This window comes from Oncorhynchus masou, chromosome 24 (genome assembly GCF_036934945.1).
Source record: "Oncorhynchus masou masou isolate Uvic2021 chromosome 24, UVic_Omas_1.1, whole genome shotgun sequence".
In the NCBI taxonomy this organism is placed as follows: domain Eukaryota; kingdom Metazoa; phylum Chordata; class Actinopteri; order Salmoniformes; family Salmonidae; genus Oncorhynchus; species Oncorhynchus masou.
In genome coordinates this window covers 108,492,257-108,564,345 of record NC_088235.1, presented here as the reverse complement: position 1 = coordinate 108,564,345, position 72,089 = coordinate 108,492,257, and the positions used below count along the sequence as shown (strand labels likewise).

General features: G+C 43.6%; 3 protein-coding genes across 6 annotated transcripts in view; 2 read left to right on the top strand and 1 right to left on the bottom strand.

Moving 5' to 3' along the window:
* Positions 1-9,796, top strand: part of babam1 (BRISC and BRCA1 A complex member 1) — a 12,329-nt gene extending 2,533 nt beyond the window's left edge. Inside the window, exons 6-9 of the mRNA XM_064936059.1 lie at positions 26-50; positions 529-658; positions 4,956-5,042; positions 8,897-9,796. Coding sequence (XP_064792131.1) covers positions 26-50; positions 529-658; positions 4,956-5,042; positions 8,897-9,097 — 443 coding nt within the window. The 3' untranslated portion in view covers positions 9,098-9,796. The remainder of the gene's footprint in view (positions 1-25; positions 51-528; positions 659-4,955; positions 5,043-8,896) is intronic.
* A 6,562-nt stretch (positions 9,797-16,358) lies between these two features.
* On the top strand, positions 16,359-20,857 carry plvapb (plasmalemma vesicle associated protein b). 2 transcript variants are annotated; one of them, XM_064936050.1, is made up of 6 exons: positions 16,361-16,975; positions 17,378-17,471; positions 17,627-18,048; positions 18,421-18,717; positions 19,254-19,340; positions 19,550-20,857. In XM_064936050.1, the coding sequence occupies exons 1-6, from the start codon at positions 16,586-16,588 to the stop codon at positions 19,556-19,558; spliced, it is 1,299 nt and encodes a 432-aa protein (XP_064792122.1). In that variant the 5' UTR covers positions 16,361-16,585; the 3' UTR covers positions 19,559-20,857. The 2 variants fall into 2 exon arrangements, with proteins under 2 accessions (XP_064792123.1, XP_064792122.1); XM_064936051.1 differs by lacking the exon at positions 19,254-19,340 and having other exon boundaries at positions 16,359-16,975.
* Positions 20,858-29,145: 8,288 nt separating this feature from the next.
* gtpbp3 (GTP binding protein 3, mitochondrial) lies at positions 29,146-68,557 on the bottom strand. 3 transcript variants are annotated; one of them, XM_064936047.1, is made up of 9 exons: positions 68,171-68,557; positions 58,410-58,672; positions 58,224-58,310; positions 49,389-49,591; positions 48,056-48,128; positions 38,689-38,832; positions 35,013-35,178; positions 30,980-31,294; positions 29,146-30,513 (listed from the first exon to the last, which is right to left on the bottom strand). In XM_064936047.1, the coding sequence occupies exons 1-9, from the start codon at positions 68,227-68,229 to the stop codon at positions 30,282-30,284; spliced, it is 1,542 nt and encodes a 513-aa protein (XP_064792119.1). In that variant the 5' UTR covers positions 68,230-68,557; the 3' UTR covers positions 29,146-30,281. The 3 variants fall into 3 exon arrangements, with proteins under 3 accessions (XP_064792119.1, XP_064792120.1, XP_064792121.1); XM_064936048.1 differs by having other exon boundaries at positions 58,410-58,669; XM_064936049.1 differs by having other exon boundaries at positions 58,410-58,669; positions 68,496-68,557.
* Positions 68,558-72,089: the final 3,532 nt, after the last annotated feature.

The window sequence follows — 72,089 nt, the reverse complement described above, 5'->3', positions numbered from 1 at the left end:
TTGTCTCCTTAATATCCTTCACCAGATCTAGAGGATCTTCTTAGTGTTATGTAAGTTACATCACTTCCTCCTTTAATCACTTCTCTACTTTTCCCTTCTGCTGGGGTTCTAACGGTTGTCCTGTATCGTCTGCTGTGGTTCTAACGGTTGTCCTGTACCCTCTGCTGTGGTTGTAACTGCTGTCCTGTACCCTCTGCTGTGGTTGTAACTGCTGTCCTGTACCCTCTGCTGTGGTCGTAACTGTTGTCCTGTACCCTCTGCTGTGGTCGTAACTGCTGTCCTGTACCCTCTGCTGTGGTCGTAACTGCTGTCCTCTATCCTCTGCTGTGGTTGTAACTGCTGTCCTGTACCCTCTGCTGTGGTTGTAACTGCTGTCCTGTACCCTCTGCTGTGGTTGTAACTGCTGTCCTGTACCCTCTGCTGTGGTCGTAACTGTTGTCCTGTACCCTCTGCTGTGGCTGTAACTGCTGTCCTGTATCCTCTGCTGTGGTCGTAACTGCTGTCCTGTATCCTCTGCTGTCCTTGTAGCCGTCAGAAGATAGATCTTCCTCTCATGGACAACATCCAGACCATCCCCCCTCCGTTTGTAGTCAGGACTCTCCTCATCTACAGTAGACACGCTGGACAGCTGCAGTTCAGCCCCTCAGACGCTGTCAATGTAAGGGACAATACTGGACCACCACTGTAACAACCTACTACTGTCTACTGTTAACTCTACGACTATACCACCACTATCAACCTACTACTGTTAACTCTACTCCTATACCACCACTATCAACCTACTACTGTTAACTCTACTCCTATACCACCACTATCAACCTACTACTGTTAACTCTACTACTATACCACCACTATCAACCTACTACTGTTAACTCTACTACTATACCACCACTATCAACCTACTACTGTCTACTGTTAACTCTACTACTATACCACCACTATCAACCTACTACTGTTAACTCTACTACTATACCACCACTATCAACCTACTACTGTTAACTCTACTACTATACCACCACTGTCAACCTACTACTGTTAACTCTACTACTATACCACCACTATCAACCTACTACTGTCTACTGTTAACTCTACTACTATACCACCACTATCAACCTACTACTGTTAACTCTACTACTATACCACCACTATCAACCTACTACTGTTAACTCTACTACTATACCACCACTATCAACCTACTACTGTCTACTGTTAACTCTACTACTATACCACCACTATCAACCTACTACTGTTAACTCTACTACTATACCACCACTATCAACCTACTACTGTTAACTCTACTACTATACCACCACTATCAACCTACTACTGTTAACTCTACTACTATACCACCACTATCAACCTACTACTGTTAACTCTACTACTATACCACCACTATCAACCTACTACTGTTAACTCTACTACTATACCACCACTATCAACCTGCTACTGTTAACTCTACTACTATACCACCACTATCAACCTACTACTGTTAACTCTACTACTATACCACCACTATCAACCTACTACTGTTAACTCTACTACTATACCACCACTATCAACCTACTACTGTTAACTCTACTACTATACCACCACTATCAACCTACTACTGTTAACTCTACTACTATACCACCACTATCAACCTACTACTGTTAACTCTACTCCTATACCACCACTATCAACCTACTACTGTTAACTCTACTACTGTCTACTGTTAACTCTACTACTATACCACCACTATCAACCTACTACTGTTAACTCTACTACTATACCACCACTATCAACCTGCTACTGTTAACTCTACTACTATACCACCACTATCAACCTACTACTGTCTACTGTTAACTCTACTACTATACCACCACTATCAACCTACTACTGTTAACTCTACTCCTATACCACCACTATCAACCTACTACTGTTAACTCTACTACTGTCTACTGTTAACTCTACTACTATACCACCACTATCAACCTACTACTGTTAACTCTACTACTATACCACCACTATCAACCTACTACTGTTAACTCTACTACTATACCACCACTATCAACCTGCTACTGTTAACTCTACTACTATACCACCACTATCAACCTACTACTGTTAACTCTACTACTGTCTACTGTTAACTCTACGACTATACCACCACTATCAACCTACTACTGTTAACTCTACTCCTATACCACCACTATCAACCTACTACTGTTAACTCTACTACTGTCTACTGTTAACTCTACTACTATACCACCACTATCAACCTACTACTGTTAACTCTACTCCTATACCACCACTATCAACCTACTACTGTTAACTCTACTACTGTACCACCACTATCAACCTACTACTGTTAACTCTACTACTATACCACCACTATCAACCTGCTACTGTTAACTCTACTACTATACCACCACTATCAACCTACTACTGTTAACTCTACTACTATACCACCACTATCAACCTACTACTGTTAACTCTACTACTATACCAACACTATCAACCTACTACTGTTAACTCTACTACTATACCAACACTATCAACCTACTACTGTTAACTCTACTACTATACCACCACTATCAACCTACTACTGTTAACTCTACTACTATACCACCACTATCAACCTACTACTGTTAACTCTACTCCTATACCACCACTATCAACCTACTACTGTTAACTCTACTACTATACCACCACTATCAACCTACTACTGTTAACTCTACTACTATACCACCACTATCAACCTACTACTGTTAACTCTACTACTATACCACCACTATCAACCTACTACTGTTAACTCTACTACTATACCACCACTATCAACCTACTACTGTTAACTCTACTCCTATACCACCACTATCAACCTACTACTGTTAACTCTACTACTGTCTACTGTTAACTCTACTACTATACCACCACTATCAACCTACTACTGTTAACTCTACTACTATACCACCACTATCAACCTACTACTGTTAACTCTACTACTATACCACCACTATCAACCTACTACTGTTAACTCTACTACTACTATACCACCACTATCAACCTACTACTGTTAACTCTACTACTGTCTACTGTTAACTCTACTACTATACCACCACTATCAACCTACTACTGTTAACTCTACTACTATACCACCACTATCAACCTACTACTGTTAACTGTACTACTATACCACCACTATCAACCTACTACTGTTAACTCTACTACTATACCACCACTATCAACCTACTACTGTTAACTCTACTACTATACCACCACTATCAACCTGCTACTGTTAACTCTACTACTATACCACCACTATCAACCTACTACTGTTAACTCTACTACTGTCTACTGTTAACTCTACTACTATACCACCACTATCAACCTACTACTGTTAACTCTACTACTATACCACCACTATCAACCTACTACTGTTAACTCTACTACTATACCACCACTATCAACCTACTACTGTTAACTCTACTACTATACCACCACTATCAACCTACTACTGTTAACTCTACTACTATACCAACACTATCAACCTACTACTGTTTACTGTTAACTCTACTACTATACCACCACTATCAACCTACTACTGTCTACTGTTAACTCTACTACTATACCAACACTATCAACCTACTACTGTCTACTGTTAACTCTACTACTATACCACCACTATCAACCTACTACTGTCTACTGTTAACTCTACTACTATACCACCACTATCAACCTACTACTGTTAACTCTACTACTATACCAACACTATCAACCTACTACTGTCTACTGTTAACTCTACTACTATACCACGACTATCAACCTACTACTGTCTACTGTTAACTCTACTACTATACCACCACTATCAACCTACTACTGTTAACTCTACTACTATACCAACACTATCAACCTACTACTGTTAACTCTACTACTATACCACCACTATCAACCTACTACTGTTAACTCTACTACTATACCACCACTATCAACCTACTACTGTTAACTCTACTACTATACCACCACTATCAACCTGCTACTGTTAACTCTACTACTATACCACCACTATCAACCTACTACTGTTAACTCTACTACTATACCACCACTATCAACCTGCTACTGTTAACTCTACTACTATACCACCACTATCAACCTACTACTGTCTACTGTTGTCTACTGTTAACTCTACTACTATACCACCACTATCAACCTACTACTGTTAACTCTACTACTATACCACCACTATCAACCTACTACTGTCTACTGTTGTCTACTGTTAACTCTACTACTATACCACCACTATCAACCTACTACTGTTAACTCTACTACTATACCACCACTATCAACCTACTACTGTTAACTCTACTACTATACCACCACTATCAACCTACTACTGTCTACTGTTGACTCTACTACTATACCACCACTATCAACCTACTACTGTTAACTCTACTACTATACCACCACTATCAACCTACTACTGTCTACTACTGTCTACTGTTAACTCTACTACTATACCAACACTATCAACCTGCTACTGTTAACTCTACTACTATACCACCACTATCAACCTACTACTGTCTACTACTGTCTACTGTTAACTCTACTACTATACCACCACTATCAACCTACTACTGTTAACTCTACTACTATACCACCACTATCAACCTACTACTGTTAACTCTACTACTATACCACCACTATCAACCTACTACTGTTAACTCTACTACTATACCACCACTATCAACCTACTACTGTTAACTCTACTACTATACCACCACTATCAACCTGCTACTGTTAACTCTACTACTATACCACCACTGTGTCCATCACCTTATCAGATGTCTACTGCTCTGACTTCACTGAATACTATTTTGTACAGCTGTGTATCACACGTCTTGTCCGTGGTGAGACCCAGCTCCTTCAGTGTTTAGTGTATCTGTTCAAATAATACCACATACTGTCCTTGTGTCATCCTGTAGAGCATGCTGCTGTCTCCCTACTTCTTCTTTGATGTGGTTTACCTTCACAACGGGGCAGAGGAGCAGGGGGATGAGGCCAGCTGGAGGGTGAGTGGTCGAGGAGAGGGAGGGATTCAAGGAGAACAACGGCACAGACATTCATCCAAGCTCTGAAATGTTACTATGTGAGATTGTGAAGCCTGCTGAAAAAACACAATTCCATCTTTTAGTGGCACCTTACAGCTCATGTACACTACATGACCAAAAGTAAATGGACACCTGCTCGTCGAACATCTCATTCCAAAATCATGGGCATTCTTATGGAGTTGGTCCCCATTTGCTGCTGTAACAGCCTCCTCTTCTGGGAAGGCTTTCCACTAGATGTTGGAACATTGCTGTGGGGACTTGCTTCCATTCAGCCACAAGAGCATTAGTGAGATTGGGCACTGATGTTGAGCGATTAGGTTTGGCTCGCAGTTGGCGTTCCAATTCATCCCAAAGGTGTTCGATGGGGTTGAGGTCAGGGCTCTGTGCAGGCCAGTCAAGTTCTTCCACATAGATCTCGACAAACCTTTTCTGTATGGATCTCGCTTTGTGCACGGGGGCATTGTCATGCTGAAACAGGAAAGGGCCTTCCCGAAACTGTTGCCGCCACAATGTTGGAAGCACAGAATCATCTAGAATGTCATTGTATGATGTGGCGTTAACAGTTCCCTTCACTGGACCAAAAGGGCCTAATCCGAACCATGTAAAACAGTCCCAGGCATTATTCATCCTCCACCAAACTTTACAGTTGGCAGTGCTATGCATTCGGGCAGGTAGGTTTCTCCTGGCATCCACCAAACCCAGATTCGTCTGTTGGACTGCCAGATGTTGAAGCGTGATTCATCAAATCAAATTTTATTTGTCGCATGCGTCGAACACAACCGCTGTAGGTAGGTAGACCTTACAGTAAAATGCTGAACACAACAGATCAAGTAGACCTTACAGTAAAATGCTGAACACAACAGGTGTAGTAGACCTTACAGTAAAATGCTGAACACAACGGGTGTAGTAGACCTTACAGTAAAATGCTGAACACAACAGATCTAGTAGACCTTACAGTAAAATGCTGAACACAACAGGTGTAGTAGACCTTACAGTAAAATGCTGAACACAACAGATCTAGTAGACCTTACAGTAAAATGCTGAACACAACAGATCTAGTAGACCTTACAGTAAAATGCTGAACACAACAGATCAAGTAGACCTTACAGTAAAATGCTGAACACAACAGGTGTAGTAGACCTTACAGTAAAATGCTGAACACAACAGATCTAGTAGACCTTACAGTAAAATGCTGAACACAACAGATCTAGTAGACCTTACAGTAAAATGCTGAACACAACAGATCTAGTAGACCTTACAGTAAAATGCTGAACACAACAGATCTAGTAGACCTTACAGTAAAATGCTGAACACAACAGATCTAGCAGACCTTACAGTAAAATGCTTACTTACGTGCTCCTAACCAACAATGCAGTTTCAAATAAATAAAAAGATAATTGAGGTAATATGTACATGTATGTAGAGTTATTAAGGTGACTATGCATAGATGATAACAGCAGAGAGAAGCAGCGGTGTAAAAGAGGGGGAGGGGCAATGCAAATAGTCTGGGTAGCCAATTGATCAGATGTTCAGGAGTCTTATGGCTTGGGGGTAGAAGCTGTTTAGAAGCCTCTTGGTCCTAGACTTGGCGCTCCGGTACTGCTTGCTGTGCGGTAGCAGAGAGAACAGTCTATGACTTGGGTGGCTTGGGTCTTTGACAATTTTTAGGGCCTTCCTCTGACACCGCCTGGTATAGAGGTCCTGGATGGCAGGAAGCTTTGCCCCAGTGATGTACTGGGTCGTACGCACTACCCTCTGTAGTGCCTTGCGGTCGGAGGCCAAGCAGTTGCCATACCAGGCAGTGATGCTCTCGATGGTGCAGCTGGAGAACCTTTTGAGGATCTGAGGACCCATGCCAAATATTTTCAGTCTCCTGAGGGGGGATAGGTTTTGTCGTGCCCTCTTCACGACTGTCTTGGTGTGCTTGGACCATGTTAGTTTGTTGGCGATGTGGACACCAAGGAACTTAAAGCTCTCAACCTGCTCCACTACAGTATCGTCGATGAGAATGGGGGCGTGCTCGGTCCTCTTTTTCCTGTAGTCCACAATCGTCTCCTTTGTCTTGATCATATTGAGGGATTGATCATTCCAGAGAACGTGTTTCCACTGTTCCAGAGTCCAATGGCGGCAAGCTTCACACCACTCTAGTCGACGCGTGGCATTGCACATGGTGATCTTAGGCTTGTGTGCGGCTGCTCAGCCATGGAAACCCATTTCATTAAGCTCCCGACAAACAGTTCTTGTGCTGACATTGCTTCCAGAGGCAGTTTGGAACTTGGCAGTGAGTGTTGCAACCGAGGACAGACGGTTTTTCAGCACTCGGCGGTTCCGTTCTCTGAGCTTGTGTGGCCTACCACTTTGCGGCTGAGACTTTGTTGCTCCTAGACGTTTCCACTTCACAATAACAGCACTTAGAGTTGACCGGGGCAGTTCAAGCAGGGCAGAAATTTGACGAACTGACATGTTGGAAAGGTGGCATCCTATGATGGTGCCATGTTGGAAGTCCCTGAGCTTCTCAGTAAGGCCATTCTACTGCCAATGTTTGTCTATGGAGATTGCATGGCGGTGTGCTCGATTTTATACACCTGTCAACAATGGGTGTGGCTGAAATAGCCAAATCCACAAATTTGAAGGGGTGTACATACTTTTGTATATACAGTGCATTCGGAAAGTATTCAGACCCCTTGGCTTTTACGTTACAGCAGTTTTCTGAAATTGATTTAAATGTTTTTTTTTCCTCATCAATCTACACACAATACCCCATAATGACAAAGCAAAAACTGTTTTAAAAAAAAACATTTTTGCAAATGTATAAATAAATAACATTGCTGCACAGCTATTTCCAGGTCTCTTCAGACATGTTCGATCCAGTTCTAGTCCGGGCACTGGCTGGGCCACTCATGGAAATTCAGAGCATTGTCCTGAAGCCATTCTTGCTTTGTCTTGGCTGTGTGCTTCGGGTCATAACCTGCACATGAGCGCTCTTCGTCAAGGATCTCTCTGTACTTTCATCCTTTTATTTTTCCCTCGATCCCGACTAGTCTCCCAGTCCCTGCCTCTGAAAAACCTCCCCAGAGCATGATGCTGCCTCCACCATGCTTCACCGCAGGGATGGTGCCAGGTTTCCTCCAGATGTGACACTTGGCATTCAGACCAAAGAGTTCAATCTTGGTTTCATCAGACTAGAGAATCTTGTTTCTCATGGTCTGAGAGTCCTTTAGGTGCCTTTTGGCAAACTTCAAGCGGGCTGTCGTGCATTTTACTGAGGAGTGGCTTCCGTCTGCCTACTCGACCATAAAGGCCTGATTGGTGGAGTGCTGCAGAAATGGTTGTCGTTCTGGAAGGTTCTCCCATCTCCACAGAGGAACGCTGGAGCTCTGTCAGAGTGACCATTGGGTTCTTAGTCAACTCCCTGACCAAGGGCCTTCTCCCCCGATTGCTGAATTTGGCCGGGTGGCCAGCTCAAAGAGTCTTGGTGGTTCCAAACTTCATCCATTTAAGAATGACGGAGGACACTGTGTTTTGGGGGGCCTTCAATGCTGCAGAAATGTTTTGGTACCCTTCACCCAGATTGTGCCTCAACACAATCACCTGAGCTCAATTTCGAGTCTCATAGCAAAGGGTCTGAATACCTTTTTATATATATATATATATATATATATATATATATATATATATATATATATATATATATATATATAATACTTTCCGAATTCACTTCCTGTCCTATCACTGAAACCTGAAAAACTGTTTGACTTTGAGGAGATATCGTTTCACTTAAACTGTAATTTCTTACGTGTGTTTTCTCTCTGTAGGACATCTACACATCGTTCTGTAACCTGGACTCTAAAGGCACCTGTTACCACTTCGAGGTATCTCTGTGTGGGCCGGCCATCGAGCTCCACAACTGCATGGCCAAGCTGCTGTCCCACCCCCTCCAGAGACCCTTCCAGAGCCATGCCTCCTACAGCCTGCTAGAGGGAGATGACCCCCAGGACGTAGAGGCCACCGTCTAACTGGAGGTGCCTGGTAGAGCGATGGACCCCCAGGGGAGGCCAGTGTTTAACTTGGGGGTCTTCAGAGTACCCTGGTCCTGGAGAGTTACAGGGTTTGCAGGCTTTTGCTAATTTGACACTGAATCAAGAGGTGTGTTAGTGCAGGGTTGGAGCAAAAGCCTGCTGAGTCAAGTGTGTTAGTGCCTGGCGCTGGACTAAACGTTTGCACACGCTGTAGCTCTCCAGAACCAGTCTTGGAGAACACTGCTCTAACTGGACAAGGAGATGGGTTGCTAGGAGATGGGTTGCTAGGAGATAACAATGGGGAAATTAAGAAGCATGTGTGTATGTATTCCATTTTGTTTTAAACCTGATCTGGGGACTGTGTTTTCCCTACAAGTCTTAAAGAGTGAAATCCATGGTGGCACTTCTAGACCTACACAATAGATGTCACCCATTTCCATGGCTGGCTTGTGGAAAACGTACATTGAAATAACTAAATATAGCTATATACACTGTCAGGAGCAAGGTTGTTGTCATGGGCTGTTTGGGAAAGGTTGTAAACTGATACATTTTCTTGTTTTTACCTCCGTACACCCGCTGATGGGTACGTTTGCCTTGTCAGATCGGCTGTTTATATTCACACTTATGTTGCTTGTTTTGTCAATTGTACTTTCGTTGATCTGTATCTGATGATTAAAAGATAAATGTTTGGGTTCATCTTCATGTTGTTTTTGTGTCCCAGACCCAGTATGTCTTTTCACCACGAGGTGGCAGTATATATATATATATAATTTATTTATTTATATATATATATTTTATTTATTTATATATGTATATTTTTTATTTATTTATTTATATATATTTATATATTATATATTTATATATTAAATAAATATATATATATATATATATATTAAATAAATATTAAATAAATGTCCTTTAGAAAGCTTAGTGAAGTAATGGCTGACAACCCCCGTACTCGTGGGGCTACTGTCTCTTTTTAATGTTTCACTGGTAATATACTGCTTTGTAGGGGCATCTATTGAGATTAGAGACCCAGGTATAATTAAATATTTGATTTAAAAAGTGAGGATAAACATCTCTCGAGGGCCACAGTCTTTATTTTAGAGTTATGGAGCCAAAGGAAGCTTTGACTGTTTTTGTTTCAGAGATGTCAGTCCCTCTGACCTGTATCTCATAACGCTTCAAAAAATATATCGTGTTTTTATAAGCATTTATCTTGAGAGGTTATGGCAAAAACATCACAAATCACAGCCTCTCCAAAACGGATTTAAGAACAGAAATCAAATATGTCAGTAGCCACCCGCTCGGCACACACTGGTTCAATCATTGTAATTTGTCAACGTATTGTGAAGTGGAATCAGGGCCTAAAACTAACTTTTTTTGTATACCAGGCACTGGCAGGTAGATTAAAATGTATCTACCAGCCACTATAATCTACCAGCCACTATAATCTACCAGACACTATAATCTACCAGACACTATAATCTACCAGACACTATAATCTACCAGCCACTATAATCTACCAGACACTATAATCTACCAGACACTATAATCTACCAGCCACTATAATCTACCAGCCACTATAATCTACCAGACACTATAATCTACCAGACACTATAATCTACCAGACACTATAATCTACCAGCCACTATAATCTACCAGCCACTATAATCTACCAGACACTATAATCTACCAGTCAAAATATGTTTCCACCATAATTAATCCAAAAAATAAATGAGCACGCTTAGCAATATTTCTAAAATATGAAATGTATTACTAGTAAGAAGTAATGTGCTATATTGCTCGATTTAATTTAATATTCTGTGATCTGAGTGATCTTCTAACCAAAATGTCCCAGACAAAATGTTTTGTCTGCTGCATTGATCCAGCGTCATTCCACCCTGCACCCCACTGCTGGCTGGCCTCTGAAGCTAAGCAGGGTTGTTCCCCGGATGAGAGACCAGATGCTGCTGGAAGTGGTGTTGGATGGCCAACAGGAGGCACTATTTCTTTCCTCTGGTCTAAAACAAATTTCCCAATGCCCCAGGGCAGTGATTTGGGACATTGCCCTGTGTAGGGTGCTGTCTTTCGGAATAGACGTTAAACAGGTGTCCTGACTCTGGTCACTAAATATCGCGTTGCACTTATTGTAAGAGTAGGGGTGTTAACCCCAGTGTCCTGGCTAAATTCCCAAATCTGGCCTTCATACAGTCACCTAATCATCCCCAGGTTACAATTGGCTCATTCATCTCCTCTCCCCTGTAACTATTCCCCAGGTTGTTGCTGTAAATGAGAATGTGTTCTCAGTCAACTTTACCTGGTTAAATAAAAAATGTTACCTTGGTAACAGGGCCACTTGGGTCATCCAGTGAGTCTCACTAGTAGAGGTCTCTTTCTGCTAGCAGTGGAAGCAAACTCAAACATTGAAAAGCAACCTAGCTTGAGAACAAATCTATGTAAATAACCAAGAAACACAGGAACAGAGTCTCACTTTAGTAGACTTTCGAGTATATTAGACCAAGTTTAATGACTGTACTCAATGCTTCTAAAAACACATCTTTCAGCACTTCACTCACAGTGTTCACAGCAGCCCCCCAGACACATTCTCTTCAATCATCTTGAAATAACACTGGAAATCAAGTGTTTAAAGTGCATGGGCAACAGAGAGAAACACAATTGTGCAGTTTGAGGCCATTTGGCAGAGAGGAGATGGGGGTTGTGAGCAGGTGGGTCTGGGCAGGGTTATGTGCATGCAGGGTTATGTGCATCTGTGTGTTGTAGTTTGTATGTGTATGTTTTATATTGTAAAATATCTTAACAATCGTACAGAAATATATAACAAAACAGAAATTCCAGTAACTTCTGATTAATTAAAAGAAAATCACATTTCGGAGTAAAACGCCGTGCTATCATGCTAAACAACCCAAATGCCAAATTCCTGATCACATTCCATCCACAAATGAATGAACAATGTGATCCACACATGCAGATGCTATTTCCTGTTCCACAGGCAGCACACAGACACAAGGGGCAGCTATGATAGAGGAGTTAACAGAACAACAAGAAGGAACTGTCCTCCTCTCAGGGATCACAAAATAACAACTATTCCCCACAGTGCTGCACGGGCCACGTCCACATTTGGTGTCTGGGAAGGGTGAGAGAGGTCTGACTGTGAGAAGCCTGGGCTGGTGTCTGGGAGGGGTGAGAGAGGTCTGACTGTGAGAAGCCTGGGCTGGTGTCTGGGAGGGGTGAGAGAGGTCACTGTGGGAAGCCTGGGCTGGTGTCTGGGAGGGGTGAGAGAGGTCTGACTGTGAGAAGCCTGGGCTGGTGTCTGGGAGGGGTGAGAGAGGTCTGACTGTGAGAAGCCTGGGCTGGTGTCTGGGAGGGGTGAGAGAGGTCTGACTGTGAGAAGCCTGGGCTGGTGTCTGGGAGGGGTGAGAGAGGTCACTGTGGGAAGCCTGGGCTGGTGTCTGGGAAGGGTGAGAGAGGTCTGACTGTGAGAAGCCTGGGCTGGTGTCTGGGAAGGGTGAGAGAGGTCTGACTGTGAGAAGCCTGGGCTGGTCTCTGGGAGGGGTGAGAGAGGTCACTGTGAGAAGCCTGGGCTGGTGTCTGGGAGGGGTGAGAGAGGTCACTGTGAGAAGCCTGGGCTGGTGTCTGGGAGGGGTGAGAGATGTCACTGTGAGAAGCCTGGGCTGGTGTCTGGGAGGGGTGAGAGAGGTCACTGTGAGAAGCCTGGGCTGGTGTCTGGGAGGGGTGAGAGAGGTCACTGTGAGAAGCCTGGGCTGGTCTCTGGGAGGGGTGAGAGAGGTCACTGTGGGAAGCCTGGGCTGGTGTCTGGGAGGGGTGAGAGAGGTCTGACTGTGAGAAGCCTGGGCTGGTGTCTGGGAGGGGTGAGAGAGGTCTGACTGTGAGAAGCCTGGGCTGGTGTCTGGGAGGGGTGAGAGTGGTCACTGTGAGAAGCCTGGGCTGGTGTCTGGGAGGGGTGAGAGAGGTCTGACTGTGAGAAGCCTGGGCTGGTGTCTGGGAGGGGTGAGAGAGGTCTGACTGTGAGAAGCCTGGGCTGGTCTCTGGGAGGGGTGAGAGAGGTCACTGTGGGAAGCCTGGGCTGGTGTCTGGGAGGGGTGAGAGAGGTCTGACTGTGAGAAGCCTGGGCTGGTGTCTGGGAGGGGTGAGAGAGGTCTGACTGTGAGAAGCCTGGGCTGGTGTCTGGGAGGGGTGAGAGTGGTCACTGTGAGAAGCCTGGGCTGGTGTCTGGGAGGGGTGAGAGAGGTCTGACTGTGAGAAGCCTGGGCTGGTGTCTGGGAGGGGTGAGAGAGGTCACTGTGAGAAGCCTGGGCTGGTCTCTGGGAGGGGTGAGAGAGGTCACTGTGGGAAGCCTGGGCTGGTGTCTGGGAGGGGTGAGAGAGGTCTGACTGTGAGAAGCCTGGGCTGGTGTCTGGGAGGGTGAGAGAGGTCTGACTGTGAGAAGCCTGGGCTGGTGTCTGGGAGGGGTGAGAGTGGTCACTGTGAGAAGCCTGGGCTGGTGTCTGGGAGGGGTGAGAGAGGTCTGACTGTGAGAAGCCTGGGCTGGTGTCTGGGAGGGGTGAGAGAGGTCTGACTGTGAGAAGCCTGGGCTGGTGTCTGGGAGGGGTGAGAGAGGTCACTGTGAGAAGCCTGGGCTGGTGTCTGGGAGGGGTGAGAGAGGTCTGACTGTGAGAAGCCTGGGCTGGTGTCTGGGAAGGGTGAGAGAGGTCACTGTGAGAAGCCTGGGCTGGTGTCTGGGAGGGGTGAGAGAGGTCTGACTGTGAGAAGCCTGGGCTGGTGTCTGGGAAGGGTGAGAGAGGTCACTGTGAGAAGCCTGGGCTGGTGTCTGGGAAGGGTGAGAGAGGTCTGACTGTGAGAAGCCTGGGCTGGTGTCTGGGAGGGGTGAGAGGTCTGACTGTGAGAAGCCTGGGCTGGTGTCTGGGAGGGGTGAGAGAGGTCTGACTGTGAGAAGCCTGGGCTGGTGTCTGGGAGGGGTGAGAGTGGTCACTGTGAGAAGCCTGGGCTGGTGTCTGGGAGGGTGAGAGAGGTCTGACTGTGAGAAGCCTGGGCTGGTGTCTGGGAGGGGTGAGAGAGGTCTGACTGTGAGAAGCCTGGGCTGGTGTCTGGGAGGGGTGAGAGAGGTCACTGTGAGAAGCCTGGGCTGGTGTCTGGGAGGGGTGAGAGAGGTCTGACTGTGAGAAGCCTGGGCTGGTGTCTGGGAAGGGTGAGAGAGGTCACTGTGAGAAGCCTGGGCTGGTGTCTGGGAGGGTGAGAGAGGTCTGACTGTGAGAAGCCTGGGCTGGTGTCTGGGAAGGGTGAGAGAGGTCACTGTGAGAAGCCTGGGCTGGTGTCTGGGAAGGGTGAGAGAGGTCTGACTGTGAGAAGCCTGGGCTGGTGTCTGGGAGGGGTGAGAGGTCTGACTGTGAGAAGCCTGGGCTGGTGTCTGGGAAGGGTGAGAGAGGTCTGACTGTGAGAAGCCTGGGCTGGTGTCTGGGAGGGGTGAGAGAGGTCTGACTGTGAGAAGCCTGGGCTGGTGTCTGGGAGGGGTGAGAGAGGTCACTGTGAGAAGCCTGGGCTGGTGTCTGGGTGGGGTGAGAGAGGTCTGACTGTGAGAAGCCTGGGCTGGTGTCTGGGAGGGGTGAGAGAGGTCACTGTGAGAAGCCTGGGCTGGTGTCTGGGAGGGGTGAGAGAGGTCACTGTGAGAAGCCTGGGCTGGTGTCTGGGAGGGGTGAGAGAGGTCTGACTGTGAGAAGCCTGGGCTGGTGTCTGGGAGGGGTGAGAGAGGTCACTGTGAGAAGCCTGGGCTGGTCTCTGGGAGGGGTGAGAGAGGTCTGACTGTGAGAAGCCTGGGCTGGTGTCTGGGAAGGGTGAGAGAGGTCTGACTGTGAGAAGCCTGGGCTGGTGTCTGGGAGGGGTGAGAGAGGTCACTGTGAGAAGCCTGGGCTGGTGTCTGGGAGGGGTGAGAGTGGTCACTGTGAGAGGCCTGGGCTGGTGTCTGGGAGGGGTGAGAGAGGTCACTGTGAGAAGCCTGGGCTGGTGTCTGGGAGGGGTGAGAGAGGTCTGACTGTGAGAAGCCTGGGCTGGTGTCTGGGACGGGTGAGAGAGGTCACTGTGAGAAGCCTGGGCTGGTGTCTGGGAGGGGTGAGAGAGGTCACTGTGAGAAGCCTGGGCTGGTGTCTGGGAGGGGTGAGAGAGGTCTGACTGTGAGAAGCCTGGGCTGGTGTCTGGGAAGGGTGAGAGAGGTCTGACTGTGAGAAGCCTGGGCTGGTGTCTGGGAGGGGTGAGAGAGGTCTGACTGTGAGAAGCCTGGGCTGGTGTCTGGGAAGGGTGAGAGAGGTCTGACTGTGAGAAGCCTGGGCTGGTGTCTGGGAGGGGTGAGAGGTCTGACTGTGAGAAGCCTGGGCTGGTGTCTGGGAAGGGTGAGAGAGGTCTGACTGTGAGAAGCCTGGGCTGGTGTCTGGGAGGGGTGAGAGAGGTCTGACTGTGAGAAGCCTGGGCTGGTGTCTGGGAGGGTGAGAGAGGTCACTGTGAGAAGCCTGGGCTGGTGTCTGGGTGGGGTGAGAGAGAGGTCTGACTGTGAGAAGCCTGGGCTGGTGTCTGGGAGGGGTGAGAGAGGTCACTGTGAGAAGCCTGGGCTGGTGTCTGGGAGGGGTGAGAGAGGTCACTGTGAGAAGCCTGGGCTGGTGTCTGGGAGGGGTGAGAGAGGTCTGACTGTGAGAAGCCTGGGCTGGTGTCTGGGAGGGGTGAGAGAGGTCACTGTGAGAAGCCTGGGCTGGTGTCTGGGACACAACGTATCTCTCAACCTCATTTCTAATATTTTTTTTGTAATGCTTTTTATTTTCAAATGAAACGACTGGTATCTCAGCTCCTATTGGGTTGACATAAAACAATAAGATAGATGTTCACACTAACATACCAAGATAGATGGATCAGTCCTTCAGCCATGCCACATCTGCAAATAACTCATGACATTACTATATGGATTTGCTATGTCTATGTACATTGTCGTTTTATTTCAATATATTTGATATGTTATTCTGTGATGATAGTCTCTGACAGTTGTAGGAGGGCTGTGCAGTGCTAGCAATGTGAAAGTGATGTCAGCCCAGACGTCCCTGCTGACCACAGGGCAGGGTGAAGTTATGATGACCTCTGGTGCGGTGCGCTGGCTGGGCAGGGCTACCCAGGGGCCAGGGGAGGGCCAGGAAGGAGTCACAGTGTAGGAAGTGTGCCTCCGCGTTTATAAACATGGACCTCAGGGTCACCCTTTACATAGATACAGGACTACTGACAAAGAGAATTTGACTCTGGTTCGTTTTAAACATTAGTAACCCAAGAGTTTACTCATTTTGTGGCTTCAGCACTTTTTGAGAGAGCGCCAAGAGAGCTTTTTGAAGGAGGGAAATTCCCCTGAGAAACCAAAGAGACCGCCATTGACTTTCAATACCCTCTTCTTGACCACACCGGCATCCAGCAGAGATGTACAGTGGCAACAGCTACTCACAGGCCAAGTTTGGTCTGGAGGCCAAGGACATCCACAAGGCAAAGGGAAAGAGCTGCGGCTATTACATGAGGGTGGTCTTCTTCTTCTCCTCTCTGATCCAGTCCCTCATCATCGTGAGCCTGGTGCTGTTCCTGGTCTACGGCCAGCCAGAGAAGTCTGCTGAAGAGAGGAGGGTAGAGGAGCTGGAGCAGAGTTTGAACAGGATCAGCGAGAACAACATTAACCTGAGGAAGGATAAAGCTGACCTGGGAGCTGCGCTGGGGGCCAGGAAGGCTGAGAAGACAGCCCTGGAGGGAGAGGTGGCCATGATAAAGAAAGCAGCGAATGTCTCCGGGGAGCAGATCAGAGCCCTCATACTGAAAGCGGTGAGGAGATGGGACTGTAACATTATGATGTGATATAAATAGATACTAGCTCATGTTTTGTTCATTTTGATTTTGTGAGCTGATGTACAGCACTAGAAGCATTTTGTGTGCAGGAATTATTTTGGCATTAGATCTGAGAAATAATTACTATACAGAGACAATTATACATTTATGAACATTTTTTTTAACTGTTTCTGCTGCAAATGATATCAGTTCTCTCTTGTGAAATTGATTTGTTTTTATCTCAGAGGTTAGATAAAAACAAATGTTTTTGCACTTACATGACTATAATGCAAGAATATCTGCACACTAACTTTTCTCCCAAAAAGTGAGTGTATTTCAATTAGAGGAGCATAGCTAACATTTATGAAGAATAAACCTGACCCTTTCTGTCCTCCACAGAGCCAGTGTGAAACAGACAAGAAGAAAATAGAGATGAGCCGTGCTACCCAGGTCCGGGGATCCACCACCCCTTTCATCTTCGCCACTCCTAACAGTACGTTACTACTTCCCCTTTGTCCCTCAGGCAGAGCGTTCTATTCTAATACTGGGATAGAGACCTGACACAGTGACACAGTACATTGACCCAAACATTTCAATCTAATAACAACAAGTCACAACAATTTCTGCTGTAATATCTTTTCTCCTCAGCTGAGGTAAAAACCCTCCAGTCTCTGAACTCCCAGCAGGCAGCAATGATCAAACTGATCGAAGCCAACTTCACCCAGACCAACCAGTACATCCGCATCGAGAGGGACAATGCCATCAAGGACCGTGACGCCCACAACCTTGAGACCATCTCTTTGCGGAGGGAGAACAACAACCTGAAGGAACGCCTGAAACTCTACACCCAGAAGTGTAAAGAGGACTTTGCTAAGTCTCTGGAGGGGATCCAAATGGTGACCAGTAACTTCCTGGTGCGCATCGACAACCTGTTCCCCCACTCCATGACCTTTCACCTGACCTGTGAGAAGCAGACAGAGCAGATGGAGAACATCAGGGCCAGATGCTCCAACCTGTCTAAGGAGGTTGAGGACAAATTCCAGAGATACCTGGACAACGTGGGGAACAAGGTATGTAGAAGAACCAGACCTGGGTCAAATATTTATGTGACATACTTTGAAAGAATTGGTATGTTCAATTTAGCATGGAGTTTACAGGTTAGCCAGTGTTCCCAGTCTGTTTCTGCTCTACCCAACTGCCAACAGTATCAATCAATTAATCAATAAAAGTATATTTTCATATCGCTTTCTACAAACAAACATCCAGCAACCTGGCTCTGTAGAGCATCTTAATTAAGCCAACACCTAGCGACCTTTTCAAGAGGTTCGGACCTCTTAGTATAACAGTTAAGGTGTTGGCTTGACAGTCTCTGGACCCCTGGTTCAAGTCCCGGTTGGGGATACCCCAAGAATTTGTTACAATATGTTATCCTCTTCATCCAGGTGGCAAACATCCAGGCCCTGTCCAGTCGCCTGGAGGTCCAGAACAGCCATCTGACCCTTGACCTCCAGCAGTGTGTCCAGAACCGCAGCGTGACGGCGGCGGAGGGCAGCAGGCTGCTGTTAGAGATCCGGGAGAACCACGACAGGCAGGTAGAGACCCTGCTGAAGGAACAGAACTGGCTGAGGGAGGAGAAGAGCCTGCAGGGACAGAGACTGATTCTGAGGGAGGTTGAGGTCAAAACACTCAAGGGGAATGTCGAGTCACTCACCACCGCTCTAACCAACTGTAACCCTAAGGTAAGAGAATAATAATTGCACACACTATCAGAACTGTAAATAACTTTAGATAGCAAGCAGATCCTACCAAATAAGCTTGTTATCAGTAGGGACCCTATGGTATTGAGTGAACTACATTACCAGCCCAGTACAACCCTACGTTAACAGTTGAGCAATGTAACCCAAGGAAACACTGCCTTCAATAATGGTTGTCCCGGTGCATAGCTGAGGAGAAAGACTCAGTCAGCATAATAGGGGTGTCGGGGGGGGGGGGGGGACAGGAAGAGACAGACAGCCTAGATAAATGAAGGGATGGACAGACGATAACAACCACACGTCAGGAGGAAGCAGTTTGACAGATGGTTTGTCAGTAGCTACGGGCTACGGAGGTCTCATGCCGATTTAGAAATTCACTGTTTCAAGTGTGTGTCTGTGTGCATTTTTTTATATATTTTTGGCCACGTCACAAGTAGTATGACGAGTCCATAAAGCTCTGGGGATCAGGAGGATCTGCTGTAAAACTCAATCCGTTTGTGATGTTTTTGTCTGTAATGCAGCTCACCGGCCAAAAGCCTCTCGGGCTGATGTCAGCCTTGAAAGGGGGGCCATCCATTGCTGCACCAGTGATCAGTAAACCCCACATGGTACATATCCACCCCTGACTCTCATCGTCACTGGTGTTACACTCACTGTCAACTGCAGAAATAAAGGTTCAATAAATAACTCATTATCAAAAGATCAGTTTGAGCTGATCTCCTAATGCTGGACGTTAGTAATGATAAACCCAGTGTAGATATTCAAATGGAATCAATCAGACATCACATCGTAATCATGTTACTGTTTGTTCCTTCAGGCGAGGTGAGGAGAGACGGCAGTGCGGAAGATGCCCCACTCACACAGCTCTACCTAGGCCATGACCGAGTGAGAAAATGAAGGCACTCACTGTTATGGTCCCTGGAGAATTGGGTGTGATGCGTGTGCTCTTAGACCTTAGACCTTACAATGTCCATGTGTAAATAACACAGACACTATAGGTTGTATCTACTGTCCTACATCATGTACACTGAACAAAAATATAATTGCAACACGTGAAGGTGTTGTTGCCATTTTTTCATGAGCTGCAATAAAAGATCTCAGAAATGTTCCATACGTACAAAAAAACGTATTTCTCTCAAATTGTGCACAAATTTGTTTACATTCCTGTTAGTGAGCATTTCTCATTTACCAAGATAATCCATCCACCTGACAGGTGTGGAATATCAAGAAGCTGATTAAACAACATGAGTATTACAGAGGTGCACCTTGTGCTGTGGACAATAAAAGGCCACTCTAAAATGTGCAGTTTTGTCACACAGCACAATCCCAAATTTTGAAGGAGCGTGCAATTTGCATGCTGACTGCAGGAATGTCGACTGGAGCTGTTGCCAGAGAATTTAATGGTAATTTGTCTACCATAAGCCACCTCCAACGTCATTTGATAGAATTTGGCAGTACATCCAACCGGCCTCACAACCGCAGACCACGTTCATTCTGATTGGCTAGGCCTGGCTCCCCAGTGAGTGGACCTGTCTCCCAAATGGGTGGGCCTATGCCCTCCCAGGCCCACCTATGGCTGTGCCCTTGCCCAGTTGTGAAATCCATAGATTAGGACCTAATGATTATTCCTTCTATGAAGTGTAACTCAGTAAAATCGTAGAAATTGTTGCATGTTGAGGTTATATTTTTGTTCAGTCTAAAAACTGTCTACAAATGTACACTGAGTGGACAAAACATTATGAACACCTGCTCTTTCCATGACATAGAAAGCTATGATTCTTTATTGATGTCACTTGTTAAATCCACTTCAATCACTGTAGATGAAGGGGAGGAGACATGTTACCTTCAACTCAATATCAGGACGGTCTCCTTAATGTTTTGTACACTCAGTGTATACAGTACATATCGCTTTTAAATGTAATTCATTTAATAATTAATTTAATAGGGTTGTTTTTATCCTTGTAATTCCACTTGTATTTGATTGCTGAGTTTAGGCTGGGAATTCACTGTCTACTGGAATTCACTGTCTACTGGAATTCACTGTGTGCTGGGAAAAGCGTGTGTCCTCCTTTAACTTTATACTCAGGTTAAAGAAAAATGTGTACAAATAAAGTTCTTGTGATTATATGTAAATAATTCTTCCTAAGACGCAATTCAATGTTTCTTAAATGTTTCTGATAGTGTGTTGGTTTTAGATATTAACATCTTCCTTTGCTAATCTTTTTTTCTAATTTATGATAGAAAATAAATCTACTAAAGTCTGTTGGATTTGAGAAAATAAAAGCTTGAATTTGCAGTTCTTTAAAAAATATTCTTCCTCTTTGAATGTGAGTGATCTTTGTTATACAAGCGTAATCCTCACCAGCAGTTACTGCAGCAGTTTCCACTAACGCTGGGTCCTTTGTGAAAGACACATTATTATTTATTTACACATGGGAAAACTGTTCACACAGCTAGTATAACAGAGGTGAAATCCCATGATGGCTATGTCTATACACACATCCGTAAATCCATACATAATGTATCTACATCCTGGTCTGTCTGTAAATCCATACTTAATGTATCTACATCCTGGTCTGGTCTGTCTATATATCCATACATAATGTATCTACATCCTGGTCTGTCTATAAATCCATACATAATGTATCTACATCCTGGTCTGGTCTGTCTATATATCCATACATAATGTATCTACATCCTGGTCTGTCTATATATCCATACATAATGTATCTACATCCTGGTCTGTCTATAAATCCATACATAATGTATCTACATCCTGGTCTGGTCTGTCTATATATCCATACATAATGTATCTACATCCTGGTCTGTCTATATATCCATACTTAATGTATCTACATCCTGGTCTGTCTATAAATCCATACATAATGTATCTACATCCTGGTCTGTCTATATATCCATACTTAATGTATCTACATCCTGGTCTGACAAAACATCCTGGTCTGGTCTGTCTATATATCCATACATAATGTATCTACATCTGTCATACATAATGTATCTACATCCTGGTCTGTCTATATATCCATACATAATGTATCTACATCCTGGTCTGTCTATATATCCATACATAATGTATCTACATCCTGGTCTGTCTATAATATCCATACATAATGTATCTACATCCTGGTACTGGTCTGTCTATATATCCATACATAATGTATCTACATCCTGGTCTGGTCTGTCTATATATCCATACATAATGTATCTACATCCTGGTCTGTAATATCCATACTCTACATCTACATCCTGGTCTGTCTATATATCCATACATAATGTATCTACATCCTGGTCTGTCTATATATCCATACATAATGTATCTACATCCTGGTCTGGTCTGTCTATATATCCATACATAATGTATCTACATCCTGGTCTGTCTATAAATCCATACTTAATGTATCTACATCCTGGTCTGGGGTGTCTATACATACATATACATACATACATAATGTACCTGTTGTCACAGTGTATTTAACCTGTCCCAATCTACCAAATGCAAAACAGAAAATATGGTTTTGACTCAGCGTACGCAAATGGGTGTGTACCCCAATGACAATTCAATTCAATTTGTGATTGATTAGGAAACATCTGAGGATTTCAGAAATGTATCGGGCTAATATGTTGGATAGATGTCTGAAGATGTTGCAGGAGATGGAAATTAAAAAAGTGCCCCACTTATTCTGAATGACCTCAACAGTATTCATAACAGTACAGCAAACTTGTATATAGTACTACAAGATCCCGGTCCCTGCCTCACCTAAGTACAGGGGTTCCTGTAAACTGGATCTCTTTCCTCCAATGGAAAAGCCTATAAGACTGTTCTACTTTAGCTACTCTGTGTTGTTCTATTTCAGCTACTGTGCTGTTCTACTTTAGCTACTCCATGCTGCCCTACTTTAGCTACACTGTGCTTTCCTACTTTAGCTACTCCATGCTGTTCGACATTAGCTACTCCATGCTGCCCTACTTTAGCTACACTGTGCTGTTCTACTTTAGCTACACTGTGCTGTCCTACTTTAGCTACTCCATGCTGTTCTACTTTAGCTACTCCATGCTGCCCTACTTTAGCTACACTGTGCTTTCCTACTTTAGCTACTCCATGCTGTTCTACTTTAGCTACTCTGTGTTGTTCTATTTCAGCTACTGTGCTGTTCTACTTTAGCTACTCCATGCTGCCCTACTTTAGCTACACTGTGCTTTCCTACTTTAGCTACTCCATGCTGTTCGACATTAGCTACTCCATGCTGCCCTACTTTAGCTACACTGTGCTGTTCTACTTTAGCTACACTGTGCTGTCCTACTTTAGCTACTCCATGCTGTTCTACTTTAGCTACTCCATGCTGTTCTACTTTAGCTACTCCATGCTGTTCGACTTTAGCTACTCCATGCTGCCCTACTTTAGCTACACTGTGCTGTTCTACTTTAGCTACTCCATGCTGTTCTACTTTAGCTACTCCGTGTTGTTCTATTTTAGCTACACTGTGCGGTCCTACTTTAGCTACTCCATACTGTCCTACTTTAGCTACTCCATGCTGTCCTACATTAGCAACTCCATGTTTTTCTACTTCAGCTACACTGTGCTGTCCCACTTTAGCTACACTGTGCTGTCCTACTTTAGCTACACTGAGCTGTTCTACTTTAACTACACTGTGCTGTCCTACTTTAGCTAGCTAGGGTTGGTATGGCGGGACAATAACAAAAAATACAAAATAAAAATACGATATTGGCAACTTTTGTATGTATTTTGATGCACCAGTACATAGTATGTACATATACATCAGTACATAGTATGTACATTTACATCAGTACATAGTATGTACATATACACCAGTATACACCCTAACATACAGCCACTCTATACCCTAATAACAGACAGCCACTCTATACCCTTATAATATACAGCCACTCTATAGCTTAATAACATACAGCCACTCTATACCCTAATAACATACAGCCACTCTATACCCTAATAACATACAGCCACTCTATACCCTAATAACATACAGCCACTCTATACCCTAATAACATACAGCCACTCTATACCCTAATAACATACAGCCACTCTATACCCTAATAACATACAGCCACTTTGTACCCTAATAACATACAGCCACTCTATACCCTAATAACTCTATACCCTAATAACAGACAGCCACTCTATATCCTAATAACATACAGCCACTCCATACCCTAATAACATACAGCCACTCTATACCCTAATAACATACAGCCACTCTATACCCTAATAACATACAGCCACTCTATACCCTAATAACATACCGCCACTTTGTAGCCTAATAACATACAGCCCCTCTATAGCTTAATAACATACAGCCACTCTATACCCTAATAACTCTATACCATAATAACATACAGCCACTCTATACCCTAATAACAGACAGCCACTCTATACCCTACAGCCACTCTATACCCTAATAACTCTATACCCTAATAACATACAGCCTCTCTATACCCTAATAACAGACAGCCACTCTATACCCTAATAACATACAGCCACTCTATACCCTAATAACATACAGCCACTCTATACCCTAATAACATACAGCCGCTCTATACCCTAATAACATACAGCCACTCTATACCCTAATAACATACAGCCACTCTATACCCTAATAACAGACAGCCACTCTATACCCTAATAACATACATCCACTCTATACCCTACAGCCACTCTATACCCTAATAACATACAACCACTCTATACCATAATAACATACAGCCACTCTATACCCTAATAACATACAGCCACTCTATACCCTAATAACAGACAGCCACTCTATACCCTAATAACATACAGCCACTCTATACCCTAATAACATACAACCACTCTATACCTAATAATATACAGCCACTCTATACCCTACAGCCACTCTATACCCTAATAGCATACAGCCACTCTATACCCTAATAACATACAGCCACTCTATACCCTAATAATATACAGCCACTCTATACCCTAATAACAGACAGCCACTCTATAGCTTAAAAACATACAGCCACTCTATACATACTAAATACAGCCACTCCATACCCTAATAACATACAGCCACTCTATACCCTAACAGCCACTCTATACCCTAATAACATACAGCCACTCTATACCCTAATAACATACAACCACTCTATACGCTAATAATATACAGCCACTCTACAGCCATACCCTAATAGCATACAGCCACTCTATACCCTAATAACATACAGCCACTCTATACCCTAATAACATACAGCCACTCCATACACTATACCCTAATAACATACAGCCACTCTATACCCTAATAACATACAGCCACTCTATACCCTAATAACATACAGCCACTCTATACCTAATAACATAATAACATACAGCCACTCTATACCCTAATAACATACAGCCACTCTATACCCTAATAACATACAGCCACTCTATACCCTAATAACAGACAGCCACTCTATACCCTTATAATATACAGCCACTCTATAGCTTAATAACATACAGCCACTCTATACCCTAATAACATACAGCCACTCTATACCCTAATAATATACTGCCACTCTATACCCTACAGCCACTCTTAGAGGAGAGTTCAAGTAAAAAGTGATTGTTTATAAGATACATCTTGCTGAGACTGCATCTGTTCATCATGCATGACAGAACTACAGGTGAAGGAGCCTCTACTGTTCTCAGGAAATCCTTTGTTTAAGGACTGTTTTTTCCCCCCATGCGGTCGGTCAAACACACACATAGACAGTCTGTCTTACCCTGGGTCAAACAGGGGGAGTGCGCACACAGAGCACATCTGTGAACGTGAACCCGAATGCCCCCAATTACACTCCATAGTCACCCTGTTCCTCACAACACACGAGCATGCACACAGACGCACAAACACCTCCGTCAGAGGAAACACAATTACCACACAGGTTAAACTACACTCATCACTCAACCAGGACACGACTGTCCATTGGTGTCTGGTCTTGTGATAAAGGTTATGTTGAAAACGTCCACATAATAGAGAAACAAGAATATGAAATTATGTTCTTATTTTCTTTTGATCACTTTGTTGTAAAAGCACACGTTTATCCTGGTAAACACTAGGTAAAAATCATTTTTATATTGGATATTCGGTTCTCTCATCAATAGCTATTGAACCAAGCATGCCATGGCAATGCAGATGGTATATTCTGAGTCAGGGGTGGATGGACAAAAATCCATGTGTTTATTTTTTAGCTATACATTTTGTTTTAGCTTTCAATCTTCAATAGTTGTTACACAAAAGCCCCTGTCCCCAGAATAAAATTAAAATGTTAACAAAAAAAGGTGTGGATTGTTGTCCATCCTCCCCGGATGTAGAAGATACCATCTCCATAGTCTTAGAAGGAATTGTGTAAGACCTACTGAAGATTGAAATACGGAAAACGTACTATTACATTTTGGGGGAGGGATTTTTCTTTATCCACAGAGAGACCGATGTAGAAGATACCATCTTCATAGTCATGGCATGCTTGGTTCAATGCTATTGATGAGAATAACCACCGAGTATCCAATGTAAAACTAATTTGACCTTGGGTGTGTTCTTCCAATTCTAACCGACTTATTAAAAATAGATTACAATACTAAATGGTCATTTCTTTCGTATCAAACACTTATCAGGAACATGTTTCTCAGAGGATCAGAGAATTCCAGGTACCAACAATCCAGTTTCCAAGGAAAAACAAAGCAGCCTTTTCCAGGATTTCCAAGGTTAATGATAATAACATATCCACAGGCCCATTATCAAGATGTCGGGCTCATTGCCACCCATAGATGTAGACTTCCTTAATTCCAATAACTTGTATTTTGTTTTGTTACTTACTGTGTTCTCCATTGTGCTCTATTGATTCAGCAGTGTTATACAGCTGGGTCAAACACATCCCCTAACTGCTGGAGAACACATCAAGGCCTGAGTAGATGCCAAACAGAAAGGCATTTCAATATAGAGGTCTGCGCGCCACTGATTTATTCATCCCACTCCCAGCTTTTCATATCGCACCAGGAATAACTGGACCTGACCTCAACCCGTAGTCCCGCAGCTTTTCATATCGCACCAGGAATAACTGGACCTGACCTCAACCTGTAGTCCCGCAGCTTTTCATATCGCACCAGGAATAACTGGACCTGACCTCAACCTGTAGTCCCGCAGCTTTTCATATCGCACCAGGAATAACTGGACCTGACCTCAACCTGTAGTCCAAGCTTTTCATATTGCACCAGGAATAACTGGACCTGACCTCAACCTGTAGTCCCGCAACGTTCATTTAGGCGTCTGTGAGGCAACGTGCTTGTCAGCCATGGTCCAGCAATTTTGAGCCCTATAGGCAATATCAAAAATCCACCAAAATAACCTAAGAAATAGTTTAAATTACCAGAGATTCTCACGAATCAGCCAATGTAATGTAGTAAACTATAGCCTAATCATATTTAGGAAGTACATTTCCTTGGAAATATATCTGCCCCATTCTTCTCCTACCCCAGCAGAGAGACTGTGTGAGAGAGAGTCACTGTGTGAGGCAGTCTACTCTATTGCATTGGGACCACACATACACTGAGTGTACAAAACATCAAGGACACCTTCCTAATATTGAGTTGCATCCCAAAGTTGTCTGATTTGACTGTGTCCGCTCCTAACCTCAGCATGAACAATACAGACTGCGCCACAATGATCTCTGTCGTGACCCAGCCCTGTGTCTACTTCACTGTGTGACAGAGAGACCAGAGAGACGACAGTAAACAATGTGACAGAGAGACTGTGTGACAGAGAGACTGTGTGACAGAGAGAGAGAGACTGTGTGACAGAGAGACTGTGTGACAGAGAGACTGTGTGAGAGAGACTGTGTGACAGAGAGACTGTGTGACAGAGAGACTGTGTGACAGAGAGACTGTGTGACAGAGAGACTGTGTGTGACTGTGTGAGAGAGACTGTGTGACAGAGAGACGGTGTGTGAGAGAGACTGTGTGACAGAGAGACTGTGTGACAGAGAGACTGTGTGAGAGAGAGACTGTGTGAGAGAGAGACTGTGTGAGAGAGACTGTGTGACAGAGAGACTGACAGAGAGACTGTGTGACAGAGAGACAGAGAGACTGTGTGACAGAGAGACTGTGTGAGAGAGAGACTGTGTGACAGAGAGACTGTGTGACAGAGAGAGAGAGAGACTGTGTGTGTGAGAGAGACTGTGTGAGAGGAGACTGTGTGAGACTGTGTGACAGAGAGACTGTGTGACAGAGAGACTGTGTGACAGAGAGACTGTGTGACAGAGAGACTGTGTGTGAGAGAGACTGAGAGAGAGAGACTGTGTGAGAGAGAGACTGTGTGACAGAGAGACTGTGTGACAGAGAGACTGTGTGACAGAGAGACAGTGTGACAGAGAGACTGTGTGACAGAGAGACTGTGTGAGAGAGAGACTGTGTGAGAGAGAGACTGTGTGTGACAGAGAGACTGTGTGAGAGAGACTGTGTGACTGTGTGAGAGAGAGACTGTGTGACAGAGAGACTGTGTGACAGAGAGACTGTGTGAGAGAGAGACTGTGTGAGAGAGAGACTGTGTGAGAGAGACTGTGTGAGAGAGAGACTGTGTGACAGAGAGACTGTGTGACAGAGAGACTGTGTGACAGAGAGACTGTGTGACAGAGAGACAGAGAGACTGTGTGAGAGAGAGAGACTGTGTGAGAGAGACGGTGTGAGAGAGAGACTGTGTGACAGAGAGACTGTGTGACAGAGAGACTGTGTGACAGAGAGACTGTGTGAGAGAGAGACTGTGTGACAGAGAGACTGTGTGACAGAGAGACTGTGTGAGAGAGAGACTGTGTGACAGAGAGACTGTGTGACAGAGAGACTGTGTGAGAGAGAGACTGTGTGACAGAGAGACTGTGTGAGAGAGAGACTGTGTGACAGAGAGACTGTGTGAGAGAGAGACTGTGTGAGAGAGAGACTGTGTGAGAGAGACGGTGTGAGAGAGAGACTGTGTGACAGAGAGACTGTGTGACAGAGAGACTGTGTGACAGAGAGACTGTGTGACAGAGAGACTGTGTGACAGAGAGACTGTGTGACAGAGAGACTGTGTGACAGAGAGACTGTGTGTGACAGAGAGACTGTGTGACAGAGAGTGTGACAGAGAGACTGTGTGACAGAGAGACTGTGTGAGAGAGACTGTGTGAGAGAGAGAGAGAGACTGTGTGACAGAGAGAGACGGTGTGACAGAGAGACTGTGTGACAGAGAGACTGTGTGACAGAGAGACTGTGTGAGAGAGAGAGACTGTGTGACAGAGAGACTGTGTGAGAGAGAGACTGTGTGAGAGAGACTGTGGGAGATGAGAGGTGTGAGAGAGAGACGTGTGTGTGACAGAGAGACTGTGTTTCGAGCACTGCCTATGTGACAGAGACCTGGGTGAGAAGGAATAAACTGGGGAAGAGGGGTGAGGAGTTCAGCGAGGAAACATAAATATTTAATCAAGGCCAGATGGAGGGAACAAAGGGCGCAGAGATGATCGCCTACCAAACTGTCTCTTTCCCATAGAACAGAGATGACCGCCTACCAAACTGTCTCTTTCCCATAGAACAGAGATGATCGCCTACCAAACTGTCTCTTTCCCACAGAACAGAGATGATCGCCTACCAAACTGTCTCTTTCCCATAGAACAGAGATGATCGCCTACCAAACTGTCTCTTTCCCACAGAACAGAGATGATCGCCTGCCAAACTGTCTCTTTCCCACAGAACAGAGATGATCGCCTACCAAACTGTCTCTTTCCCATAGAACAGAGATGATCGCCTACCAAACTGTCTCTTTCCCACTTAACAGAGATGATCGCCTACCAAACCATTTATTTCCCACTTAACACAGAGATGATCGCCTACCAAACCGTTTATTTCCCACTTAACACAGAGATGATCGCCTACCAAACCATTTATTTCCCACTTAACACAGAGATGATCGCCTACCAAACCATTTATTTCCCACTTAACAGAGATGATCGCCTACCAAACCGTTTATTTCCCACTTAACACAGAGATGATCGCCTACCAAACCATTTATTTCCCACTTAACAGAGATGATCGCCTACCAAACCATTTATTTCCCACTTAACAGAGATGATCGCCTACCAAACCATTTATTTCCCACTTAACACAGAGATGATCGCCTACCAAACCATTTATTTCCCACTTAACACAGAGATGATCGCCTACCAAACCGTTTATTTCCCACTTAACACAGAGATGATCGCCTACCAAACCGTTTATTTCCCACAGAACACAGAGCGATGATGACTCAAACAGTGACTCAGTAGTGAGTCACAGATGATCTGCTAAGATGTTTGCACTTCTTCAGTCTGGCTAGAGTTGAGATCAACCAGTTCAAATGATCAGGACAAACAATGAAATACAGTAGTTACATTTTGGTATATTGCTAGAATAACTACACTTAAAGTCTGTGTTAGTGTTCCACCCTGTCATGTGATCTAGTGTCCTTTCTGCATGAGATGTATCCACGTTCAACCATTTATTTCCCTATACAGAAGTCTCTGAATATGATGTCCAGGATCTCCTCGGCTCCGACCCGTCCTGTAATGTGTCCCAGGTGGGTGAGGGCGAGGCGGACCCCCTCTGCGGCCAGGGACAGGTCTTGGTCTCTGTACTGGTGGTACTGGTTCAGGGCCTGGACACTCTGCTGGAGGTGGGCTCTGTGACGGGCCTGGGTCAGACTGGGAGCTCCGCTCAGAGGGTCACCACACCTGGATGGAGCAGATGTGTTATAACTGATGTACTGTATGTAGGTGAGCCGGGCCGGCGCTGCCAAATGTTTCAAAATAATGCGGTGTTTGATCTTCAGTCTGAGAGATGCTATCAGCGTTACTTTCTTGAAAGACTCAGGATGTATCAAATCTAATCAGAGTTTATTCCTCATATCCACAGGAAATAGCGGCCTGTGAAACGACACAATGAAACTCCTACCGTAAGCACAGGGTGTTATGACTCATGTTATGCATGATATTATCAAAAGCTTAGGGACCAATCCTGACTTACTTGCGATATCAAAGTGTTACCTAAGTTTGATTTCGAATGAATTGCACAATGAATCTATCAATCAGAGTTAGGATTCCGCACATGGTGAATACCTGATATACAGGAAAAAAAAAATGTTTAAACCTACGTAGAAGCATATAGTAACATTAACACAGAACTGTACTCTATACTTACAGAGTCTTGACCCTGCTCTGCAGCACAGTGAGGAAATCCTCCAGCCCTGTACTGGTAGAGCAGGACAGAAAACATGCAGGAGGGAAACCCGGTCTCTCTCTCAGCTCTCCCTCTGTTCTTTCCCTCTGCCCCTCAGGTACCAGATCACTCTTGTTGAGCACCAGCAGGACCCTGTCTGAAGCAGCCGTCATGCCGGCCTCAGGGCTGGGCAGCACAGTGCTAAGGTGCTCCTGGAGGAAGGCTGCTACTAGCTGAGGGTCTGGAGGTAGCTGGGTGGAGTCCACCACTACTAGGGTCAGATCAGCCTGCTCCACCCTGAAGGGAAAATACGCAATCAAATAAAATGTTATTTGTCACATGCTCGACCAACATGCTGACTAGACCGGGTGCGCGAAGGCGTGCATCCACGTGTGACATCGTGCACATGTTGGTTTTGTCCACACACACCAGACACGTTCAGGACACGCGGGTTGAAATATCAAAACAAACTCTGAACCAACTGTATTAACTTGGGGACAGAACAAAAAGCCTTAAATATTCATGGCAATTTAGCTGGCTAGCTTACTGTTGCTAGCTAATTTGACCTGGGATATAAACATTGGGTTGTTATTTTACCCGAAATGCACAAGGTCCTCTACTCTGACAATTAATCCCCCTTCATTTGGGGCGGCAGCGTAGCCTAGTGGTTAGAGCGTTGGACCAGTAACCGAAAGGTTGCAAGTTCACATCCCCGAGCTGACAAGGTACAAATCTAATATATAAAAATATAACACGAATAATAAACGTGATGAGTAACAATCATTTGGCTATATACATGGGGTACCAGTACTGAGTCAATTTGTAAGGGTACTTGGCTATATACACAGGGTACAAGGTAATTGAGGTAGATATATACACTACATGAACAAATGTATGTGGACACCTGCTCATCAAACATCTCATTCCAAAATCAGTAGCAGCCTCCACTCTTCTGGGAAGGCTTTCCACCAGATATTAGAACATTGCTGCTGTAACAGCCTCCACTCTTCTGGAAAGGCTTTCCACCAGATATTAGAACATTGCTGCTGTAACAGCCTCCACTCTTCTGGGAAGGCTTTCCACTAGATGTAGGAACATTGCTGCTGTAACAGCCTCCACTCTTCTGGGAAGGCTTTCCACTAGATGTAGGAACATTGCTGCGGGGACTTGCTTCCATTTAGATGTTGAAGCTCCCAGACTTATTCCAGTCTGGGGTAGGGAAACAGTCCTGTTGCTTAGCATCCGCTTCATCGGACAACATCTGAATTGAGCGTGGTACGAGATCCACGTGTGGTACTTCCTGTTTGAGTTTTTGCTTGTAAGCAGGAATCAGGATGGAGTTCTGGTCAGATTGGAGGGTGAGGGAAAGCCTTGTATGCATTTCTGTGTATGGAGTAAAGGTGATACAGAGTTTTTTGGCCTCTAGTTGCACAGGTAACATGCTGGTAAAAATGAAGTGAAAGGAATTTCAGTTTCCCTGCATTAAAATCACCGGCCACAAGAAGTGTGTTTGCTTTTGGCCCTATACAGCTTGTAGTGCCAGCATCGGATTGTGGTGGTAAATAGACAACTAAGACAAATAGTAAATAATATGGCCTGCAGCTTATCATAAGGTATTCTAACTGAGGCGAGCAAAAACATGAGACTTCCTTAAAATTAGAGATCACGCACCAGCTGTTGTTAAGAGACACCCCTCCCCTTCTCAGCTTACCAGAGGCTGCTGACCGGTCTTGACATGGAAAAGCCAACAAGATGTATATTATCCATGTCCTTGTTCAGCCACGACTCCATGAAACATAGAATATTACAGATCTTTAGGTCCCGTTGATAGGATAATATCAAACAGAGCTTGTCCAGTTTATTCTCTAGTGACCGCACGTTCGGCAACAGGCAGTTTATTTGCAAGCCGACGTAGTCTCGTCATGATGCCGGCTCGTCTGCCTCTTTTGCGCCGTCACTTCCTCTTTTGAGTCCCCGGGATTAGGGTCTGGTCCAGAGTCAACAGAACGTCCAGAGTCAACAGAACGTCCAGAGTCAACAGAACGTCCAGAGTCAACAGAACGTCCAGAGTCAACAGAACGTCCAGAGTTAACAGAACGTCCAGAGTCAACAGAACGTCCAGAGTCAACAGAACGTCCAGAGTCAACAGAACGTCCAGAGTCAAAAGAACGTCCAGAGTTAACAGAACGTCCAGAGTTAACAGAACGTCGAGAGTCAACAGAACGTCCAGAGTCAACAGAACGTCCAGAGTCAACAGAACGTCCAGAGTCAACAGAACGTCCAGAGTTAACAGAACGTCCAGAGTCAACAGAACGTCCAGAGTCAACAGAACGTCCAGAGTCAACAGAACGTCCAGAGTCAACAGAACGTCCAGAGTCAACAGAACGTCCAGAGTCAACAGAACGTCCAGAGTCAACAGAACGTCCAGAGTCAACAGAACGTCCAGAGTCAACAGAACGTCCAGAGTTAACAGAACGTCCAGAGTCAACAGAACGTCCAGAGTCAACAGAACGTCCAGAGTCAACAGAATGTCCAGAGTCAACAGAACGTCCAGAGTCAACAGAACGTCCAGAGTTAACAGAACGTCCAGAGTCAACAGAACGTCCAGAGTTAACAGAACGTCCAGAGTAAGCAGAACGTCCAGAGCTGCCGACCCGTTGAAGTACAAACTGCCATTCAAATGGAGGTTAGTGATCACTGTTCTGATCTCCAGAAGGTCATAGGAAATGATGGAGGCGACATTGTGTAAAAAAACATTTTTTAAGATCAGTGTAAAAAAAACACAGCATAGCAGAACTGGTCAGGAGTCTGTAAATGTGTTGCTATCCACTGCAGTTCCACTTCATAATCCCCCAGATTAGAATAGAATTGCGTAGCATTGTCCATTTTTATTGTCCATTTTTTTTTAAACAAAAAAGCATAGGTAGGGAATCTAGAGACAGTCACATAATTAACTGTATCTCTGTGGGGGGGGGACCCCCCCCTCCCCAGGGACTCTCCCCTGCCCCCAGGGACTAGCAGCAGCAGAAGCAGCAGGATGCTTATTCTGACTACCTCCTTCCTGCCCCCCCCCCAGGTCATGAGCCCTGGATCCCCTGACAGACATACAGAAAGTACCTTTAAGCACAAGAACTGCCTGCACTTCCTACCGGGCCAACTCTCCCCTCTCTCTCCCCTCTCCCTCTCGTCAGTCTGGCCAAGTCTGTGGAGGGTGGGTGTGTGTGTGTGTATATTCAGGGAGGAGTATATACATTTATGCTGCTGCTATTCTACACTAGTGTAAACAATGGAGGCAGCCGTCAGTGCTCCGGTATGTATGTATTTGACTCTGTCACTGTGCGTCTGTGTGCGTGTGTGTGTGTGTGTGTGTGTGTGTGTGTGTGTGTGTGTGTGTGTGTGTGTGTGTGTGTGCGCGCGTCTGTGTGTGCGTCTGTGTGTGCGTGTGTGTGCGTCTGTGTGTGCGTCTGTGTGTGCGTCTGTGTGTGTGTGTGTGTGTGTGTGTGTGTGTGTGTGTGTGTGTGCGTGTGTGTGTGTGTGTGCCTCACCCTCTGTATGGTAAATATTAATGTGTATAGTGGCACATCCTCCCACCTCCTGAGTGTGTTTACGTCTGGTATTTATATCCATACATTCTCTTTACACTGAGGAACTGGAGCTGAAGCCAAAATACAACATATGGAAAAAGCCTTGAATTATTTCTTCCTTTTTTCTTTTCGAGGATTTTCAAGTATCTTGTTCATTTTGTTCATATTGCCCATACAATGTAGACAACACTAGACTTTGTTCTGTACAGAAGTCACAATTCACAGGAAGAGACTCCCAATAATTCTCCATTAGGTATTGTTTAAGGTCTTTCCATATCCTAGTCCTGATGATAAGAATTAGTGTATTCATTTTAGGTGAACTGCAAAACAAAGATATTCAATTAGTTGAAATGGAACATGCATTTGGACCATAATGCTTTGTACCATATACAGTGGTGTATACATGTTGATATTGATTGATAAGCACCTACCTCTGGCGGGCTCTACGGACCCCCTCTCTCTCCACGCTGTCTGAGGAGTCTCTGAGCCCTGCGGTGTCACTCAGGAGGACAGGGAAGCCCCCAATGTCCAGAGAGGTTTCCACAATATCCCTGGTGGTGCCCGCGATGGGGGACACGATGGCTGCTGGACGCTGGCCTGGACAGAGGAATGGAGAGAAAGATGGAGATAGAGATGGACAGAAATTGGGATAGAGAGATGGAGACAGACAGACGGAGACAGACAGACAGACAGACAGACAGGGAGGGAGGGAGGGAGGGAGGGAGGGAGGGAGGGAGGGAGAGAGGGAGGGAGAGAGAGAGGGAGGGAGAGAGGGAGGGAGGGAGAGAGGAAGGGAGAGAGGGAGAACGAGAGAGAGGAATTGGGATATAGAGATGAGAGAGAGAGAGGGAGGGAGGGAGAGAGGGAGGGAGAGAGAGAGGGAGAGAGGGAGGGAGGGAGAGAGGAAGGAAGAGAGGGAGAACGAGAGAGAGGAATTGGGATATAGAGATGAGAGAGAGAGAGGGAGAGAGGGAGGGAGGGAGAGAGGGAGGGAGATAGAGAGACAGACAGACATTATTTTTTTCCCCATATATCTTCTCTTCTATTTAAACCTCTACAACTAAATACACTGCTCAACAAAAATAAATGGAACACTAAAATAACACATCCTAGATCTGAATGAATTAAATATTTTTATTAAATACTTTTTTCTTTACATAGTTGAATGTGCTGACAACAAAATCACACAAAAATTATCAATGGAAATCAAATGTATCAACCCATGGAGGTCTGGATTTGGAGTCACTCAAAATTAAAGTGGAAAACCTCACTACAGGCTGATCCAACTTTGATGTAATGTCCTTAAAACAAGTCAAAATTAGGCTCAGTAGTGTGTGTGGCCTCCACATGCCTGTATGACCTCCCTACAACGCCTGGGCATGCTCCTGATGAGGTGGCGGATGGTCTCCTGAGGGATTTCCTCCCAGACCTGGACTAAAGCATCCGCCAACTCCTGGACAGTCTGTGGTGCAACTGGTGTGGGTGGATGGAGTGAGACATGATATCCCAGATGTGCTCAATTGGATTCAGGTCTGGGGAACGGGCGGGCCAGTCCATAGCATCAATGCTATGCAGGAACTGCTGACACACTCCAGCCACATGAGGTCTAGCATTGTCTTGCATTAGGAGGAACCCAGGGCCAACTGCACCAGCATATGGTCTCACAAGGGGTCTGAGGATCTCATCTCGGTACCTAATGGCAGTCAGGCTACCTCTGGCGAGCACCACACCATGACTGACCCCCAAAGAAATGCCACCCCACACCATGACTGACCCATCACCAAACCGGTCATTCTGGAGGATGTTGCAGGCAGCAGAACGTTCTCCACGGCATCTCCAGATTCTGTCACGTCTAACATGTGCTCAGTGTGAACCTGCTTTCATCTGTGATGAGCACAGGGCACCAGTGGCGAATTTGCCAATCTTGGTGTTCTCTGGCAAATGCCAAACGAGACTCCGTCTCATGCTACCACTAGAGTGAAAGCACCGCCAGCATTCAAAAGTGACCAAAACATCAGCCAGGAAGCAGAGGAACTGAGAAGTGGTCTGTGGTCACCACCTGCAGAACCACTCCTTTATTGGGGGTGTCTTGCTAATTGCCTATAATTTCCACCTGTTGTCTATGCCATTTGCATAACAGCATGTGAAATTTATTGTCATTCAGTGTTGCTTCCTAAGTGGACAGTTTGATTTCACAGAAGTGTGATTGAGTTGGAGTTACATTGTGTTGTTTAAGTGTTCCCTTTATTTGTTTTGAGCAGTGTATATTCATGGGAAATACTAACTATCGAAGAGTCCTATTCTTGGTTATTTGGAATCAAAATAAGATCCTCGACAAACTCATAAATCTTCTCCTGCCATGGGATATTTTCATCCAGAACCACGCCTCTGTTCAGTGGAACTACGTACATAGAGCAAAGTGCTGTACGGTACGATCCCTCCCTCCCTCCCCAGCCAAACAACTGACAGCCCATTACTCTGTGTTAAGAGCTGTGGCCGGGAGTCGGGCCCTGGGAAAGACCAAGCTCAATAGGAAACAATAACAGGATTTTATCTGGACTCTGATAAACACGTGTATTATTCTGATAGGAAGCCCTGTGGAGCAGCAGCCAAACAGATGTTCCACACGGTTTATACAGAGCCTTGCTTTATGACACAGGATGTCATATCTCAAACTCGTGAGCACATGACTGATAAACAAAAAACAGGTTCATTAGAAACAGATTCATTAGAAACAGATTGTCACGACTTCCGCCGTAGTCCCTCTCCTGGTTCGGGCGGCGTTCGGCGGTCGACGTCACCGGCCTTCTAGCCATCGCCGATCCACTTTTCATTTTCCATTTGTTTTGCCTTTGTTTTACACACCTGGTTTCCATTATTTAACCCTCTGTTTTCCCCATGGTTTTTGTGCGTGATTGTTTTATGTATGTTCGGTCCGTTATCGTGGGCTCGGTATTACGACGTGTTATTTGGAATATTTGAGTAAAGTTTCTTGTGTTACTCATCTGTGCTGTCCTGCGCCTGACTCCTCTGCACCAGCTACTCTCAGAACATTACACACAGATTCATTAGAAACAGGTTCATTAGAAACAGATTCATTAGAAACAGATTCATTAGAAACAGGTTAATTAGAAAGAGGTGTGTATCAGGTGCGTATTTGGTGTGTCTTTGGTGTGTATTAGGTGTGTATTTGGTGTGTATTTGGTGTGTATTAGGTGCGTATTATGTGTGTATTTGGTGCGTATTAGGTGTGTATCGGGTGTGTGTGTTAGGTGTGCGTTAGGTGTGTAGTAGGTATGTATTGGGTGTGTATTAGGTGTGTGTCGGGCGTGTATTAAGTGTGTTGGGTGTGTATTAGGTGTGTGCCGGGCGTGTATTAAGTGTGTTGGGTGTGTATTGGGTGTGTATTGGGTGTGTATTGTGTGCCAGGTGAGCATCGGGTGTGTATTGGGTGTGTGTATTGGGTGTGTATTTGGTGTGTATTGTGTGTGTACTACGGGTGTATTGTGTGCCGGGTGAGCATTGGGTGTGTATTAGGTGTGTATTAGGTGTGTATTGGGTGTGCGTTTCACTTGTTTATGAGAAACGTACACCAACCAACGATTCACTTCCTCATCCTCGTTGTGTCGTACGGGGGGGGCTCTGAAAAAACATGACGACAAATGATTCGAAAACCTTCTAGAAACACCCAGGATAGTAACGCGGGGCTTTAGACGTTGTGCACATGAAATGATGTAATATCCGTAACGTTATATGCCATTTGGTTTGTGACTCAAAAGCTATCCAGAATGGAACAGCTGGATTGGGGATACAGCTCAAAGTCACACAACATGGAATACAACGCTGCGGACAGAGCACCCATACTGCAAAACGACGATTAGGAATTGAATCGCTGGTTGGTGTACGTTTCTCAAAAATAAGTGAAATCGCAACAAAAAAAAAACGTGTCTAGAACCTTCTAGAACATGCCATTTACATCAGAAATAGAGATTTGGTCATAAAAAAAGCATATTTAGGTGTATGACTGAGTGCACTCATACATGGCTGTCCATAGAAATGAGGATTCGCTCTGCAATGTGTCATACTTTGTGTGTGTGTTGTTCTTACAGAGCGTGTTGAGCAGACTGCTCTTCCCAGCATTGGTAGCTCCCGCTATCACCACCTGTACTCCGGAGCGCAGCCGCTCTCCTCTCCTCTCGTCCTTTAGGTGTCTCTCTATCTCTGTCTCCAGCTGGCGCACTGAACTGTCCACTGGGAAGGGGAGACGGGCAGAGGCAGGACAACGGGGAGTCAAGTTCAATTTCATGTTTGCTTTCCAAATAACCAATGCCATGGAAACAGGAGAAAGTCTCTCTGCTCTGTGACATGTGAAACTAATCAATTAATGTCAACAATATTGTGACATATTTATAATGTGTCTCTGGTGTGAAACAACCTTTTTTAAATGCCGATTACATGAGATGAATGAATGTCACCCATCGTGTAGACCCCTGCCCACTTAACTATGAACCAGAGGTGGCTCTGACTTCTCCTCTGAAAGGAAAGGGCCCAATGGCGTGCCACCAAAACAAATGCCACGCAGCAAAGCATCTGTCCCTAAATCAAAAGATCAGAGGCTTCTGTTCTCTCAGCTGCCCCACCAGACTGCAGCAGGCGACGCTGAGGGGAATTTCCCTTCCCTCCGCTTCCTCTCACTCTCCCCTTCTCCCCCCACACCATGGGAAACACAGAAAGACAGAGAGACAGAGAGAGAGAAGCAGAGAGACAGAGGGAAGGAGAGAGACAGAGAGAAGGAGAGGGAGGGGGAGAGGAGAGAGACAATGGAAGACAGAGACAGGGGTGGTAGAGAGAGATAGGAGAGAAGGAGAGAACCAGAGAGAGAGAGAGAGAGAGAGAGAGACAAATAGGTGGTAGAGAGATACAGAGAGAGAGAGAGAGAGACAGAGATAGATAAATTGAGAGACAGAGAGACAGACAGAGAGAGAGAGAGAGACAGAGATAGATAAATTGAGAGACAGAGAGACAGACAGAGAGAGAGAGAGATAAATTGAGAGACAGAGAGACAGAGAGAGAGAGAGATAGATAGATAGATAAATTGAGAGACAGAGACAGACAGAGAGAGAGAGACAGCAAGGTGGTAGAGAGAGAGCGACAGAGAGACAAAGAGGTGGTAGAGAGATAGAGACAGAGAGAGAGACAGAGAGAGAGACAGAGAGACAGATCGTTAAATTAAGAGACAGAGAGACAGACAGTCAGAGAGAGAGAGAGAGAGAGAGAGAGACAGAGACACCACTGTCAGATCACAGCCAGATCAACGTGTTTCTAAAGAAATTAACCAGCAATATTCATTCAGAAAAACAGCCCATTAAACTCTACAACATGAACCAATCGTACAGATGGGCTCCAAACAGTGCAGAGAAATTCATTGAAACTTTGAACTCAAATGAAATGATGAACTCTATGCAGGTCTTCAATAACTCACAATACCAAAACAATAAAGAAGGTGTCAATTCGGCTACTCAAAACATCGACTGCCTATTCCAAAAAGAAGCATCAAAAGAAAATTTGAGAAAACCAAAGAAATGCAACATCAGAAACAAGAAAACTAAATGTTTCTAAAAAGTGGTTTGATAAATAATGTAAAACAACTAAGACAAATGTCAAATGAAAAACATTAGCAGCTAAACAACCCAGAGCTACGATATGAATACTTAGAAACTCTGAAACAGTATAAACAAACACTGAAAGGCAAGAAATTGAATTATACCAACAAGACACTTGATGAAATTGAAAACGCAACTGACCAAAATCAGTTCTGGGACATGTGGAACAGTTTAAGCACGACAAAGCCACAATAATTAACCATAGAAGATGAAGGAATTTGAAAAACTTATTTTGATAATCTATACAAAAACATCCCACAAAAAGATTTACAACAGAACCAATTAGACACCTTACACACCTTACTTACACACACTAATTAATAAACACCATCACACTACTGACCATATATACACCTTACACACACTAATTAATAAACACCATCGCACTACTGACCATATATACACCTCACACACACTAATTAATAAACACATCCATCAAAAAAAAGAGGGCAAAATCTTTACTTGCTTTATTGACTTTTAAAATATCATTTGATTCTATTTGGCACGAAGGGCTATTCTACAAAACTCTCCAAAGTGGGCTTGGTGGTCAGGTGTATGACTTAAAATGTAGTTGAAGTCGGAAGCTTACATACATTTAGGTTGCAGTCATTAAAACAAATTTTTCAACCAGTCCACAAATGTCTTGTTAGCAAACTATAGTTTTGTCAAGTCTGTTAGGACATCTACTTTGTGCATGACACAAGTCATTTTTCCAACAATTGTTTACAGACAGATTATTTCACTTATAATTCACTGTATCACAATTCCAGTGGGTCAGAAGTTTACATACACTAAGTTGACTGTGCCTTTAAACATCTTGGAAAATTCCCCAAAATGATGTCATGGCTTTAGAAGCTTCTGATAGGCTAATTGACATGATTTGAGTCAATTGAAGGTGTACCTGTGGATGTATTTCAAGGCCTACCTTCAAACTCAGTGCCTCTTTGCTTAACATCATGGGAAAATCAAAAGAAATCAGCCAAGACCTCAGAAAGAAAATTGTAGACCTCCACAAGCCTGGTTCATCCTTGTGAGTAATTTCCAAATGCCTGAAGGTACCACGTTCATCTGTACAAACAATAGTACACAAGTATAAACACCATGGGACCACGCAGCCGTCATACCGCTCACGAAGGAGACGTGTTCTGTCTCCTAGAGATGAACGTACTTTGATGTGAAAAGTGCAAATCAATCCCATAACAACAGCAAAGGACCTTGTGAAGATGCTGGAGGAAACAGGTACAAAAGTATCTATATCCACAGTAAAACAAGTCCTATATTGACATAACCTGAAAGGCTCAGCATGGAAGAAGCCACGGCTCCAAAACCACCAGAAAAAACCACCATAAAAAGACTACGGTTTGCAACTGCACATGGGGACAAGATTGTACTTTTTGGAGAAATGTCCTCTGGTCTGATGAAACAAAAATAGAACTGTTTGGCCATAATGACCATCGTTACGTTTGGAGGATAAAGGCAGAGGTTTGCAAGCCGAAGAACACCATTCCAACCGTGAAGCACAGGGGTGGCAGCCTCGTGCTTTGCTGCAGGAGGGACTGGTGCACTTCACAAAATAGATGGCATCACGAGGGAAGGAAAATTATGTGGATATATTAAAGCAACATCTCAAGACATCAGTCAGGAAGTTAAAGATTGGTCGCAAATGGGTCTTCCAAATGGACAATGGCCCCAAGCATACTTCCAAAGTTGTGGCGAAATGGCTTAAGGACAACAAAGTCAAGGTATTCGGAGAGGCCATCACAAAGCCCTGGCCTCATCTATAGAACATTTGTGGACAGAAATGAAAAAGTGTGTGCTAGCAAGGAGGCCTACAAACCTGACTCAGTTACTCCAGCTCTGTCAGGACGAATGGGCCAGAATTCACCCAACTTATTGTGGGAAGCTTGTGGAAAGCTACCTGAAACGTTTGACCCAGGTTAAACAATTTAAAGGCAACGCTACCAAGTACTAATTGAGTGTATGTAAACTTGTTACCCACTGGGAATGTGATGAAAGAAATAAACGCTGAAAGAAATAATTCTCTCGACTATTATTCTGACATTTCACATTCTCAAAATAAATTGGTGATCCTAACTGACCTAAGACAGAGAATTCTTACTAGAATTAAATGTCAGGAATTGTGAAAAACTAAGTTTAAATGTCTTTGGCTAAGGTGTATGTAAACTTCCGACTTCATCTGTATGCACACAGAAAACATGTGTGCAATAAAAATCCAAAACCAAAGAACAGAATTCTTTTCACAACGTCGAGGTGTGAGACAAGGCTGCAGTTTGAGTCCAAATCTTTTCAACATTTTTATCAATGAATTAGCAGACATGTTGGACCATTCTCCAGCGCCAGGACTCACACTATTTGACACAGAGGTGAAATACCTGCTATATGCTGATGATTTGGTACTTCTATCACCAAACAAAGAAGGTATTCAACAGAACCTTAACATTCTAGAGCAATATTGACATAATTGGGTCCTGGCAGTAAATTTCCCAAAAACGAAAATCATGATTTTCCCTTAAAAAAAAAAACTGATGTCAGAAACACAAATATAAATTCACCCTGAACAACACCATAAGTGAACACACAAAAAATGACTCACACCTTGGGTCTGACCATATCTGCATCGGGAAACTTTAATATGGCAGTGAATGCACTCAAAGAAAAAGCCCGCAGAGCATTGTATGCAATAATAATGAAATTATTCAAAATCCCAGTTAGAATTTGGACTAAAATATTTGACAGTGAAATCCAGCTCTTTACGGAATTGAGGTTTGGGGGCCACTCAATAAACTGGACTTTAAAATGTGGGACAAACATCCAATTGAAGCCCTACATGCAGAATTCTGTCGGAAATTTCTACAAATTTAAAGAAATACAGCAACTAATGCAGGAAGGGCAGAATTGGGCCGTTTTCCAGTAATAATGAAAATACAGATAAGATCATCAACATTTTGGCCACATCTAAATTCAAGTCTGCAATTTAAAGCACTTCAAACTCAAGAGCTGAGTCCAGAAACAAGCCCTCTCAGTCAGCTGGTGTTGGACCTCACCAACCAAGCGGAGCCCAGAAACGAGCCCTCTCAGTCAGCTGGTGTTGGACCTCACCAACCAAGCTGAGCCCAGAAACGAGCCCTCTCAGTCAGCTGGTGTTGGACCTCACCAACCAAGCTGAGCCCAGAAACGAGCCCTCTCAGTCAGCTGGTGTTGGACCTTACCAACCAAGCTGAGCACAGAAACGAGCCCTCTCAGTCAGCTGGTGTTGGACCTCACCAACCAAGCTGAGCCCAGAAACGAGCCCTCTCAGTCAGCTGGTGTTGGACCTCACCAACCAAGCTGAGCCCAGAAACGAGCCCTCTCAGTCAGCTGGTGTTGGACCTCACCAACCAAGCTGAGCCCAGAAACGAGCCCTCTCAGTCAGCTGGTGTTGGACCTCACCAACCAAGCTGAGCCCAGAAACGAGCCCTCTCAGTCAGCTGGTGTTGGACCTCACCAACCAAGCTGAGCCCAGAAACGAGCCCTCTCAGTCAGCTGGTGTTGGACCTCACCAACCAAGCTGAGCCCAGAAACGAGCCCTCTCAGTCAGCTGGTGTTGGACCTCACCAACCAAGCTGAGCCCAGAAATGAGCCCTCTCAGTCAGCTGGTGTTGGACCTCACCAACCAAGCTGACACCAGCACTGCTTCAAAAGAAAGAATTCCAATAAACTAAATCATGAACCAATCAAAGGCCTCATTTACAACATTGGAAAAATGAAACAAAATCCCAAGCCGACTAAATTGCTTTCTGGCCCTAAAAAGAGAATATGAATTGGCTGATTATCTCTACTCTGTCAGAGACACGAAGCAGAGACAGATCCTTACCAAGTACAGGCTGAGTGACCACCAATTGGCAATAGAAACTGGCAAACATATAAAGACATGGTTACCCAAAGAGGAGCGTGTATGTGGTCACTGCATGACAGGGGAGGTAGAGACAGAGATGCACTTTCTCCTTTACTGTGAGAAATATTCCTCACCAAGAGATTCATTATTCACAGAAATGACTACATTTATTCCAAATTGTAACTTATTAAACCCAGAGGAAAATCTAAAAATACTCATGGGTGAAGGAGCAATGGCTCCTCTTGCAGCCAAATATGTATTTTCCTGCCATAGCCTGAGGGACACTGAATAATAACATCTGCATAGTAAGCAGTAACTTATTTATTGTTATTATTGTTGTTTTTGTGATTATCATTCCAAATAGTAGTGGTATGGGTAGTAGGGTGATGGTAATAATAGCAGTTTAGTGATGGTGGTAGTTGTAGTAATAATGATGATGGTAGTTGTAGTAATGATGATGATGGTAGTTGTAGTAGTGATGATGATGGTAGTTGTAGTAATGATGATGATGGTAGTTGTAGTAATGATGATGATGGTAGTTGTAGTAGTAATGATGATGATGGTATTTGTAGTAATGATGATGGTAGTTGTAGTAATGATGATGGTAGTTGTAGTACTAATGATGATGATGATGGTAGTTGTAATGATGATGATGGTAGTTGTAGTAATGATGATGATGGTAGTTGTAGTAGTAATGATGATGGTAGTTGTAGTAATGATGATGTAGTTGTAGTAATGATGCTGATGGTAGTTGTAGTAATGATGATGATGGTAATTGTAGTAATGATGATGGTAGTTGTAGTACTAATGATGATGATGGTAGTTGTAGTAATGATGATGATGGTAGTTGTAGTAATGATGATGATGGTAGTTGTAATGATGATGATGGTAGTTGTAGTACTGATGATGATGATGGTAGTTGTAGTAATGATGATGATGGTAGTTGTAGTACTAATGATGATGATGGTAGTTGAAGTAATTATGATGATGGTAGTTGTAATGATGATGATGGTAGTAGTAATGATGATGATGGTAGTTGTAGTAATGATGATGGTAGTTGTCGTAGTAATGATGATGGTAGTTGTAGTAATGATGATGATGGTAGTTGTAGTAGTAATGATGATGATGGTAGTAGTAATGATGATGGTAGTTGTAATGATGATGATGGTAGTTGTAGTAGTAATGATGATAATGGTAGTAGTAATGATGATGATGGTAGTTGTCGTAGTAATGATGATGGTAGTTGTAGTAATGATGATGATGGTAGTTGTAGTAATGATGGTGGTAGTTGTAGTAATGATGATGGTAGTAGTAGTAAGGATGGTAGTTGTAGTAATGATGATGATGGTAGATGTAGTAGTAATGATGATGGCAGTTGTAGCAATAATGATGTCATTCCCATAGCAACGATTAAAACATTCCCAAACCACACTGTTGCATATGTTTTGGGGCTGTCATAAACTGTCAGGTTTCTGGGAATTCATATTTAAATGTTTCTCTGATATATATGACACTGTTATAGATCCGTCTCCCATTACAGCCCTTTTTGGAGTACTGCCCATGGGTACCCCCCTATCAAGAATCCAGTCGGACACTGTTGCTTATACAGCTCTTTTAGCTAGACGGCTAATACTACAGAACTGGAAGATGGCAGCTCCCCCATCTTATAAATATTGGGTGAGAGATGTGTTGTGCTCTCTGAAACTATAAAAAATTCTATTCAAGTGGGAACCCCAAACTGTAGTCACAATTCAATGGCTCAGACACAAGAGGTATTTGGCAGGGTCTGCAGTCAATCACGGATTACAAAAAGACAACCAGCCCCGTCTCGGACCAGGATGTCTTGCTCCCAGACAGACTAAATAAGGTTTTTGCCCGCTTTGAGGACAATACACTGACACGGCCTGCAACCAAAACCTGCGGACTCTCCTTCACTGCAGCCGAGGTGAGTAAAACATTTAAACATGTTAACCCTCGCAAGGCTGCAGGCCCAGACGGCACCCCCAGCCACGCCCTCAGAACATGCGCAGACCAGCTGGCTGGTGTGTTTACGGACATATTCAATCAATCCTTATCCCAGTTTGCTGTTCCCACATGCTTCAAGAGGGCCACCATTGTTCCTGTTCCCAAGAAAGCTAAGGTAACTGAGCTAAACGACTACCGCCCCGTAGCACTCACTTCCGTCTTCATGAAGTGGTTTGAGAGACTAGTCAAGGACCATATCACCTCCACCCTACCTGACACCCTAGATCCACTCCAATTTGCTTACCGCCCAAATAGGTCCACAGACGACGCAATCTCAACCACACTGCACACTGCCCTAACCCATCTGGACAATGTGAGAATGCTGTTCATCGACTACAGCTGAGCATTTAACACCATAGTACCCTCCAAACTCGTCATCAAGCTCGAGACCCTGGGTCTCGATCCCGCCCTGTGCAACTGGGTACTGGACTTCCTAACGGGCCGCCCCCAGGTGGTGAGGGTAGGTAACAACATCTCCACCCCGCTGATCCTCAATACTGGGGCCCCACAAGGGTGCATTCTGAGCCCTCTCCTGTACTCCCTGTTCACCCACGACTGCGTGGCTATGCACGCCACCAACTCAATCATCAAGTTTGCGGACGACACTACAGTGGTAGGCTTGATTACCAACAACGACGAGACGGCCTACAGGGAGGAGGTGAGGGCCCTCGGAGTGCGGTGTCAGGAAAATAACCTCACATTCAACGTCAACAAAACAAAGGAGATGATTGTGGACTTCAGGAAACTGTGGACTTGTGGACTTCAGGAGATGATTGTGGACTTCATTTTATAACCATGTATATTGTATACATTGTTGCTTTGGCAATATTGACAATGTTTTTCATGCCAATAAAGCAGCTTGAATTTGAATTTGACAGAGAGAGAGGTGGTAGAGAGAGAGAGACAAAGGCAGAGAGAGAGGTGGTAGAGAGAGAGCGACAAAGGCAGAGAGAGAGGTGGTAGAGAGAGAGACAAAGGCAGAGAGAGAGGTGGTAGAGAGAAAGAGACAGAGACAGAGACAGAGAGTGAGAGTGAGAGAGAGGTGGTAGAGAGACAGAGAGAGAGGGAGGCAGTGAGAGAGACAGAGAGAGAGAGGTGGTAGAGAGACAGACAGAAAGGTGGTAGAGAGAGAGACAGAGAGAGAGAGGGATGGTAGAGAGACAGAGAGAGGCAGTGAGAGAGACAGAGAGAGAGAGGTGGTAGAGAGACAGACAGAAAGGTGGTAGAGAGAGAGACAGAGAGAGACAGAGAGAGAGAGGCGGTAGAGAGACAGACAGAAAGGTGGTAGAGAGAGAGAGACAGAGAAAGAGAGGGATGGTAGAGAGACAGAGAGAGAGAGGTGGTAGAGAGACAGACAGAAAGGTGGTAGAGAGAGAGACAGAGAGAGGGAGAGGGATGGTAGAGACAGACAGAAAGGTGGTAGAGAGGGAGAGACAGAGAGAGAGAGGGATGGTAGAGAGACAGACAGAAAGGTGGTAGAGAGAGAGAGAAAGAGAGAGAGAGAGGTGGTAGAGAGACAGAGAGAGAGAGGTGGTAGAGAGAGAGAAAGAGAGAGAAAGAGAGAGGTGGTAGAGAGACAGACAAAAAGGTGGTAGAGAGAGAGAGAGGGATGGTAGAGAGAGCAGGTTTGTAGCTGCTGACAGTGTATTCCTGTGTTGGACAGCCTGAGAGGCCAGGCTTTGAAGACAAGATGAATGCCTGCAGTGTCCCTGTGGCCCCTTCTCCCCACTTCCTCCAAGGAGACAGTCTTTTCAGCACTTTGATGCATATCTTCTCTCAATGACGCTAGCTCTCCCTCTCTGCAGATACAAACAGGAAAGCCATGCCAACTCCCCCTGGAAAACTCACTTCCGTAATTGTTATTTTGTTCCAGAGAAGGGGGAGTACCCACCTTGATTTAACACCCCGTCCTCGATGAGCTCATCTTCACTGAAGTCTATGAAGGCTTCCACGTGAGCCAAACACTGAAACAACAAACAGACAGATGTTGAGCGAAAGAGACAACAATATATGCAGTCCTCTCTATATTAATTCCTTAGGCAATGATTTACGTTTTTCTGTCGTGATTGTCTTCTAGGTCAGAGGGATAGACTAAAACATCTCAGTGGACTAAAACATCTCAGTGGACTAAAACATCTCAGTGGACTAAAACATCTCAGTGGACTAAAACATCTCAGTGGACTAAAACATCTCAGTAGACTAAAACATCTCAGTAGACTAAAACATCTCAGTAGACTAAAACATCTCAGTGGACTAAAACATCTCAGTGGACTAAAACATCTCAGTGGACTAAAACATCTCAGTGGACTAAAACATCTCAGTAGACTAAAACATCTCAGTGGACGAAAACATCTCAGTGGACTAAAACATCTCAGTAGACTAAAACATCTCAGTGGACTAAAACATCTCAGTGGACTAAAACATCTCAGTGGACTAAAACATCTCAGTAGACTAAACAAAGCATCCTCTCCTTATCTCCCTTCCTGTGCCACGACAGAAGTGAACAGGTGAAGGCATCATCGCTACTGAAATGCACCCTAAAGATCTGAATGTTGATTGACACATGGAATGATTGACAGTTCAATAGGCCCACTAGGAGAGGAAACATCAGCCGACTGCATGTTCCCTCCATCCACACATTGTACCCGAGAAACAATAGCAGCATTGTCTGCATGCCGAACTAGGGAAAGGGTGAAACTACAGTAGGTAGATTCCAAACATACTATTTTGACTTTCACAAATAGAGATTGGATTTTGTTAGGCTGCTGACGGTTTTCCTCAGGAAGGCCAAAATTAGGCTCTTTTCTGTAGCACTCCTCTCAGGAGAGGTGGCGAAGCGTTGATACCCAGGTCTGGTGCCAAGGAAGAGATCACACGATACACTCCGGGTAGAAGCTGCCCATTGGCACAGATCTAGGATCAGCTGGTTCCTGATCCCTGCTGTCAGACAACTACAGTATAGACAAGACACTCTCTGGACATCACACTTAATCAGACCACTATAACAATTGCCTGGGGGCGACCACGCCAACTCGAACACCTCACCCTAGACTTCTACAGTATCCACAAAGGCCTGAATCCTAACTTTGAGATCTGTGTGTTTTTGATGCAACACCGCTAAACAACTGCCTGGCTAGCTTAGAGAACAACACGCTGGGTGAAGCCGATCCAGGCTAGGTAACCATCAACGTATTTTCTCTTTCTCTGGGGAACCTACTACCTACCCGTTTGAGCCTGTAACTCCAGTCCTGGTAGAGGCGGCCCAGCTCCCCATCCATCTGCCTGAGGGCCTGCCTCCTCTGGGCCTCAGTCTCAGCGTGGATCAGATCCCCCAGGCCCTCCACCTCCGTCAAGCCCAGTTTCCCCGCATGGAAGGCCCTCCGCGTGAACTCCCCTGCCTCCGCAGGCCTCACACCCTCCAGGCTTCCTGCATAACACACATCGCACAGCAAGACAGAGAAAACAGGGTCAAAGCCAGGGTTAATTAGTTACACACACACAGCAAGACAAAGACAACACTTAGGTCACTAATAAGGTTCCCTATCGTTCACAAGACAAGGTTACTAAGGTCCACTAAGGCAATGTACACTACTGTTCAAAAGTTTGGGGTCACTTAGAAATGTCCTTGTTTTTTAAAGAAAAGCTCATTTTTCTGTCCATTAAAATAACATCAAATTGATCAGAAATACAGTCTAGACATTGTTAATGTTGTAAGTGACTATTGTAGCTGGAAACGGCAGATTTTTTTAATGAAATATCTACAAAGGCGTAAAGAGGCCCATTATCAGCAAGCATCACTCCTGTGTTCCAATGGCACGTTGTGTTAGCTAATTCAAGTTTATAATTTTAAAAGGCTAATTGATCATTAGAAAACCCTTTTGCAATTACATTAGCACAGCTGAAAACTGTTATTCTGATCAAAGAAGCAATGAAACTGGCCTTCTTTAGACTAGTTGAGTATCTGGAGCATCAGCATTTATGGGTTTGATTACAGGCTCAAAACAGCCAGAAACAAAGAACTTTCTTCTGAAACTCGTCAGTCTATTCTGGTTCTGAGAAATGAAGGCTATTCCGTGCGATAAATTGCCAAGAAACTGAAGATCTCGTACAACGCTGTGTACCACTCCCTTCACAGAACAGCGCAAACTGGCCCTAACCAGAATAAAAAGAGGAGTGAGAGGCCCCGATGCACAACTGACCAAGAGGACAAGTGCATTAGAGTGTCTAGTTTGAGAAACAGACGCCTCACAAGTCCTCAACTGGCAGCTTCATTAAATAGTGCCGTAAAACACCAGTCTCAACGTCAACAGTGAAGAGGATGCTGGCCTTCTAGGCAGAGTTACAAAGAAAAAGTCATATCTCAGACTGGCCAATAAAAAGAAAAGATGAGCTAAAGAACACAGACGCTGGACAGAGGAACTCTGCCTAGAAGGCCAGCATCCCGGAGTCACCTCTTCACTGTTGACGTTGAGACTGGTGTTTTACGGTACTATTTAATGAAGCTGCCAGTTGAGGACTTGTGAGGCGTCTGTTTCTCAAACTAGACACTCTAATGTACTTGACTTCAGTCACTCAAGTCATAGACTGTTTTATCTGCTACCGCACAGCAAGAGGTACTGGAGCGCCAAGACTAGGAACAAGGCTTCTTAACAGCTTCTAACCCTAAGCCATAAGACGGCTGAACAATTAATCAAATGGCCACCGGACTATTTACATTGACCCCCCCTTATTTGTTTTGTACACTGCTGCTACTCGCTGTCTAATATCTATGCATAGTCACTTCACCCCTACCTACATGTACAAATGACCTCTAACCTGTCACCCCCGCACACTGACTCGGTACCGGTACCCCCTGTATATAGCCTCGTTATTGTTATTTTATTGTGTTACTTTTTAAACATTTTAAAAAGTAACACATTTGGTAAAATATTTTCTTAACTCTTCTTGAACTGCACTGTTGGTTAAGGGCTTGTAAGTCAGCATTTCACACTAAGGTCTACACTTGTTGTATTCGGTGCATGTGACAAATTAAGTTTGATTTGAACTATTATTCTACAATGTAGAAAATAGTAAAAATAAATAAACCCTTGAATGAGTTGGCATGATTGATACGGTTGTGTATATGTAGTCATTTGCAACGGCATAGAACAACAAACGGTTTAAATCATTCACAGCTAAATATACACTGCCTAAATACACAGTGGACAAATCATTAAGAACACCGTCCTAATATTGAGTTGCACCCCCCTTTCCCCACAGAACAGCCTCAATTCATCAGGAATGGACTCTACAGGGTGTTGAAAGGGTTCCACAGGGATGCTGGGCCATGTTGACTCCAATGTTTCCCACAGTTGTGTCAAGTTGGCTGGATGTCCTTTGGGTGGTGGACCATTCTTGATACACACGGGAATTCTGCATTTATCAAAGTACCATCGGGTAGCCTGATTTCTGCATTTATCAGAGTACCATCGGGTAGCCTGATTTCTGCATTTATCAGAGTACCATCAGGTAGCCTGATTTCTGTATTTATCAGAGTACCATTGGGTAGCCTGATTTCTGTATTTATCAGAGTACCATCGGGTAGCCTGATTTCTGCATTTATCAGAGTACCATCGGGTAGCCTGATTTCTGTATTTATCAGAGTACCATCGGGTAGCCTGATTTCTGTATTTATCAGAGTACCATCGGGTAGCCTGATTTCTGTATTTATCAGAGTACCATCGGGTAGCCTGATTTCTGCATTTATCAGAGTACCATCGGGTAGCCTGATTTCTGTATTTATCAGAGTACCATCGGGTAGCCTGATTTCTGCATTTATCAGAGTACCATCGGGTAGCCTGATTTCTGCATTTATCAGAGTACCATCGGGTAGCCTGATTTCTGCATTTATCAGAGTACCATCAGGTAGCCTGATTTCTGCATTTATCAGAGTACCATCGGGTAGCCTGATTTCTGTATTTATCAGAGTACCATCGGGATTATTAGGGAAATCATTCTTCTTGCAAAGTATGTAAAAGTTTGAATCAATCTATTATATTCATCTGATTATCCACATTGAACACATTATTGTTTGCATGTGACCCGTACTCAGTGTATATTTGTAGGCATATTTAATGCTATGTGTCCGCTGGCTGCTTGTCTCTTGTCTTCCTGAGAAATACACACACTACCAGAAAGAGACAAACCCCCTAACCGGCTCAAGGCTCATGAAGGCATAGGGTCAGAGGTTCAGAGTTGAAGGGTCATTCTGGGGTCACTGTGAGAGGCAAAAACAACACTGGCAATGAGGTAAGGTGTTTTTGTTAGAACCTTTGCAGAACTTAACTTATTGGTTGTCAATATGGTGGCCTGCAAAGGCATTACATCAACCAGAGACAGTTGACTGTTGCCAGTTGTACTACTACAGCATTAGTAAGGAAGAACAATGCTGATAACTACAGGAGATAGCAGGATTACATAATCATCAGCTTTATGTATTTTGTTGTTGACTGGCTGTTCTGAGAAGATGCAAATCTGAGACACTGCACAGTTTACATTCATTTATATAACACTGCCCCCTAGCAGCCAAACATGAACATTGCAAGGACGCTGACAACAGTTCTCCATTGCTCTCAAGTTCAAGGAAAGTGTTTGCAGGAAGGAAACAACACAGACACCCAGATGGAACAGCGACAAGAACACTTCTCCTCTAGGCTCTAGCCTAGTACTACACACACATATAAATATATATATATATATATATATACACACACTATATATACACTATATATACACACTATATACATATACAGTGCCTTGCGAAAGTATTCGGCCCCCTTGAACTTTGCAACCTTTTGCCACATTTCAGGCTTCAAACATAAAGATATAAAACTGTATTTTTTTGTGAAGAATCAACAACAAGAGGGACACAATAATGAAGTGGAACGACATTTATTGCATATTTCAAACTTTTTTAACAAATCAAAAATTGAAAAATTGGGCGTGCAAAATTATTCAGCCCCCTTAAGTTAATACTTTGTAGCGCCACCTTTTGCTGCGATTACAGCTGTAAGTCGCTTGGGGTATGTCTCTATCAGTTTTGCACATCGAGACACTGAAATTTTTTCCCATTCCTCCTTGCAAAACAGCTCGAGCTCAGTGAGGTTGGATGGAGAGCATTTGTGAACAGCAGTTTTCAGTTCTTTCCACAGATTCTCGATTGGATTTAGGTCTGGACTTTGACTTGGCCATTCTAACACCTGGATATGTTTATTTTTGAACCATTCCATTGTAGATTTTGCTTTATGTTTTGGATCATTGTCTTGTTGGAAGACAAATCTCCGTCCCAGTCTCAGGTCTTTTGCAGACTCCATCAGGTTTTCTTCCAGAATGGTCCTGTATTTGGCTCCATCCATCTTCTCATCAATTTTAACCATCTTCCCTGTCCCTGCTGAAGAAAAGCAGGCCCAAACCATGATGCTGCCACCACCATGTTTGACAGTGGGGATGATGTGTTCAGGGTGATGAGCTGTGTTGCTTTTACGCCAAACATAACGTTTTGCACTGTTGCCAAAAAGTTCAATTTTGGTTTCTTCTGACCAGAGCACCTTCTTCCACATGTTTGGTGTGTCTCCCAGGTGGCTTGTGGCAAACTTTAAACAACACTTTTTATGGATATCTTTAAGAAATGGCTTTCTTCTTGCCACTCTTCCATAAAGGCCAGATTTGTGCAATATACGACTGATTGTTGTCCTATGGACAGAGTCTCCCACCTCAGCTGTAGATCTCTGCAGTTCATCCAGAGTGATCATGGGCCTCTTGGCTGCATCTCTGATCAGTCTTCTCCTTGTATGAGCTGAAAGTTTAGAGGGACGGCCAGGTCTTGGTAGATTTGCAGTGGTCTGATACTCCTTCCATTTCAATATTATCGCTTGCACAGTGCTCCTTGGGATGTTTAAAGCTTAGGAAATCTTTTTGTATCCAAATCCGGCTTTAAACTTCTTCACAACAGTATCTCAGACCTGCCTGGTGTGTTCCTTGTTCTTCATGATGCTCTCTGCACTTTTAACGGACCTCTGAGACTATCACAGTGCAGGTGCATTTATACGGAGACTTGATTACACACAGGTGGATTGTATTTATCATCATTAGTCATTTAGGTCAACATTGGATCATTCAGAGATCCTCACTGAACTTCTGGAGAGAGTTTACTGCACTGAAAGTAAAGGGGCTGAATAATTTTGCACGCCCAATTTTTCAGTTTTTGATTTGTTAAAAAAGTTTGAAATATCCAATAAATGTCGTTCCACTTCATGATTGTGTCCCACTTGTTGTTGATTCTTCACAAAAAAATACAGTTTTATATCTTTATGTTTGAAGCCTGAAATGTGGCAAAAGGTCGCAAAGTTCAAGGGGGCCGAATACTTTCGCAAGGCACTGTATATATATATATATATATATATATATATATATATAGTGTGTATATAGATATATATATATATATATAGTGTGCACTATATATACACTATATGTACACACTATCTATATATATATAAACACACTATATATACACACTATCATTCAAAAGTTTGGGGTCACTTAGAAATGTCCTTGTTTTTGAAAGAAAAGCACATTTTTTAAATTAAATTAACATCAAATTGATCAGAAATACAGTGTAGACATTGTTAATGTTGTAAATTACTATTGTAGCTGGAAATGGCAGATTTTTTAATGGAATATCTACATAGGGCGGCAGGGTAGCCTAGTGGTTAGAGCGTTGGACTAGTAACCGGAAGGTTGCGAGTTCAAACCCCAGAGCTGACAAGGTACAAATCTGTCGTTCTGCCCCTGAACAGGCAGTTAACCCACTGTTCCCAGGCCGTCATTGAAAATAAGAATGTGTTCTTAACTGACTTGCCTGGTTAAATAAAGGTAAAATAATAAAATAGGTGTACAGAAACCCATTATCAACAACCATCACTCCTGTGTTCCAATGGCACGTTGTGTTAGCTAATCCAAGTTTATCATTTTAAAAAGGCGAATTGATCATTAGAAAACCCTTTCGCAATCATCTTAGCACAGCTGAAAACTGTTGTTTAAAGAAGCAATAAAACTGTCCTTCTTTAGACTAGTTGAGTATCTGGAGCATCAGCAGATACTCTGTACTCTCTGGACAACACACTCAAATCTCTCTACGAATGACTGTGTTTACCTAGTTCCATATCTCTCTACGAATGACTGTGTTTACCTAGTTCCATATCTCTCTACTAATGACTGTGTTTACCTAGTTCCATATCTCTCTACGAATGACTGTGTGTTTACCTAGTTCCATATCTCTCTACGAATGACTGTGTGTTTACCTAGTTCCATATCTCTCTACGAATGACTGTGTGTTTACCTAGTTCCATATCTCTCTACGAATGACTGTGTGTTTACCTAGTTCCATATCTCTCTACGAATGACTGTGTGTTTACCTAGTTCCATATCTCTTATCTCTCATCATATGACTGTGTGTTTACCTAGTTCCATATCTCTTATCACATGACTGTGTGTTTACCTAGTTCCATATCTCTCTACGAATGACTGTGTGTTTACCTAGTTCCATATCTCTCTACGAATGACTGTGTGTTTACCTAGTTCCATATCTCTCTACAAATGACTGTGTGTTTACCTAGTTCCATATCTCTCTACGAATGACTGTGTGTTTACCTAGTTCCATATCTCTCTACGAATGACTGTGTGTTTACCTAGTTCCATATCTCTTATCTCTCATCATGACTGTGTGTTTACCTAGTTCCATATCTCTCTACAAATGACTGTGTGTTTACCTAGTTCCATATCTCTCTACGAATGACTGTGTGTTTACCTAGTTCCATATCTCTCTACAAATGACCGTGTGTTTACCTAGTTCCATATCTCTTATCACATGACTGTGTGTTTACCTAGTTCCATATCTCTCTACAAATTACTGTGTGTTTACCTAGTTCCATATCTCTCTACAAATGACTGTGTGTTTACCTAGTTCCATATCTCTTATCACATGACTGTGTGTTTACCTAGTTCCATATCTCTCTACAAATGACTGTGTTTACCTAGTTCCATATCTCTTATCACATCACTGTGTGTTTACCTAGTTCCATATCTCTCTACAAATGACTGTGTGTTTACCTAGTTCCATATCTCTCTACAAATGACTGTGTTTACCTAGTTCCATATCTCTCTACAAATGACTGTGTTTACCTAGTTCCATATCTCTCTACAAAGGACTGTGTTTACCTAGTTCCATATCTCTCTACAAATGACTGTGTTTACCTAGTTCCATATCTCTCTACAAATGACTGTGTTACCTAGTTCCATATCTCTCTACAAATGACTGTGTTTACCTAGTTCCATATCTCTTATCACATGACTGTGTGTTTACCTAGTTCCATATCTCTCTACAAATGACTGTGTGTTTACCTAGTTCCATATCCCTCTACAAATGACTGTGTGTTTACCTAGTTCCATATCTCTTATCTCTCATCATGACTGTGTGTTTACCTAGTTCCATGTTTCTCTACAAATGACTGTGTGTTTACCTAGTTCCATATCTCTTATCTCTCATCATGACTGTGTGTTTACCTAGTTCCATGTTTCTCTACAAATGACTGTGTGTTTACCTAGTTCCATATCTCTTATCTCTCATCACATGACTGTGTGTTTACCTAGTTCCATATCTCTTAACTCTCATCACATGACTGTGTGTTTACCTCGTTCCATATCTCTTATCTCTCATCATGACTGTGTGTTTACCTAGTTCCATATCTCTTATCTCTCATCATATGACTGTGTGTTTACCTAGTTCCATATCTCTCATCACATGACTGTGTGTTTACCTCGTTCCATATCTCTTATCTCTCATCACATGACTGTGTGTTTACCAAGTTCCATATCTCTTATCACATGACTGTGTGTTTACCAAGTTCCATATCTCTTATCTCTCATCATATGACTGTGTGTTTACCTAGTTCCATATCTCTCATCACATGACTGTGTGTTTACCTAGTTCCATATCTCTTATCTCTCATCATATGACTGTGTGTTTACCTAGTTCCATATCTCTTAACTCTCATCACATGACTGTGTGTTTACCTCGTTCCATATCTCTTATCTCTCATCACATGACTGTGTGTTTACCAAGTTCCATATCTCTTATCTCTCATCATATGACTGTGTGTTTACCTAGTTCCATATCTCTCATCATATGACTGTGTGTTTACCTAGTTCCATATCTCTCTACAAATGACTGTGTGTTTACCTAGTTCCATATCTCTCTACAAATGACTGTGTGTTTACCTAGTTCCATATCTCTCTACAAATGACTGTGTGTTTACCTAGTTCCATATCTCTTATCTCTCATCATGACTGTGTGTTTACCTAGTTCCATGTTTCTCTACAAATGACTGTGTGTTTACCTAGTTCCATATCTCTTATCTCTCATCATGACTGTGTGTTTACCTAGTTCCATGTTTCTCTACAAATCACTGTGTGTTTACCTAGTTCCATATCTCTTATCTCTCATCACATGACTGTGTGTTTACCAAGTTCCATATCTCTTATCTCTCATCATATGACTGTGTGTTTACCTCATTCCATATCTCTTAACTCTCATCACATGACTGTGTGTTTACCTAGTTCCATATCTCTTATCTCTCATCACATGACTGTGTGTTTACATCGTTCCATATCTCTCATCACATGACTGTGTGTTTACCGAGTTCCATATCTCTTATCTCTCATCATGACTGTGTGTTTACCTAGTTCCATGTTTCTCTACAAATGACTGTGTGTTTACCTAGTTCCATATCTCTTATCTCTCATCATGACTGTGTGTTTACCTAGTTCCATGTTTCTCTACAAATCACTGTGTGTTTACCTAGTTCCATATCTCTTATCACATGACTGTGTGTTTACCAAGTTCCATATCTCTTATCTCTCATCATATGACTGTGTGTTTACATCGTTCCATATCTCTCATCACATGACTGTGTGTTTACCGAGTTCCATATCTCTTATCTCTCATCATATGACTGTGTGTTTACCTAGGGCTTGTAAGACAGCTGTGATGACTGCAGGACCTCCGTGAATATGAAACTCTGCACTGTCTTCCCCCGTGAAGCTGTGGGGACCTGACAAGAAAGCACAACAACAGTCACAACAGCATTGGATAAGACAAACAAGCTACTATGAGATGCTTATAAAATAACTGTCTCTAGGACCGATCTGACCTTTGAACCAGAGGACCAGTCCTCGGTCCAGCAGCTCTTTGGACTGGGGGTCAGTGATCCTCCGTAGCAGGGCAGTACGAGGAGGGGGTAGAGCCTGGGTCAGACCTGCCATGTTTCTCAGGACCATGGAGGAGGCAGGACCACTGACACGGACCACCGCCACACCACACCTGCCGTGGCCTGACGACAGGGCAAAGATGGTCTCAGCATCGCATACAGCTCTGGTCGGGATACACAGGCCCCTCGCTGATGGAGATGCTCTGCTGGAGACATTTATACAATTGTCAAGCGACTGGGTGCTTGAAAAGTGTGATATATATATATATATATATATATATATATATATATACACTGAACAAAAAATATAAAACACTACATGGAACAATTTCTAAGATTTTCATAAATTACAGTTCATGTAAGGAAATCAGTCATTAGGCCATAATATATGGACTTCACATGACTGAGGATACAGATATGCATCTGTTGGTCACAGATACTTTAAAAAAAGGTAGGGGCGTGGATCAGAAAACCAGACAGTATCTGGTGTGACCATTTGCCTCATGTAGCGCAACACATCTCCTTCGCATAGAGTTGATCAGGCTGTCGATCGTGGACTCGGACACAGATTTCTCAGAAACTTGATGTACAGCATCTCAAGACCAAGATCTTCAAAAGCAGTTGATATCGTAAACATCATGGCCGCTGTGAGCCAATAAAGTTGAGTGAGGTCGGGCCATGAGGGAAGGCCCTGAGGGAAGGCCCTGAGGGAAGGACCTGAGGGAAGGCCTTGAGGGAAGGCCCTGAGGGAAGGCCCTGAGGGAAGGCCCTGAGGGAAGGACCTGAGGGAAGGCCTTGAGGGAAGGCCCTGAGGGAAGGCCCTGAGGGAAGGCCCTGAGGGAAGGCCCTGAGGGAAAGCCATGAGGGCTGCCATGCATCTCAATTCTCTACAATGTTTCCTGAAGTCTGCACTGGTCCACTACCCACATGGATTCAAAAGTATACGATTGGTGAGAGTACCAGAGATGAAGTCAGAACCAGAATCCTTTAAATCCAGATGAAGAGTTTTTAAGACCCAGACTAAGGACCAGTGGATCGAGACCATGACCTGACCAAGACCAGTTTAAATGGGTGAAAATAGTATAGCAGAGCATAGTTCAGTACACTAGTCTAGTATAGCACAGTATAGTTCAGTACAGTACAGTCTAGTATAGCACAGTTTAGTTCAGTACAGTACAGTCTAGTATAGCACAGTTTAGTTCAGTACACTAGTCTAGTATAGCACAGTATAGTTCAGTACAGTCTAGTATAGCACAGTATAGTTCAGTACACTAGTCTAGTATAGCACAGTATAGTCCAGTTCAGTACAGTCTAGTATAGCACAGTATAGTTCAGTACACTAGTCTAGTATAGCACAGTATAGTTCAGTACACTAGTCTAGTATAGTACAGTATAGTTCAGTACACTAGTCTAGTATAGTACAGTATAGTTCAGTACACTAGTCTAGTATAGCACAGTATAGTTCAGTACACTAGTCTAGTATAGCACAGTATAGTTCAGTACACTAGCCTAGTATAGCACAGTATAGTTCAGTACAGTACAGTCTAGTATAGTACAGTATAGTTCAGTACACTAGTCTAGTATAGCACAGTATAGTTCAGTACACTAGTCTAGTATAGCACAGTATAGTTCAGTACACTAGTATTGATTTGATTTGATTTGATACACTAGTCTAGTATAGCACAGTACAGTCTAGTATAGCACAGTATAGTTCAGTACACTAGTCTAGTATAGCACAGTTTAGTTCAGTACACTAGTCTAGTATAGCACAGTATAGTTCAGTACAGTAGTCTAGTATAGCACAGTATAGTTCAGTACACTAGTCTAGTATAGCACAGTATAGTTCAGTACACTAGTCTAGTATAGCACAGTACAGTTCAGTACACTAGTCTAGTATAGCACAGTATAGTTCAGTACACTAGTCTAGTATAGCACAGTATAGTTCAGTACACTAGTCTAGTATAGCACAGTATAGTTCAGTACACTAGTCTAGTATAGCACAGTATAGTTCAGTACACTAGTCTAGTATAGCACAGTATAGTTCAGTACACTAGTCTAGTATAGCACAGTATAGTTCAGTACAGTACAGTCTAGTATAGTACAGTATAGTTCAGTACAGTCTAGTATAGTACAGTATAGTTCAGTACAGTGTTAGACAGTCCAGTATAGTACATTACAGTAAAGTACAGTACATTACAGTAGATTCAGTACAGTGAAGGACAGTATATTACACTAGAATTATGTTCAGTACATTACAACACAGTACAGTTCAGTACATTAAAACACATTATAGTTCAGCACATTACAGTACATTACAGTTCAGTACATTACAGTTCAATCAATCAATCAAATGTATTTATAAAGCCCTTCTTACATCAGCTGATGTCGTAAAGTGCTGTACAGAAACCCAGCCTAAAATCCCAAACGGGAAGCAATGCAGGTGTAGATGCACGGTGGCTACGAGACAGGAGAAATACACCAGATATAACAGACTGACCCTAGCCCCCCCCGACACATAAACTATTGCAGCATAAATACTGGAGGCTGAGACAGGAGGGGTCGGGAGGCATTGTGGCCACGTCCGACAATACCCATGGACAGGGCCAAACAGGCAGGATATAACCACACCAACTTTGCCAAAGCACAGCCCCCAACCACCAACCTACTATCCTGAGACAAGGCCGAGTATAGCCCACGAAGGTCTACCCCACTGCACGAATCCGAAGGGTTAGCCCACGAAGATCAACCCACTCAAGTGACGCACCCCTCCTAGGGACGGCATGAAAGAGCACCAGTAGGCCAGTGACTCAGCCCCCGTAATAGGGTTTGAGGCAGAGAATCCCAGTGGAGAGAGGGGAACTGGCCAGGCAGAGACAGCAAGGGTGGTTCGTTGCTCCAGTGCCTTTCTGTTCACCTTCACACTCCTGGGCCAGACTACACTCAATCATAGGATTGACTGAAGAGATGAGTCTTCAGTAAAGACTTATAGGTCGAGACCGAGTCTGTGTCTCTCACATGGGTAGGCAGACCGTTCCATAAAAATGGAGCTCTATAGGAGAAAGCCCTGCCTCCAGCTGTTTGCTTAGAAATTCTAGGGACAGTAAGGAGGCCTGCGTCTTGTGAACGTAGCGTACAAGTAGGTATGTGCGGCAGGACCAAATCAGAGAGATAGGTAGGAGCAAGCACATGTAATGCTTTGTAAGTTAGCAGGAAAACCTTGAAATCAGAGGGAGGAGTAACATGATTTTGGTTCTAGTCAAGATTCTAGCAGCCGTATTTAGCACTAACTGAAGTTTATTTAGTGCTTTATCCGGTTAGCCGGAAAGTAGACAGTAGTGTTTGCAGTAGTCTAATCTAGAAGTGACAAAAGCATGGATACATTTTTCTGCATCATGTTTGGACAGAAAGATTCTGATTTTTGCAATGTTATGTAGATGGAAAAAGCTGTCCTTGAAAAAGTCTTGATATGTTCGTCAAAAGAGAGATCAGGGTCCAGAGTAACGCCGAGGTCCTTCAGTTTTATTTCAGACGACTGTACAACCATCAAGATTAATTGTCAGATTCAACAGAATATATTTCTGTTTCTTGGGACCTAGAACAAGCATCTCTGTTTTGTCCGAGTTTAAAAGTAGAACATTTGCCGCAATCCACTTCCTTATGTCTGAAACACAGGCTTCCAGGAAGGCCATTTTGGAGCTTCACCATGTTTCATCAAAATGTACAGCTGTGTGTCATCCACATAGCAGTGAAAGTTAACATTATGTTTCCGAATGACATCACCAAGAGGTAAAATATAGTGAAAACAATAGTGGTCCTAAAACGGAGCCTTGAGGAACACCGAAATGTACAGTTGATTTGTCAGAGGACAAACCATTCACAGAGACAAACTGATATCTTTCTGACAGATAAGATCTAAACCAGGCCAGAACTTGTCCGTGTAGACCAATTTGGGTTTCCAATCTCTCAAAAGAATGTAGTGATCGATGGTATCAAAAGCAACACTAAGGTCTAGGAGCGCGAGGACAGATGCAGAGCCTCGGTCTGACGCCATTAAAAGGTTATTTACCACCTTCACAAGTGCAGTCTCAGTGCTATGATGGGGTCTAAAACTAGACCGAAGCGTTTCGTATACATTGTATGTTTACAGGAAGCAGTGAGTTGCTGCACAACAGTTTTTCCATTTTTTATTGAGTTTGGTACACAGTCGGTGGATAGGTTTATTATGTTCAACATAGGATGGCCAAGCACAGGAAGCAGCTCTTTCAGTAGTTTAGTTGGAATAAGGTCCAGTATGGAGCATGAAGGTTTAGAGGCCTTGACTATTTTCATCAATGTGTCAAGAGATATAGTACTAAAAAACTTGTGTCTCCCTTGATCTTAGTGTTTTGCAGACTCAGTACAACTGAGCGTTGGAGAAATACGCAGATGTAAAGAGGAGTCCGTAATTTGCTTTCGAATTATCATGATCTTTTTGTCAAAGAAGTTCAAGAATTTATCACTGCTGAAGTGAAAGCCATCCTCTCTTGGGGAATGCTGCGTTTTAGTTAGCTTTGCGACAGTATCAAAATTACATTTAGGATCGTTCTTATTTTTCTCAATTAAGTTGAAAAATAGGATGATCGAGCAGCAGAGAGGGCTCTTCGATACTGCACGGTACTGTCTTTCCAAGCTAGTCGGAAGACTTCCAGTTTGGTGTAGCACCATTTCCGTTCAAATTTTCTGGAAGAGTGCTTCAGAGCTCGGGTATTTTCTGTATACCAGGGAGCTAGTTTCTTATGACAAATGTTTTTAGTTTTTAGGGGTGCGACTGCATCTAGGGATTTACGCAAGGTTAAATTGAGTTCCTCAGTTAGGTGGTTAACTGATTTTTGTACTCTTGACATCCTTCGGTAGGTGGAGGGAGTCTGGAAGGGCATCTAGGAATCTTTGGGTTGTCCGAGAATTCATATCACGGCGTTTGATGATCCTTGGTTGGGGTCTGAGCAGATTATTTGTTGAGACTGCAAATGTAATAAAATGAATGGTCCGATAGTCTAGGATTATGAGGAAAAACATTAAGATCCACAACATTTATTCCATGGGACAAACAAAACAAGGTCCAGAGTATGACTGTGACAGTGAGTAGGTCCAGAGACATGTTGGACAAAACCCACTGAGTCGATGATGGCTCCGAAAGCCTTTTGAAGTGGGTCTGTGGACTTTTCCATGTGAATATTAAAGTTACCAAAAATGTGAATACTATCTGCCATGAATACAAGATCCGATAGGAATTCAGGGAAATCAGTGAGGAACGCTGTATATGGCCCAAGAGGCCTGTAAACAGTAGCTATAAAAAGTGATTGAGTAGACTACATAGTTCTCATGACTAAAAGCTCAAAAGATTCAATGTTTCAGTCAGGCCAATCATATAAAGGATATGATCAGTTCATTAACTATAACTGCCTTGGAAGTGAGGGATCTTACACTAAGTAGTCTTATTTTGAGATGTGAGGTATCACGACCTCTTTCAATAATGACAGGAATGGAGGAGGTCTTTATTCCAGTGAGATTGCTAAGGCGAACACCACCATGTTTAGTTTTGCCCAACCTAGATCGAGGCACAGGCATGGTCTCAATGGGGATAGCTGAGCTGACTACACTGACTGTGCTAGTGGCAGACTCCACTAAGCTGGCCTGCACTCTCTCATTGTGGAGCTAGGTGAGTTAGAGCCCTGCCGATGTTCGTAGATAAGATGAGAGCACCCCGTCACTCCTCAGCAGGCCAGGCTTGGTCCTGTTTGTGGGTGAGTCCCAGAAAGAGGGCCAATTATCTACAAATGATTTCTTTTGGCAGGAGCAGAAAACAGTTTTCAACCAGCGATTGAGAAGTGAGACTGCTGTAGAGCTCATCACTCCCCCTAACTGGGAGGGGGTCAGAGACAATTGCTCGATACGACACATCTTTCTAGCTGATTTACACGCTGAAGCTATGTTGCGCTTGGTGATCTCTGACAGTTTCATCCTAACAACGTTGGTGCCGACGTGGATAACAATATCTCTATACTCTCTACACTCGCCAGTTTTAGCTTTATCCAGCACCAATTTCAGATTAGCCTTAACGTCGGTAGTCCTGCCTCCTGGTAAAGTGTATGATCGCTGGATAATTCGTTTTAAGTCTAATACTACGGGTAATGGAGTTGCCAATGAGTAGGGTGTTCAATTTGTCAGAGCTAATGGTGGGAGGCTTCGGTGTCTCAGACCCCGTAGCGGAAGGAGGAGAGACCAGAGAAGGCTCGGCCTCAGACTCCGACTCGCTGCTTAATGGGGAAAACCAGTTGAAAGTTACTGTCGGCTGAATGAGCAACACTGGTACAGCATTTCCTTCCAGAAGCCATGACAAAGTTGTCTGGCTGCGGGGACTGTGTGAGGGGATTTATACTACTATCTGTACTTACTGGTGGCACAGATGCTGTTTCATCCTTTCCCACGCTGAAATTACCCTTGCCTAACGATTGCATCTGAAGCTGAGCTTGCAGCACAGCTATCCTCGCCGTAAGGCGGTCGTTCTCCTGTATATTACGAGTGCAGCGACTGTAATTAGAAGGCACAATGTTAATGCTTAGCTTCGGCTGGTGGAGGTCCTGACGAACCACGTCCAGATAAAGCATCCTGGGTGAAAAAGTTGAGAAGAAAAAATATATATAAAACGGTAATTATAAAGTAAAAACCGTCAAGTTGGCAGGTAGCAAAGTAAGGATTGGCAACAAACCGCACAGCAGCACGTGAATAAGTCTACAGGTCGTGACCGGTTCAGTACATTACAGTACAATTCAGTTCAGTGCATTACAGCTCAGTACAGCACATTGCAGTACAGTTCAGTACATTACAGCACAGTTCAGTACAGCACATTGCAGTACAGTTCAGTACAGTACAGCTCAGTTCAGTACAGCACATTGCAGTACAGTTCAGTGCAGTACAGTACAGTTCAGTACATTACAGCACAGTTCAGTACAGCACATTGCAGTACAGTTCATTGCATTACAGTTCAGTACATTACAGTACAGTTCAGTGCATTACAGTACAGTACATTACAGTTCAGTACATTATTGAAATATAATGTTGGGCCAAATATACATCTACATTGAGTGCAGAACACATTAAGAACACCAGTTCTTTCCATGACACAGACTGACTAGGTGAATCCAGGTGAAAGCAATGATCACTTATTGATGTCACTTTTTAAATCCACTTCAATCATTGTAGATGAAAAGGAGGAGACATGTTAAATAAGGATTTTTAAGCCTCGAGACAATTGAGAAATGGATTGTGTATGTGTGCCATTCAGAGGGTGTATGGGCAAGACAAAATAAGGAAATGCATTTGAATGGGATATGGTAGTAGGTGCCAGGCGCACCGGTTTGTGTCAAGAACTGCAACGCTGTTGGGTTTTTCACACTCAACGGTTTACCGTGTGTATCACGAATGATCCACCAACCAACAGCCATCCTGCCAACTTCTTTCCCTTTATTTTACTAGGCAAGTCAGTTAAGAACAAATTCTTATTTTCAATGACGGCCTAGGAACAGTGGGTTAACTGCCTGTTCAGGGGCAGAACGACAGATTTTGTACCTTGTCAGCTCGGGGATTTGAACTTGCAACCTTTCAGTTACTAGTGCAATGCGCTAACCACTAGGCTACACTAGACACAACTGTGTTATGCATTGGAGTCAACATGGGCCAGTATCCCTGTGGAACCCTTTCAACACCTTGTAGAGTCCATTCCTGATGATTTGAGGCTGTTCTGTGGGGAAAAGGGGGTGCAACTCAATATTAGGAGGGTGCTCTTCATGTTTTGTCCACTCAGCGTATTTGTGCTATTGGAGGGTTTGGAGTCCTTGCAGGCTATGCATGTCACGACTCTTCACTTTTCCCCTGAAGTGTGCAGTTGTCCACTACCCACATGGTGGTTCTCTGTCGCTCAGTTGGTAGAGCATGGCGCTAGTAAAATAGTGTAAAGAATGTGTATGCATGCATGACTAAGTTGCTTTGGATGAAAGCGACCTGCTGAATGGAATGTTATATGATTTGTGAAACACTGGAACCTGCAATGCAGATCCACATACAGGGCATTCTGAAAGTATTCAAACCCCTTGACTTTTTCCACATTTTGTTACGTTACAGCCTTATTTTGAAATGGAATAAATTGCCCTCCCTCCCTCCCTCCCTCCCTAAAAAAATATCACATTTACATACGTATTCAGACACTTTCCTCAATACTTTGTCGAAGCACCTTTGTCAGGGATTACAGCCTTGAGTCTTCTTGGGTCTGACGCTACAAGCTTGGCACCTGTATTTGGGGAGTTTCTAACATTCTTCTCTCAAGCTCTGTCAGGTTGGATGGGGAGCATTGCTGCACAGCTATTTTCAGGTCTCTCCAGAGATGTTGCTGCACGGCTATTTTCAGGTCTTTCAAGTCCGAGCTCTGGCTGGGCCACTCAGAGACTTATTTCGAAGCCACTCCTGCGATGTCTTGGCTGTGTGCTTAGGGTCGTTGTCCTGTTGGAAGGTGAACCTTCACCCCAGTCTGAGGTCCTGATGGTTCACCCATCTCCACAGAGGAAGTCTAGAGTTTTGTCAAAGAGACCATCGGGTTCTTGGTCACCTCCCTGACCAAGGCCCTTCTCCCCCAATTGCTCAGTTTGGCTGGGCGGCCAGCTCTAGGAAGAGTCTTGGTGGTTCCAAACTTCTTCCATTGAAGAATGATGGAGGCCACCGAGTTCTTAGGGACCTTCAACGCTGCAGACATTGTTTGGTACCCTTCCCCAATTCTGTGCCTCGACACAATCATGTCTCGGCGCTCTACGGACAATTCCTTCAACATCACGGCTTGGTTTTTGCTCTGTCAACTGTGGGACCTTATATAGACAGGTGTGTGCCCCTTTCCAAATCATGTCCAATCAATTTAATTTATCACTGGTCGACTCCAATCAAGTTGTAGAAATAGCTCAAAGATGACCAATGGAAACAGGATGCACCTGAGCTCAATTTCAAGTCTCATAAGAAAGGGTCTGAATACTTATGCAAATAAGGTATTTCTGTTTTTAAAATACATTTGCTAAAATTTCATTTTTTTTTTTTTTACTTTGTCATTATGGGGTTTTGTGTGTAGATCGCTGAAGATTATTTTTTTTTTTAAATTAATTTCAGAATTAGGCTGTAACGTAACAAAATGTAGAACAAGGACCAGGGGTCTGAATACTTTCAGAAGGCACTGTGTGCTCTTCCATAGTGTTCAACCACGAGGTGAGCATGACTCAGAGGGCTAGTGCCTTAGTCTTGTAATACATACCAGCCCAAGGTTAACCCTCACCCCTGCAGCTTTGACAGACATACCTGGACAGGGAGGGGTGTTGTACCAGAAACACATTTTATGGCTTGTAAAAATAAGGCATAATATTTGAGCAAGCGAAAACGGGACAAAAAAAAGTATTGGACCCCGGGTCATCGCTGCTTGCAACTATATTTATTATTATTGCTCATTTTAAGACCGGGAAGATAAGTCAGATCATGGGACTGTTATATGGCTGGGTAACAAAATGTGGGTTATCGATTTGTTAAGGGATATTATTAAGGGAAATATTGGTTATAAAACGGTAGAAGTATGGTTATGATCAGTATACATTTAATTTAAATAAAAGCAACTAGCTCAGAGAGTTTTGACTAACCTGGATGTCTTGAGGGTGTGAATAGCGCTTCTCCACAATCCCCAAGAGCATGGCAACATTATGATTCAAACCTAATCACAACAAATAGCTGATAGGCTCTGCCCATTGTAATGTAGATAGATAGCTAGGCTATGTGTCGACCCTATTCTCAGTAGAAGCTATAACAACCACAGCTGTCCATGTGAAATGTTACCATCGTTTGTTACCAATGTTACCATCAAAAGGCGAATCTCACGTGAGATTCACTCGAGGCATTCTGTCAAACGTTCTGGTGGTGACTGAAATACTTGAATATGGAAGTTAGATAACGCAGAGTTGTATTTACTATCTATCGGTGACATTCAGCGCACAAACTCCCATCGCCTGTCTCCATGCTTATTTCTTTCCGTTTCCAAAAAGACGAAAGCGTGTTAATACTACGAATGGTTTTTATTGGTCTGGAGTCCTCAATCTCGTAAGAGATGCATGGATGTAACTGGTCCAACCACCGTCAGTCAAGAATATGCCCTCCTTTTTTGTGCTATCAAAATGGGTCCGTGCTGCTACTGCAGCGACATCATGTGCACAATTTTGCATTCTGTTGATTTTGCGTAAATATGACATCATTCGCTGACCTTGTTACTTAATATCGTTTTGTTCAACGTTGTAGCAGAGATCTTAATATAACGACGAGATGCTCATGTCTACGCCCTTACAATGGGAGTCGTTATCCTAAACACGGGAAGGCAGGCGACAAGCTTACTGTAGGTCCAAAATAAGCCTTTAGAAACGCATTGGGCTTATTTTGGACATACTTTGGCGAGAGTGAAACCTCTCGCTTCGCCTCTTCCTCTCTGGTTGAATCTATGTTGTTGAGACTGTAGTAGCTGACCAACGGTTCTCGGTACTAGGCACATTATGACCAGGGGAACATTAAAGGTGCAGTATGCAGAAATCACTGGGACAAAGCAAACAAGTACAGTGTATAGAATCATTGTATCATCTAAACCTCTGTGAAATCTATTTTCCATAACCAAAAATATTTTATTTTAATCTGTTTGAAGCTGGTGTGAAAAACTGAAAGTAAAAGACGCAATAACGAAACTTAAGAACGAGAAGCATAGAAATATTACACATAGAACAGATCTACAGCTTCGTAGACTTGCTTTAAATTAGAATGACAGATCTATAACTCACATTTCTATGGTCATATGGTGGGGTCGTCCCAAAAGTTAACTTACATATTGCAGCTTTAAAATCATACTCTTTGATAACGTGCATGCCTAGAGATTGTTCAATGGACTTTTCTATTATATTTTAAGGATGTTTTAGAAAGTGTTTTTAATTACATTTTTACTAAAAATATATATTTTGGGGAGAATATTCATCATGATAGAAACCTGCCATATTTTCTTTGAGCACTTGCAGCAAATACATTATGTAACAGGCCCATCTACAGTAGAGTCATTTGTTTTCTCTCTGTGAAACACACGATGAGCTGCCAGTCACTGTGGTGACGTCACCATCTGACCACTTGCCTTGAAGTGAAGCTGTTTCTGTCAGCTCAGTTTCAGTCTGGGTCCTTGTACTTTGATCACTGAAATAAATCCCATCAAAACTGTAATTTACATTGTGATTGAAATTCGGTTGTTACTTCTCATTCTTAAAGGGTTGTAAGGGATCCAATTATTTGATTGAGAAGATACAATACTATATTGTTATTATTATACAAGCCTTTTTTGATTTAGTTAAAAAGTAATAATCCAGTCTCTTTTGGATGATTCGAGGATTACCTGTCAAAGCTTCACAAAGGAGCTCATGGCTCTCCTGCCCAAGCCCCCGTGGGGGTCAATAAATAGACAAAGCCCCATAAATTACGTTTGTTTTGACGACCTAGTTTGAATACTCGCCATCCTCTCTGTCATCTGACAGCTGCAAAGATCTGCAGTGGGGCTCCCCAGTGAACATATACACTGAGTGTACAAAACATTAGGAACACCTTCCTAATATTGAGTTGTACCCCCTTTGTCCTCCTTTGCCCAGCCTCAATTTGTTTGGGCATGTACTCTACAATGTGTCGAAAGCGTTCCGCAGGGATACTGGCCCATGTTGAATGCAATGCTTCCCACAGTTGTGTCAACTTGGCTGGATGTCCTTTGGGTGGTGGACCAGTTCTTGACACAAACGGGTGCGCCTGGCAGCTACTACCAGACTCCGTTCAAAGGCACTTCAGTATTTTGTGTTACCCATTCACCCTCTGAATGGCACACATACACAATATTCAGAAGGTGTTCCTAATGTTTTGTACGCTCAGGGGCTGAGCTCCACAGCAGATGGTGGCCAGGGGGTGGAGAACAGGAGAAGACTGTGCGTCTCAATAGTCTCAATAATTTCTATTTCAATTTAAGGGCTTTATTGGCATGGGAAACATATGTTTCTATTGCCAAAGCAAGTGAAATAGATAAAAAAAACAATAACAAATTAACTGTAAACATTACACTTCCAAAAGTTCCAAAAGAATAAAGACATTTCAAATGTCACATTATGTCTAGTGCTGTAATGATGTGCAAATAGTTAAAGTACAAAAGGGAAATTATATAAACATAAATATGGGTTGTACTTACAATGGTGTTCGTTCTTCACTGGTTGCCCTTTTCTTGTGGCAACAGGTCACAAATATTGCTGCTGTGATTCCACACTGTGGAATTTCACCCAATAGATACGGGAGTTTATCAAAATTGGATTTGGTTTTTTTCGAATTCTTGGTGGGTCTGTGTAATCTGAGGGAAATGTGTGTCTCTAATATGGTCATACATTTGGCAGGTTAGGAAGTGCAGCTCAGTTTCCACCTCATTTTGTGGGCAGTGTGCACATAGCCTGTCTTCTGTTGAGAGCCAGGTCTGCCAAGGCTATGCTCACTGAGTCTGTACATAGTCAAATATTTCCTTAATTTTGGGTCAGTCACAGTGGTCAGGTATTCTGACACTGTGTACTCTCTGTTTAGGGCCAAATAGCATTCTAGTTTGCCCTGCTTTTTGGTAAATTCTTTCCAATGTGTCAAGTAATTATCTTTTTGTTTTCTCATGATTTGGTTGAGTCTAATTGTGTTGCTGTCCTGGGGCTCTATGGGGTCTGTTTGTGTTTGTGAACAGAGCCCCAGGACCAGCTTGCTTAGGGGACTCTTCTCCAGATTCATCTGTCTGTAGGTGATGGCTTTCTAATGGAATGTTTGGGAATTGCTTCCTTTTGGGAGGTTGTAGAATTTAATGGCTCTTTTCTGAATTGTGATAATTAGTGGGTCTCTGCCTATTTCTGCTCTGCAATCATTATTTGGTGTTTTACTGTTGTGTTTTTCCCATTTTGTGAATTATAGGTTGGGGAGGGACCCCAGACCTCACAACCATAAAGGGCAGAACGGTTCTATAACTGATTCAAGTATTTTTGCCAGATCCTAATTTGCATGTCGATTTTTTTATAAACATTTTGATGGCATAGAAGGCCCTTCTTGCCTTGTCTCTCAGATAGTTCAAAGCTTTGTGGAACTTACCTGTGGCGCTGATGTGTAGGCTGAGGTATATGCTGTATAGGGTTTTGTGGGCAATGGTGTCTAGATGGAATTTGTACTCGTGGTCCTGGGATCTGGACCTTTTCTGGAACCCCATTATTTTTGTCTTACTGAGATTTACTGCCAGGGCGGCCCAGGTCTGACAGAATCTGTGCAGAGGATATAGGTGCTGCTGTAGGCCCTCTTTGGTTAGGGATAGAAGCACTAGATCGTCAGCAAACAGTAGACATTTGACTTCAGATTCTAGTAGGGTGAGACTGAGTGCTGCAGACTATTCTAGTGTCCTCGCTAATTTGTTGATATATATGTTGAAGAGGGTGGGGCTTAAACTGCCTCCCCGTCTCACCCCACGGCCCTGAGGGAAGAAATGTGTAT

What these genes read in the sequence shown, in the direction of transcription:
- plvapb (XM_064936050.1), top strand. Translation starts at nt 16,586, where the DNA reads ATGTACAGTGGCAACAGCTACTCACAGGCCAAGTTTGGTCTGGAGGCC. An exon ending in CATCTTCGCCACTCCTAACA is followed by an intron (nt 17,472 to 17,626) that starts GTACGTTACTAC and finishes TTTTCTCCTCAG; the next exon opens with CTGAGGTAAAAACCCTCCAG. An exon ending in TGGACAACGTGGGGAACAAG is followed by an intron (nt 18,049 to 18,420) that starts GTATGTAGAAGA and finishes CTCTTCATCCAG; the next exon opens with GTGGCAAACATCCAGGCCCT.
- gtpbp3 (XM_064936047.1), bottom strand. Translation starts at nt 68,229, where the DNA reads ATGTTGCCATGCTCTTGGGGATTGTGGAGAAGCGCTATTCACACCCTC. An exon ending in CACACCCTCAAGACATCCAG is followed by an intron (nt 58,673 to 68,170) that starts GTTAGTCAAAAC and finishes AAATGTCTCCAG; the next exon opens with CAGAGCATCTCCATCAGCGA. An exon ending in ACTGGTCCTCTGGTTCAAAG is followed by an intron (nt 58,311 to 58,409) that starts GTCAGATCGGTC and finishes CTTTCTTGTCAG; the next exon opens with GTCCCCACAGCTTCACGGGG.